This window comes from Hyaena hyaena, unplaced genomic scaffold, assembly GCF_003009895.1.
Source record: "Hyaena hyaena isolate Hyena2069 unplaced genomic scaffold, ASM300989v1 scaffold_2077, whole genome shotgun sequence".
NCBI classification, from domain to species: Eukaryota; Metazoa; Chordata; class Mammalia; order Carnivora; family Hyaenidae; genus Hyaena; species Hyaena hyaena.
The window spans coordinates 337-72,127 of record NW_024082711.1 but is presented as its reverse complement, the minus strand read 5'-3'; the positions used below and the strand labels follow the sequence as shown (position 1 = coordinate 72,127).

Sequence of the window (71,791 nt, the reverse complement as noted above, 5' to 3'; positions counted from 1 at the left end):
CAGTCCTCAGTTTCTTCTCAGCATTCAAGAGTCTCTCATGGTTTGCCTCCCTCCCTCTCCCCCACTATTCCCCCCTTCTTCGCCCCCACGGTCCTCCATTAAGTTCCTCCTAATCCTCCTATACGTGCAAACATATGGTATCTGTCCTTCTCTGCCCAACTTACTTCGCTCAGCATAACATCCTCAAGGTCCATCCATGTTGCTACACATGGCCAGATTTCATTCTTTCTCATTGCCATGTAGTATTCCATCGTATAGATAAACCACATCTTCTTGATCCATTCGTCCGTTGATGGACACTTAGGCTCTTTCCATGTTTTGGCTATTGTTGAGAGTGCTGCTATGACATTGGGGTACATGTGCTCCTATGCATCAGCCCTCCTATATCCCTTGGGTCAATTCCTAGCAGTGCTATTGCTGAGTCATAGGGGAGTTCTATTGTTAGTTTCTTGAGGAACCTCCACACTGTTTTCCAGAGGGGCTGCACCAGTTTACATTCCCACCAACAGGGTAGGAGGGTTCCCGTGTCTCCACATCCTCGCCAGCATCTAGAGTCCTCTGACATTAAAAACATTCTAATAAATAAATAAAAGGCTATTTGTGGAAATGTTCGTATTGTAGAGCTTGATGCAAGGCAGCCTGCTGCCTGGGATCTAATTGAAAGGTGATGCTCCTGTCTTGGAATAAAGCCTTGCCCAGCTTACTTCTCCAGACCTTCCCTCGGGTCTAACCAGGTGACATAATAGGCTCTTTCTGTATCCATATTTCTGCCACCAGAGATGTTGGATGTAACTATGGAAATATCAAAGGCACATTTCCTATTTCAAAAATTTAAATGTCTCAGATAATAACTAAGCGTGTCTATCTAGTAGTCTGCAGCAGAAGAGAGTCTTGGCCATGTTCCTCTTTAGCTATGTGGTTTGGGGAGAACCCAGGCAGCACCCCCAGATCCATGATCCTCTGTCTCTGAAATCAGTTTGTAGACCCCTGTCCTGGGTCTCCACCAGATCAGCACAGGCTTGAGTAAGAAAATGCAGGTGGCCACAACTTTGAAAATCCTTACCAACGTGAGGCATTAGTATTTTTATTTCTATGTGTGAATGGATTGCAGAGCTCCTTTACATATAAGCTCAAAAATAGGGTGTTTTGTTCCTAAACAAAAAGAATATGAAAATAGTCCTTTTAAAGAGAAAGTAAAATGTAACCTCCTCTCAAATATTAATCAAACAGGATTTTTAAAAATTCCTTCAGAAGGGCAAGGGGTGGCTCAGTCGGTTAAGCATCTGACTTTGGCTTGGGTCATGATCTCGCGGTTCGTGGGTTCGAGCCCCGTGTCGGGCTCTGTGCTGACAGCTCGGAGCCTGGAGCCTGCTTCGATTCTGTGTCTCCCTCTCTCTCTGACCCTCCCCTGCTCATGCTGTCTCTCTCTCTCAGAAATAAATTAAAAACATTTAAAAAAATAAAAATTCTTTCAAAGAGTGCATATTCAGCCAGAATTGTGGCCAGTTGTGCAGCCGCTAACAGCTCCCTTAAAAAGTTCTAAGTACCCACAGGCAATGTCAAGTGATGCTTTATTTTCTCAGCGTCCATCTCTCATCTTGGAATCTGGCAGGTGAGATTAATAGCATAAGGCACGTCCACACCTGTTCCTGAGAAGGAAAGAATGTAAAGGATTCCAGAATGGGTCATGTTTTTCCTGGGAGATTAGACACTTCAGAATAGTATGGTGTTTGTTTGTATAGATTATTTCTCTTTCTAGTGAATATTTCTAATTCATACATGCTGCAAGTCAAAACAAGTTTTTTCTTTTTTCACTTACGTAAGGTCAAAACCATTTTAATGTGCTTCTGAGTTCTTTAAGTATCAGACATACACCCAAAATAACATTTGCTGTGGAAGATTTCCAGTTTTGTTCTACTGTCAATGACTATCACAGAATGAAATTTTCATATTAGATATTGCATATATTTTAAATCGATGTTGGGGCACCTAGGGGCTCAATTAGTTAAGTGTCTGACAGTTCATTTCCACTCAGGTCATGATCTCACAGTTTGTGAAGGTGAGCCCCACATCAGGCTCTGCGCTAATGTGGAGCCTACCTGGGAGTCTCTCTCTCTCCACTCTTTGCCCCTCCCTAACTCGCACATGCTCTCTTTCTCTCTTCCCTCAAAAATAAATAAATAAACGTTAAAAAAATAAAATTGATGTGCTCAATCCCCCCCCCCACAGAATGTTTTATCGTTTTTTTCTTTTAAGTCCCATTGTTTACATGATTTACAGGCAGCACTTAAATTTTTCAAAATAAAAGGAATACTGGTTACTCTCCCACACATTACAAACACATTGGAAAAGAATTCTGTGGCTGAACTTTTCAGTATTTCACCACTATGCACATGCCAAGTGCTTTTTCTGGCTATTGCATACTTCATCGGGATTCTTACCTAGCTTATAAAATAGAATTGATGACATTTAATATATGAAGAGAATCCTGAAGTCAAATAAGAAACAGACTAGCATCTCCTCAACTTTAATTAGATCCTTCTCTGCCACAGTATGAAGAGAGCCATGTTCCAGAAAACGTTCTCTTGAAGCTACAATCAGAACCTGTTACTATTGGGGTGCCTGAGTGGCTCAGTCAGCTAAGTATCCGACTTTGGCTCAAGGCATGATCTCACAGCTTGTGGCTTTGAGCCCTGCATTGAGCTCTGACATCTGTGCTGACAGCTCAGAGCCTGGAGCCTGCTTCGGATTCTGTGTCTCCCTCTCTCTCTGCCCCTCCCCCCCTCATTCTCCCTCTTTCTCTCTCTCTCTCTCTCTCTCTCAAAAATAAACATTACAGATTTTTTAAAGAACATGTTTCTGTTGGTATTAGCAATTTTATACCTCTAGTCCATGGAGCAAACCAGCCTGAACACTTGGTATTGTTTAAGTCCTCACACCCTCTCTGTGCTGGTCGAGGAGCGGAGAATTGGAGAAAGAAGGGACTTGCCGAAGTGACACAGCTTGGATGTGTTGTCTCCTCCCAGTTCCCAAGCCGCCCCCACGACAACTGTGGTTTCCAGACAGAGAGCAGGATGTGGAGTCCCTGCCTCTGTTTCCATCAGACTATCCCTCTCTCATTTGCGAGCTGTCCCTATCTTTCTCTCATTATTTCTTTGCATTTCTGTGTGCCTTTGGGTAAGCCAGTTGGAACCAAGTTTCCTCTGAGCGACACACCCAGGCCCACGATAGCAAAGTTGTGCCTCTGGCAGCTGAGCCGTGGCCACATCCAGACCCACCAGCATAGGCCCTGGCTCCTCGGGTGGGCACCTGGCGGGTGCATGGGCTTGTGGGCAGCGGAGGCTTTGCTGCTGTGTGAAAACTCAGTATGCAGGCAGAGGACACAAAAATAAGGCCCATTTTGATTAGAGTAGGCTGCAACATAAAGCCCTCTGCAGACTTTAAACAATCCTTTTCAAGTCTAGAAATATGAGAGAGGTTATGACTCAAAACCATCAAGCCGGGAGGTTTTGGGAGCCCAATCACGGGTCTGTGCTTATTCACAGTGTTTCTTGATGTCATGCTTCAGGTAGCGTTTTTATTTACAGAGTGTATGAGTGCCTAAGTTGTGTGTCCTGGGATTGTGTATACTGTGTTAGGATGACCAGTCACTCAGAGGCATAGGTTACATACCCTGGGATGAGGGTGTCTTTGCACACGCTTCCGTACCAGGCAGTGTCCCCTGGCATACAGCCTTAAATGCAACTCCCAACATTAAAGAAATAAAAAAATAGATTATTCTCAAGGTCAGATCCCGGTGCATCTCTGTATATCATAGCATCTAAAAGCCACAGACTTTGTCAAACATAGTGTATTTCTGGGTAGATTATAGCCATTTAACCCAGAAAATGTACTCAAATGCCTCCCTATGAGCAAAGCAGAGATGCTACCTCCATAGGGCTGAGTTGTTTCCAGACTTGGTGGTGCATCAGAGGACTGACAGAGTTGTGGTGTTGCATTTCTTAATAAATGCGGCAGGTTGACAATTTTTGAAATTAAAGATCTAAGGAAACACTGCCTGTTTTTTTAGCAACCATTTTGCTCCAGCATCTTGCAGGGACAGCCCTGTCTGTTTTGTGATCCCAGTTAGCTGCTGGTATGGATGCTTGGGCTGGATGGGTTATACCTGTGCAAGCATTTGAAAAGCATGACAATCTTAGTCCATTAGCTTGGCTCCTGTCTGAGGCAAATAACAACTGTAGGGCTGAGATAGTGTGTGACTATGACTGGCATCAGAGCAGTGATAAGTGGCTTAACACAACCTACTTTCTAAGAACTGTAGGCTAGGAGTTATGGTCTGTTGGAAGAAATACTCTGGTACTGCCTTGCTGGTGTGGTAACGAGACCAAGCAGGACACTTTGCTAGTACAGTCACTATAAAGGAGATGTTATCTCTGTACTCTTCATGGTTGCAGAAGATGGGGCAGCCTGGGTTTTACACCTGCCCTCTAACCTCCCTCCCTCCCCGACCTGTGCTACACAGGTGCAGACCTTGACTGCCAAAGTTAATGATTCCATAGAGGTCACCACAGTGGTCTGGCTTTGGGTGGGTGGGTGGGTGGGTGTGTGTGTGTGTGTGTGTGTGTGTGTGTGTGTGTGTTTCCCCCTTCGTTTGCTCTTTGGCCACGTGCCTGCTTATAGAAAAGTCTAGGAGAGATGGCAGTCCTGGAGACGATCATTTGCAGCAGCTTTTTTGAAAAGAAATCATCTATTGCTTCTCGGCCTTTTTGGCTAAGATCAAGTGTTGAAAAGAAGTCATCATAACTGCTACAAATTCTGTGACAAGGGAAAAAAAATGAAAAGATGTTCCAGCACATGAAAAAACTAAAAAGTGACTGAAATGATTCTTTCTTCCTCAAGTTCAGTATTTTGACTGATACTTTCCTTCATGTCATCATGTCATTGGGGTTGGGTATAATAGAATTCTCAGCATAATGGAGCTTTGGAACTTGGAACAGGGCAGTTGTGGGTGTATTTTTCATTCAACAAATTTCGAATATTGTGTATGCAGTGAGGGCCAGGGATGGTTATAGGTTTCAAAACAAACAAAGTCTCTGCCTCTCTAGAGGAAGGGAGATAGACAGTACCAGTAAAAATAATCAGTAAGTACAGTCTGTAGTATGATGGAAGATGCTAAGTACTCTAGAGAAAATTAAGTGGTGTGAACTGATGAGGGTTCCAGGAGGAGACAGGTGGTCAGGTATAAACCTCATTGAGCACGGGGCATCTGAGCAGAGATCTCAGGAGCTGAGGGAGAAAACAGAGTGAATATTGTGGAGAAGAGCATTGCAGACAGAGGGAAAAGTAAAGGAAGTCCCGAGGGAGGAATATGGCTCTTGTGGCCAAGAACAGCAGAGAGGCTAATGTGGCTGGGGCAGGGAGAGGTAAGGGAAAGAGAGACAGACATGAGTCTACAGCTGCAACAACAGGACCACTTCTGTAGGATTCTGTAGCCCTATGTGGACTCTAGGACTTTGGGTTGACTCTGAGGAGAATGTAGGGCTACTGGAAGATTTTTAGCAGAGGCAAATTGTGATGCTTCTTTATAAAAGAATCACTTTGGCTGCCCTGTTATGTTGAGAATAGACTGTAGGGGGCAGTGGTGGACATAGGGAGATCATTACAAGGCTACTCCAGTGACCCACTTAGGAAGTGTTCCAGACCAGGGTGGGTTGCAAGGGAGATAAGCAAATGTGATAGGAATCTGGATATATTTTGAGAGTCGGTAATATTCTCTGGCAGGTTGGTTGTGGACCAGTAAGGGAAAGAGAGAGCTCAAGAGTGATGCCAAGATTTCTGCCCTGAGCAACTGGAAAGGATGGATTTGCCATCAACTGAGATCGGGAATATGGGGGACTAGAGAAGATCTGAGGGAAAGATCAGAAAGTCACTCTTATATATGCTGAGTCTGAAATGCCCGAGACCTATCCAAGTGGAGAGTTTGAATAGGCAGCTCAGTGTATTCAGGCTAGAGGTCTGGACTATAGATAGAACTGGCTTTGCCAGTTGAATTTTTGTTTGTGGCCCAGGATGAGCTCAAAGAGGTAGTGACAATAGACACAGAGGAAGATGAAGGACTGAGCCCTGGGGCTCCCCAACATGAAGGGGCTGGGAGAGGAGGAAGAGGCAGAAAGGAGATTGAGGAGGAGTGGCTGGCGAGAGAGGCAGGAAGTGAGATCTGTACCTTGGAAGGTAAGGTAAGTCAAGAAAAATTTTTCAGAGGGAAGGTATGGCCTGATGCTGCTGCTGGGTCAGGTAGGTTGAGGATCAAGACTTGGCTGCTGTAGTGGTGACCCTGATGAAAGCCTCCCAGTGAAATGTCAGGGCAAAAGCCTGACTGGAGGTGAAGGTTGTAGAGAGAATCGTGGCGAAAAGATTTCAGTGTGATCATGGAATGTGTGTTTGAGCTGATTCACTGCCAAGGAGAACAGAGAAATAGGAGAGTAGCTGGAGGGGAAGCAAGGTCAAGTTATGGGGTTTGTGTGTTTGTTTTGTTTTTTAATTTTTTACTGTTTATTCAGTGTTGAGAGACAGAGAGCATGAGTGAGGGAGGGGCAGAGAGAAGGGAAGATACAGAATCCAAAGCAGGCTCCAGGCTCTGAGCTGTCAGCACAGAGCCTGAAACGGGGCTCAAACCCATGAACCGTGAGATCATGACCTGAGCTGAAGTCAGTTGCTTAACGGACTGAGCCACTCAGGTGCCTGTGTTTGTTTGTTTTAATGGGGAAAAGTACTGTATATTCATGTTCCAATGATAGTGATTCAGCAGAGAGAGGGGAAGGCTGGTACAACGGAGGAAAATAAGGAGAATCATTCAGATGGGTCTTTGTGTAGTGGACCTCATAGAGGGCCTTTGCATAGAGGGGATGAGGTGTAAAGACAAAAGAACTGGTGTTAGAAGATTAGATGTAGTTGTCCATGAAAGGGGAAGAAGACAGAATAACTTGGTGCAGATGCTTTATTTAGGTGGTGAGAGTCTATGGAAATTCTTCTCTGATTTTCATAGGGAAGAAGGAAACCAGGTCCCCGTCTGAGAGTCTTGGAAAATAGAGATTGGGGGAGGGGAAAAGTTGTGAAATGACTGTCTGTAGGAAGGAGTCAGAAAGTAAATGGACTGGGGACATAGAATATGACTGCCCGGCATCGTCAAAATTCAGCATGGTTAGGAAGTCTGAAGTGGATAAGTCAATGGGCTTATGTGTCCTTCTGCCTCTGTGTTTAGCTGCATAGGGGCAGGCATAAAGTATGTAGAGGGTTGGCTATAACCAGGGTCATGACTTTGCCAGGTAAATAAGACAAGGGGAGGAGAAAGGGCATATAGAAGGGGTGATTTTAATGGGTGGCTGTGGAATTTAAGCTACTTAAGGGAGCAAGAGAGAGCATGGAATTGGTTAAGGCCTGTGAAAAGATGACAGATTGAAAAAGATGGATTGGAGGCCCCAATGGGTTGAAGAATTATTGGAGACTGGGGAGACTGGGTACTAGAAGGAATGTGCTGGAAAGATTGAAGGTGAAGTTGAAAAAGGACACTGGATGCTTGATGTTAAGATTATGAAGGGGATACAGTTATTGGTGGTAAGCAAGGTCTCAGTTACAATGGAAGCATGAATGGAAGATGAGGCAGGTGGAGGACTAAATCCTTGGATGATCTGAAAGGACCTCCATTCGAGACCCACAAATCCCATTCATGGGCAGTGTCATCCCCATACAAATTGAAATGACCAAGTATTAATGGTTTTTAAGAGTGTGACCATAAGTTAGGAGCTCAAATCGTTAACAAAGGAGAGGAAGTGACCTGGACTCAAGCGTCAATGACAACAGTGAGGGGCAATGGTGCTAGCTCATGATGGTAGGGTCATCTGTGTCATATAATTGACAGGCATTGGCGTTGGTGCTACAGTGGACCTCATTTCCGACCTTGACTCCACCACTACTGCCTGACAAGTAATAACCCCTCTTATTCCTGGTTTCCTCATCTGTTCAGTGGAGGCAATAACACTACTTACCCCAAAGACTGGCCAATTCATGACGGTTAAATAAGACAATGTATATAAAACATTAAAAAGCACAGTGCCTGGTATATAGTAATTACTTAAAATACCACTGTGATGTCCCTCCCCTGCTTTGACTCTTCATGTAAGACCCTGTGCCTCCAGTTTCAAGCGTAGTGGCAGTTTATCTTTCTATTTTTATATAGCAGCAGCTGTTTGCTAAATATGGTTCATTTGCCTGTGTTTCGTAGATTTGCTCCATAATGGTGTGGAGGGCAAATTCAAGAAGGATCTGCCAGGAAGAAAAGGAGTGCAGCTAAAATACTATTCTTTTTTTTTTTTTTTTAATGTTTTAGTTATTTCTGAGAGAGACAGACAGACAATGTGAGCAGGGGAGGGTCAGAGAAAGAGGGAGACACAGAATCTGAAGCAGGCTCCAGGCTCTGAGCTGGCTGTCAGCACAGAGCTCGACACGGGGCTCGAACCCACGAACCATGAGATCATGACCTGAGCCAAAGTCAGACGCTTAACCGACTGAGCCACCCAGGCGCCCCTAGAATGCTATTCTAATAGCTGAGAGAGGCAAAGAAGCCATCTTCCTTAGCAGGAGAGGCAATGAATTCGAGAGGAGAGATTAGAAATACATTGAGAACAAAAACAAGCAGAAATTGAAACCTGAATTGATGAAGGGTAGAGAGTCCTAGAGATGGCGTCCCGGGTTTCTGGCTCTGGTGACGGTGCAGATGAGAAGAAAAACTTGGAAGGAAGCTTCTCACACTTCATGGCACACAGCTGCTTCATTAACTGAGTAAGTTTCCATCAGATATGACAATAATCAGGACACAGACCCATTTCTGCAATCCTCAGCATATTGGGAATTAACCGGCCCTCACTGTATACAGCACAGAATTATAACACAAGGTAGTGTTTTAAAAACATCACAATTAAAGTGCTAACCAGTGTCTCTTCAGTACATTTCCTTATGTCCTGCCACAGACCCAGTCCAATTGGTTTGTAATGATCAGATATGTTAGTATTCTTTGAGACATATGGCCCAAGTGGTTTCATGGTTCCAGAATTGAACTTGCTTCTTGAGCCAGTGAATTCAACACAGACATTCATTTTATTGTGACTTGTAAAACTGTATGTATCTATTATAAATGTACTCATTGTATGTATGCTCACTTTCTAAATTATTTTAAAGGGACTGCTGGATGGCTCAGTCAGTTAAGCATCTGACTCTTGATTTTGGCTCAGGTCATGATCTCACAGTTCAATAGTTCTGCACCGGACTCTGCACCAACAGTGTGGAGCCTACTTGGGATTTCCTGTCTTCCTCTCTCTGCCCTTCCCCCTCTTGTGTTCTTCTCTCTCTCTCTCTCTCAAAAACAAATAAATAAACATTAAAAAAATAAATTATTTTAAAGTTTTTAAAAGGCTAGAGGTTCAAAGGCCAGAAGATCAAATTTTGAGCCTTGCCAAGGCTGCATGTGATTAAGCCTCCTGCTGTGGCCTCCATTCAGATCATCTCTCGTGCTTCCCACGAACATTTGATTTGTGGTCAATTATAGACACACACCTCTTGGACTTGGCTGTAGGAAAATGTTACAACCACATCGTGACCCGCTTCTACCAGATACGGAGAGCCTCATGTTCTCTGTGCTCACCTCTCCCTCGCCCCATCTTAGCTCTATTCTGTTCCTTAACTTGGCTTTTCTTATATTACATATGCTTTTGCTTTCTGAATTGCCAACATCCTTCTCAGCCTGCTTTTTGGATCAGGGTTGGGCAGAAAAAATAGTTCCTTTTAATAGATTTGGGCCCTCGGGAAGGTCCCTTCTCACTCCTGGCAAAGTGCCTGGCACAAAACATTCACTGAGTAAACATTTGCTAAATCAGTGAAGGTTTACTGGATCCCATCTGTGTGATGGAGATATGATCGCAAGGGTTTGCCTAGCATGAAGTGCCCTAGAATAACAACAACAATAACAACAACAATTGCTAGTATTCATAGAGTGCTTGCTCTGCGTCTAATTGTTTTTTGGAGTATCTACATCCTAATGATGCTGTGAGACCAGCACAATTATTATGCCCATTTTGCAGATGTGAGTTCCAGAATGGAGAGTATCTTATCCAAATTCAGGGAACTAGAAGTAGAGAAGTGAGGATTGAGCCTCCAGCACCCAGAATCCTACCTCCCCTCTGCAGTACACCATCCACACAATAAACTGGCTGAAGCATGTTTCCCTAGATGGAACCTTGTAATACTATAATTTATGATAGAAGACAGAACATATGTATTTGGCTTTTCTCTAGTGGCACAGAGCTCCTGAAACCATTGGAATTTTCTAAGTGACCAGAGTAGCCCGGAAGGTATCTTTGTTATGTTAATGAGGCAACTTTTGGAAGGCTGGGGGGAGGGGGAGCCAACCAGGTGATGAGAGCTTTGGAACTTGCAGTTCTACCCACCAAACTTTCCCAGAAGGGAAGAGGGTCTGAGACTTTCAGTCACCAGCAGCCAATGATTTCAGTCACCAGCAGCCAATGATTTCATCATTTGTGTAATGACACCTCCAAAAAACCCAAAAGGATGAGGCTCAGATAGCTTCCAGTTTGGTGAACATGGGGAGATTTGGGGGGATTTGGGGAGATTTGGGGAGAGTGGTGTGTGGAATCTCCACACCCGTTTCCCTGTACCTTGACCTATGTGTGTCTTCCATCTGGCCATTTCTGAATCATGTCCTTTTATAATAAACCAGAGATCTAGTAAGGAAAATCAAAGTGGAGGAAGGGGTCGTGGGACTCTCTGATTTTGAGCCATTTGGTCCGAAGCACAGGTGACAATCTGGACTCGGAACTGGCCTCTGAAGTGGGGGAGGAGACAGTCTTGTAGGACAGAGTTGTTAACCTGTGGGATATGATGTTGTCTGCAGGTGGACAGTGTCAAAATTAAGTTGAATTGTGAGACGTCCAGCTGGTGTCTGAGAATTGCTCGGTGGTGTGGGAGAAGCACATAATAAAACTGGACACTCACCAGTCTGTGGAACCACCCCTCTCACTGTGCTCTTTGGTCCAGGTCACCAAACCCCATGTCGAATGCCCTGCTCAGACCTTGGAACCAAGAGTAGAGTAGCAGTCTGAGATGCGTGGCCGCCAGCCTAGCAAGTTCTAATCCCAGCAGAGTTATGGGGTGGCAGAGTCAACCAGTGTTTTTCATTTTTATTTTTTTAAAGAAACAAAGAAATGATGGGGTGCCTGGGTGGCTCAGTTGGTTAAGTGTCCAACTTCAGCTCAGGTCATGATCTTGTGGTTCATGAATTCAAGCCCTGCATCAGGCTCTGTGCTGACAGTTCAGAGCCTAGAGCTTGCTTTGGATTTTGTGTCTCCCTCTCTTTCTGCCCCTCCCCTGCTCGTGCTTGATCTCTCTCTCTCTCTCTCTCTCTCTCTCTCTAAAGTAAATAAACATTTAAAAACTTTTCTTAAAAAAGAAACAAAGAAATGAGAAAGCTGCATTTACCATGAAAAGACATGATGGAAACTTAAATACGGAAGGAAGTCCATCTGAAAACGCCATATACTGTATGATTCTAGCTCTATGACCTTCTGGAAAAGGCAAAACTATGAAGACAATGAAAGGGATGGGGGTTGGCAGGGGTTACTGAGGAGGGAGGGATGAGTAGGTGGAGCCCAGAGAGGATTTTTAGGGCAGTGAAACTACTCTGTGTGATGCCTGTGGTGAGTATCCATGTCATCACACATTCATCCAGACCCATGGAATGTACGACACCAAGACTGACCCCAGTGTGAACTGTGTACTTTGAAAGAGATTGATGTGTCTGTGCAGGCTCATCAAGTGTAACAAATGTTCCACTCTGGTGGGGGATATTGATGAGGAGGAGGATTTCCGTGTGTGGGGGCAGGAAGGGGTCTATGGGAAATCTCTGTCCCTTTCTCTCAGTATTGTTGTGAACCTAAAACTCCTCGAAAAAATAAAGTGCGTTTAGAAAAAAGCTGTACTCCTGTACCCTTGACCCCCATCCTCCATTGCTGTAGGGTTGATAGACGACTCACAGATGCTCAGATTGCAAGGGAAAAGAAGGATAAGCTGATTTTGATTGAAATTCCACTGTAGGCACCTTGAGGAATTTTCAAGAAATCTCTGACCCAGCAAATGCTGTGGGATCCTTTTGTTTAGATCTGGCACTGGCTAGAAGGTGGTGCTGGCAGAGGGGCCTAATGTGGAGGACAGCCAGATCTGCAGCAAGTCCCAAAATGCACCATTTTTCATCTAGAGATTTCGATCATGGTGCCAGAAGCCAAAACATCCATGGAGCCCTCTATTGCTTCAAAGCAGCCCACAAGTTTCTTCCTTGATGGAGAGAAGAGAGGCCACGCTCTCTCTTTCTTCCTCTCTTCCTTCCCCCTCACCTTCCCTTCCCCTCCCTTAAAGTCCCAGCCCCACCCCCATGCCCTTTCTCCTGCCACTACACTCCCCTCTGTGTCCCCCTGGAGGGTACAAGAAGAGCATGTGCTGGGAGTGACCTCCACTCAGGAGACCCAGGTCTCTAACCTTTGTTGGAAAGAACCATTGTGTTAGACTGGGTGGTTTTTTTTCATTTAACTTCCACAACTCAAAGACTGTAAGACAGATGAATAATGAGAAAGCCAAGTCCATACACTTATGTATAAGTGTGGCTGTATGAGGCTTCTTGGATATATCCATACGCTTTCATTTCAGACTTTATTTTCCTTTCCAGTCCTTTTTTCCCACCCACCCCCAAATTGCTTCTCTGGATGCATGGTCCCATCATCTACCTGGTTGCTCATGCCAGAAGCTGGCACGACATTTGTATTTAGTTAAGACTCCTTTGCTCACAAGTGACAAGAACCTCAAGTAGAATTGAGCTCTGGAACGGAGCCCCTTTAGCCACTGTTGATTCCCTCATGTTCATTTATTCTCTCTCCTGGCCACTCTCACTATCTCTGTTTTCCCAATCTCTCAATATGTCAGTTCATTTTTGCCGCCATGGAGGAGCTTGCCCCTGCAGTGGGGCCCATGGCTGCACTGTACCTCTTCTGGCATACCAACCCAAGAGAGCAGCTAGCATCCTTGAACAACTTCAAGAGATGCAGTTTCCCAGAAGATGTGCCCTGACTTAGTCTAAGTCACAGGACACTCACAAAGCCTAAAGCTACGTTTTGTAAATTGTGAGTCTGAACATTTTAAATGTTCATTGGCCATTTCTAAGTCATCTGTGTGACTCTTTGTATCTCTTGCTTGCTAATTACATGAGGTTACAGTGTCGTCTTATTGGTGGAAAGGCTGCTAGACACACACACAATTCAACCCTTCTCCCCAGCTCACATCCTTCCGTCCCAACGTCCAATTGAGCACCTGTCAGACCCTTTTCTTCTCTCCCCTCCCTGTTGCTCTGTTAGACAGTTTCCCTCATCTTTCTGACCTGTTACAGTAGCCTTTCGATGGTTTCTGGCAAGTCTCAGCACTGGAATGCTCACCCCAGAATGTAACCCTAGACATGAGATCGCTGTGCTTAGAGCACTGTCTCTAACGCCAGTAAAATGAAGTTTCAAGGCCTTCTCTCCATGATTTATTTAGCCACTCCTCTAATATCTATGATGATAACATTTCTATCATCAGTGCTTTATATTGTGAATGTTTATATAGTCCTGAGTATTGAGTACAGTTTATTAAAAATTATCAATAATTGTCACTTATTACCACACCCTAAATTCTATAGCTTTCTCCTCACTTTTAGGGAATACAAGCTATGAGATCAGCACAAATAATTAAGAAACACTCAAAGAATGGGTGTCGTAGTACCTAAAGTAAACAAAAATACTACCCCTCGAGATTTATTGACCTCATGTGCCAGTTATATAACACAAGATTGAGATACCGCACCCAAACAAACTCTAGATGGAGTAAATCATATAAAACAGTGAATCAAATCACAAAAATCTCTGGGAAGACTTATTTGTGAGATCTCTGAAAGAGGGAAGACCTTTCTTCCACGAAAGAAGTAGAGAATATATGGACAGACTGGATGACCTAATCAAACTGGAAGCTCGTGTGGCAGACAAGGAATAAGGATAAAATTAAAAGTCCAACAGTGAACTGTGAAACATACTTCAAAAGTGGATAGACCCCCAGGGTTAATCTCCTGGCCATACTAAGAGTTCATGCTAATTTCTACCCAAGATGCTTAACCTTGTGAAATGACTAAACAAAAAATACAGTCGCATAGATGCCTAAGACATGGCTAATAAACATGTAAAATGTTCCAACTCACTAGTAATTAAAGACATGCCAGCTACAACAGCATGTGTGAGTATGTGTGTGACCTATAAAATGAAAATAAATTAATGAATTTTGACAAGGAGGCAGGCATACTATAGGAGACTGTTGATATGAGTGAAAATGAGTATTTCCTTTCCTCCTAGTGTCTTGTCCAAGTGCTATCGTTCTTTCTAGGAGGGGAACCCTAAGGCATCATCCAAAATAAAAACAAAGATATTTATATCAAGCTATTTTTATTTTTATAACCAAAATATGCCCAAGGAGTGCATTGTTAAAATATTTTTAATCACACTCAGTATTATGAAAACCTCAAAAATATTTAATGAAATATCTTTATTAATGTTAAGAAACATTTGTTATATAATATTACTTGAAAAGGTCAATACAAAATTGTGTGTGTGTGTTTCTGTGTGTGCGTGTGTGTGTGTGTGTGTGTGTGTAATTTGATCTCAATCTAACTTAGATAACAGATTGAGAGGTTAAAGGCAAAGTATTTATTGTGGCTGCCCCTGGGAGGTAGTTTTGGGAGATATTTTTAAAGTAGTGTATGTTTTGTGTGCATTGTATATTGTCTCTAATGAGCATGTATTATTTGGAGTCATAAAATTTGAAAGGCCTCTAACTGTATGATACTCTCTGACTCTGTGTTCATTTCAGCTTAGTTACTAACCAGCTGAATCATTTGTCCTTTCTGTAACCCAGGGACTTCATCCTTAAATCAACATCGGTAATAGCTTGCCTTGTGAGAAGCAAATGAAATTTATATGTTTGCACAAACGCTTCTTCCCCAGCTTTTGAGATATAATGGCCACATGATATTTTACACATTTAAGGTGCACAATGTGACTTGATACATGAAAATGTATTGAAAAATGATTAGAATAAGATTTGTTAAGACCTCCTTTACCTCACATAATTACCATTTCTTTTTGCATGTGGTGAGAACACTTAAAATCCACTTTCTTAGAAGCTTTCAAGTATATAATACAATATTATTAACTGTAATCACCACACTGTTCATTAAATCTCCAGAACTTACTCATTATCAGTGGAAATTTGTACCCTTTGACCAACACTTGCCCACTTCCCTCACACCCCAGCACCTGAAAACCACGATTCCACTCTCTTGTTTCTTTGAGTTTGGCTTTTGTAGATTACACATGTGAGAGCATACAGTATTATCTTTCTCTGTCTTTCTTATTTCACTTAGCACAGTGCCTTCAAGGATGATCCATATTGTCACAAATGGGAAGATTTCCTTCTTCTCTATATCTTCTATCTTATCTTTTTGATGATAGCCATTCTAAAAGATGTGAGGCGATACCTCCTTAGTGTTTTGATTTCCATTTTCCTGATGATTAGTGATGTTGATCATCTTTTAATGTACTTCTTGGCCATTTGTATGTCTACTTTGGAAAAGAAGGTTTATTCAGGTCCTCTGCCCATCTGTTAATTAAATTATTTAAGGTGTTTTGCTATTGAGTTGTATATGTTCCTTATATATTTTGGATATTGATCCCTTCTCATATATACGATTTGCAGATATTTTCCCCCATTTTGTGGGTTCCCTTTTCATTTTGTTATTTCCATCGCTGGGCAGAAGCTTTTTAGTTTGATGTCCCACTTGTTTATTTTTGCTTTTGTTGCTTCTGCTTTTGGTATTACATCCAAAAATTGATTGCTAAAACCAGTGTCTCATAGTTCTTCCCCTGCGTTTTCTTCCAGAGCTTTGTAGTTTCAGGTCTTTTATATAAGTCTTTAATCCATATTCAGTTAAGTTTCATGAGTGGTGTAAGATAAAGTTCCAATTTCATTCTTTTACATTGAATGTTCAGTTTTCCCAACACCATTTATTGAAGAGACTGTTTTCCCATTGAGTACTCCTGGTTCTCTTGTCAAACTTTAGTTGGCCATACATTCATAGGTTTATTTCTGGGCCCTCAGTGCTGTTCTGTTGGTCTATGTATCTGGTTTTTGCTGGTACCATACTGTTTGGATTACTGTAGCTTTGCAGTATGGTTCAAAGTCAGGAAGAATGATGCCTCCAGCTTTGTTTTTCCTTCCCAGGATTACTTTGGTTATATGGGTCTTTTGTGGTTTCATATGAGTTTTAAGATTTTTTTCCTATTTCTATGAAAATATCAGTTGGAATTTTGGTAGGAATTGTACTTAAAAATTTTTAATGTTTATTAGTTTTTGAGAGAAAGAGCATAAGTGGGGGAGGGGGAGAGAGAATGACAGAATCTGAAGCAGACCCCAGGCTCTGAGCTGTCAGCACAGAGCCCAACTTGAGACTCGAACCCATGAACTGCAAGATCATGACCTGAGCCAAAGTTCGACACTTAACCCACTGAGCCACCCAGGCACCCCTTGGTTGGAATTGTATTGAATCTATTCAATTTCTTTAGGTAGTATAGATATTTTAATGACATAAATTCTTCTGATTTATGAGCTTGGGATATCTTTCCATTTATTTGTGTCATCTTCAATTCATTTTATCAATTTCTTATAGTTTTAGTGTGCAGATCTTTTGCCTTCGAGGTTAAATATGTTCCTAAGTATTTTATTTCATTTTTTAGATATTTTAAAATGGAAATATTTTCTTAATTTCCATTTGGATATCTCATTGTTAAGTGTACAGAAATACAACAGACTTTCGTATGCTGATTTTGTATTTCAGCCATATTGCATTCTTTTATTAGTTGTAATAGTTTTTTGCTGAAGTCTTTAGGGTTTTATCTACATAAAATCATATTATCTGTAAACAGAGAAAATTTTACTTCTTCCTTACCTATCTGAATGCCTTTTATTTCTTTTTCTTGCCTAATTGCTCTTGCTAGGCCTCCCAGGACTAGGTTTAAGACTAACGTTGAAGTGTTGGGAGTGGGCGCCTTTATCTTCATCCTCATCTTAAAAGAAAAGTTTCCAAACTTTCATAATTGAGTATGTGATTTCTGTAGGCTTGTCAAAAATGGCTTTTATAATGTTCACGTGTATTCCTTCTGTTCCCAGTTTACCGAAAGTTTTTATCATGAAAAGATGCTGAAATTGTCAAATGATTTTTCCTCATCTATTGAGATCATATAAATTTTTAATAGTTTACTGTCATGTTGGTTTCCATATAACACCCAGTGCTCATCCCCACAAGTGCCTCCTCCATGCCCCTTCCCCCCTTCCCCTCCCCCCCCACACCCATCAGTCCTCAGTTTCTTCTCACCATACAAGAGTCTCTCATGGTTTGCCTCCCTCTCTCTCTCCCACTATTTCCCCCCTTCTTCGCCCCCACGGTCCTCCATTAAGTTCCTCCCAAACCTCCTATATGTGCAAACATATGGTATCTGTCCTTCTCTGCCTGACTTATTTCTCTCAGCATAACACCCTCAAGTTCCATCCATGTTGCTACACATGGCCAGATTTCATTCTTTCTCATTGCCGTGTAGTATTCCATGGTATAGATAAACCACATCTTCTTGATCCATTCGTCCGTTGATGGACACTTAGGCTCTTTCCATGTTTTGGCTACTGTTGAGAGTGCTGCTATGAACATTGGGGTACATGTGCCCTTATGCCTCAGCTCTCCTGTATCCCTTGGGTAAAATCCTAGCAGTGCTAGTGCTCGGTCCTAGGGGAGTTCTATTGTTAAGTTTTTTGAGGAACCTCCACACTGTCTTCCAGAGGGGCTGCACCAGTTTACATTCCCACCAACAGTGTAGGATGGTGCCCGTTTCTCCACATCCTCGCCAGCATCTAGAGTTCTCCGATTTGCTCATTTTAGCCACTCTGACCGGCGTGAGATTATATCTCAGTGTTGTTTTGATTTGTATTTCCCTGATGAGGAGGGATGCTGAGCATCGTTTCATGTGTCTGTTGGCCATCTGGATGTCCTCTTTGGAGAAGTGTCTGTTCCTATCTTCTGCCCATTTCGTCACTGGATTGTTTGTTTTTAGAGTGTAGTGAGTTCCTTATGGATTTTGGATATTAGCCCTTTATCTGATATGTCATTTGCAACCATCTTTTCCCATTCTGTCGGTTGCCTATTAGTTTTATGGATTGTTTCCTTTGCCGTGCAGAAGCTTTTAATCTTGATGAGGTCCCAGTAGTTCATTTTTGCTCTTGATTCCCTTGCCTTTGGGGATGTGTCAAGTAAGAAGTTGCTGCAGTTGAGGTCCAGGAGGTTGTTTCCTGCTTTCTTCTCTAGGGTTTTGATGGTTTCCTGTCTCATGTTCAGGTCCTTTATCCATTTTGAGTTTATTTTTGTGTATGGTGTGAGAAAATGATCTAGTTTCATTCTTCTACATATTGCTGTCCAGTTCTCCCAGCACCATCTGTTAAAGAGGCTGTCTTTTTTCCGTTGGATACTCTTTCCTGCTTTGTCAAAGATTAGTTGGCTATACATTTTTGGGTCCAATTCTGAGTTCTCAATTCTATTCCATTGGTCTACGTGTCTGTTTTTGTGCCAATCCCATACTGTCTTGATGATGACAGCTTTGTAGTAGAGGCTAAAGTCTGGGATGGTGATGCCTCCCATTTTGGTTTTCTTCTTCAATATTACTTTGGCTGTTCGGGGTCTTTTGTGGTTCCATACACATTTTAGGATAGTTTGTTCTAGTTTTGAGAAGAAGCTGGTGCAATTTTGATTGGGATTGCATTGAATATGTAGATTGCTTTGGGTAGTATTGACATTTTAACTATATTTATTTTTCCAGTCCATGAGCATGGAATGTTTTTCCATTTCTTTGTGTCTTCTTCAATTTCCTTCATAAGTTTCCTCTAGTTTTCATCATACAGATCTCTTATATCTTTGGTTAGGTTAATTCTTAGGTATTTTGTGGTTTCTTGTGCAATTGTGAATGGGATCAGTTTCTTGATTTCTCTTTCTGTTGCTTCATTCTTGGTGTATAAAAATGCAACCAATTTCTGTACGTCGATTTTGTACCCTGCAACTTGGCTGAATTCTTGGATCAGTTCTAGTAGGCTTCTGGTGGAGTCTTTTGGGTTTTCTGTGTAGAGAATCATGTCATCTGCAAAAAGTGAGAGTTTGACTTCTTTGCCAATTCTGATGCTTTTTATTTCCTTTTGGTGTCTGATGGCTGATGCTAGGACTTCCAGCACTATGTTAAACAACAGGGGTGAGAGTGGACATCCTTGTCGTGTTCCTGATTTCAGGGGAAAAGCTCTCAGTTTTTCCCCGTTGAGGACGATGTTAGCTGAGGGCTTCTCATAGATGGCTTTTATGATGTTTAAGTAAGTTCCTTCTATCCCGACTTTCTCGAGGGTCTTTATTAAGAAGGGATCTGTATTTTGTCAAATGCTTTTTCTGCATCTATTGACAGGATCATATGGTTTTTATCTTTTCTTTTATTGATGTGATGTATCACATTGATTGGTTTGTGAATATTGAACCAGCCCTGTAACCCAGGAATGAATCCCACTTGATCTTGATGGATAATTCTTTTTATGTGCTGTTGAATTCAATTTGCAAGTATCTTGTTGGGGAATTTTGCATCTGTATTCATCAAGGATATTGGCCTTTAGTTCTCCTTTTTTTGCTGGGTCTCTGTCTGGCTTGGGAATCAAAGTGATGCTTGGCTTCATAAAATGAGTCTGGAAGTTTTCCTTCGATTTCTATTTTTTGGAATAGTTTGAGAAGAATGGGTATTAATTTTGTTTTAAATGTCTGGTAGAATTTCCCAGGGAAGCCATCTGGCCCAGGGCTCTTATTTGTTGGGAGATTTTTGATAACTGATTCGATTTCCTCACTAGTTATGGGTCTGTTCAGGGCGAAGATCATATAATTTTTATCTACCGTTTTGTTAATGTAGTGTGTCACATTGCTTGGGGTGTTTTGAGCCATCCTTGCATACCATGGATAAATTCTAGTTGATCATGGTGTATGATCTTTTTAATGTGCTGTTGAATTCAGTTTGCTAGTATTTTGTTGAGGATTTTGGTATCTGTGTTCATCAGGTTGGCCTGTAGTTATCTTGTGTCCTTTTCTGGCTTTGGTATCAGGGTGAGACTGACCACATAAAATGAGCTTAGTAATGTTCTCTGGTCTTCACTTAATTTTGGAAGAGTTTGAGAAGCCTCAACATTAATCCTTCTTTAAATATTTGATAGAATTCACCAGGGAAACTATCTGCTATGAGCTTCTCTTTGTTGGGATGTTTTTAACCACTAATTAATTTCTATACTTGGTATTAGTCTGTTCAGATTTTCTATTTACTCTTGAATCAGTCTTGGTAGGTTGTGTGTTTCAAGGAATGTATCTGTTTACTTTAGATTATCCGATCAGTTGGTGTGTAATTATTCATAGTAGTCTCTTATAATACTCTTCATTTCTGTGGTAACAGTCATAATGCCTGCTATTTTTATTTCTGATTTTATTTGGTATTTTTCCTTTGTTATAGTTAGTGTAACTAAAGATTTATCAATATCATTTATCTTTTCAAAAAGCAAGGGCACCTGGGTGGCTTAGTTGGCTAAGCATCCGACTTCAGCTCAGGTCATGATCTCCCGGTTTGTGAATTCAAGCCCCGCGTCAGGCTGTGTGCTGACAGCTCAGAGCCTGGAGTCTATTTCAGATGCTGTGTGTCACCCTCTCTCTCTGCTCCTTCCCTACTCACATTCTGCCTCTCTCTCTCAAAAATAAATAAACATTAAAAAAAGAAAGCAGCTCAGGTTTTCATTGAATTTTTCTATTGTTTTCCTGATTTCTATTTCAGTTATTTCTGCTATCAACTTTATTTCCTTCCTTCTGCGAATTTTGTAGTTTTTTCTGGTTCTTTGAAGTATAAAGTCAGCTTATTTAAGATATTTCTTTTTTTTTATTCTTTATTCTTTATTTTTAAAATTTAAATTCCATTTAATTAGCATATAGTGTAATATTAGTTTCAGTAGTAGAATTTTGTAATTCATCACTTATATACAACACCCAGTGCTAATCACAAGTGCCCTCATTAATACACATCACCCATTCCCTGCCCACCTCCCTCCATCAACCCTCAAAACTCTATTTGTTCTCTATAGTTAAGAGTCTGTTTTATGGTTTGCCTGTCCCTTTGTTTCCCTATGTTCATCAGTTTTGTTTCTTAAATTCCACTTATGAGTGAAAACATATGGTATCTGTCTTTCTCTGACTAATTTATTTCCCTTAGCATTATCCTGTCTAGGTCCATTCACATTGTTGCGAATGGCAATATTGCATTCTGTTATGGCTGAGTAATATTCCATTGTACATATGTTTTTATGTATATATCACAACTTCTTTATCTGTTCATCAGTTCATGGACGTTTGAGCTCTTTCCATAATTTGGGTATTGTTGACAATTCTACAGTAAATATTGGGGTGCATATGACTCTTCAAATCAGAATTTTTTTATCCTTTGGGTAAATACCTAGTAATCCAGTTAGAAGTGTATAGGGTAGTTCTAATTTTAACTTTTTCTTTAAAAATTTATATATGTATTTTGAGAGAGAGAAAGCGAGAGAGAGAGAGAGCACATGCACACATGGGTGAGGGGCAGAGAAAGGAGAGAGAGAATCCCAAGCTCAGAATGGAGCCCAGTGTGGGTCTCAATGTCATGACCATGAGATCATGATCTGAACCAAAATCAAGAGTTGGTCACTTAACCAACTGAGCCACTGAGGTGCCCCTATTTTTAACTTTCTGAGGAAATTCCATACTTTTTTCCAGAATGGCTGCACCAGTTTGCATTCTCACCAACAATGCCAGAGGGTCCCCCTTTCTCTGCATCCTTGCCAACATCTATTGTTTCCTGCATTGTTCTTCCTTTTTTCTTAATATAAGCATTTATCTCTTTATTTCTAAAACTTCCCTTTAGAACTGTTTTTACTATGTTCCATAACTTTTGGTATATTGTATTTCCACTTTTCATGTGTTTCAAGATTTACTTTAATTATGTTTTGGCTTTACTTTGACCCATTAGTTGTTCAGGAATATTTTGTTTAATGTCCAGTAGCTTGTGAATATTCCAGTTTTCCTTATGTTTTTCTAATTTCACACCACTGTAATTGGAAAAGATACTTGGTATGATGGTATGATTTCAGTCTTCTTAAATCTGCTAAGACTTGCTTTGTAACCTAATATATGAGCTGTCCTGGAGAATATTTTATGTGCTCTTGAGAAAAAAGTGTATTCTGCTGCTTTAGGACAGAATGTCTGTGTATGTCTGTTAGGTCCATTTGGTCTAAAGTATAGTTTAAGTCTAATTTTTCCTTATTGATTTTATTTCTGGAAGGATCTATTGAATCTATCACTCTCTCCTGACCTGTAAGGTCTCTGATGAGAAACCTCTTGATAGCCATATGGGAGTTTGCTTCTGTGAGAGGATTTTTATTTTATTTTATTTTATTATTTTTTGCTCTTGCTGCTTTAAAATTCTCTTTGTCTTTGATTTTAGATAGTTTTAGTATAACATGTCTTGGGGAACATCATCTTGGGTTGAAATTTTGGGAAGACTTAAAAGCTTCATGAACTTGGGTATCCAAATGTCTCTCCAGATTTTGGACGTTCTTCATCACTGTTCCTTCAATTAAGCTTTCTGCCCCTTTCTCCCTCTCTTCTTTCTGTGGCTCTTTGATAATACATACATATTATGTACTCTTAATGTCATTTAATAGTTCACAAAGACTTTCTTCACTGCTTTTATTTTTTTTTCCTTTATTGTCCTCTGACTGGATCATTTTGAATGGCCTATCTTCTACTTCACAGATTCTTCTTCTACTTGATCTAGCCTGCTGTTGATACTTTCTATTCCATTTTTTTAAATTTCATTCATTGTATTCATTGTCTCCAGAATTTCTTTTTTATGATGATTTCTAGCGGTTAAACTTCTCATTGTGTTTGCATATGGTCTTCCTAATTTTGTCAAATTGTCCTGCTATGTTTCCTTGTAGCTCACTGAACTTCCTTAAATTCTTCATCAAGCAAATCATAGATCTTCGTTTCTTTGGAGTCAGTTGCTGGAAAATTATTGGATTCTTATGATGGTATCCATGTTTCCTTGATTTTTCATATTTCTCAAAGTCTTGCTTTGCTGTCTTCACATTTGAAGTGAAGTTACCTCGTGCAGTCTTTACTGACTGGCTTCAGAGAAAAGGAAGCTCCATGGGCCCTGCTCAGGATTCTGAGGCTTTCTCAGAACTTTTCCATGGATACTCTTGCTCCACGTTTCTGTTCCTGCTTGGGAGGGGAATCCTAAGATTGTATGCCATCTCTCAATTCTGCAAAGTCATGCCAGTTGCTGATAGCCTCCCATTTGTTTCTTTTCTCTCAGGCAGTGCTGAAAATCCTTGAGTTTATGGTCTCTATCAGTTTTGTAGGGTTGGCCCAGCTTTTCACACGTGCTCACTAGCCATCTACAAAGGCTTACTGTCTTCACCATTCGGGATGTGCATAGGGAACTGGTCATAAGCTGGAGGGCTCAGGTACATGGAGCATTAGGGGTGCCCCTTGACCAGTTGGCAAGATCTGCAGGAAAGACATCCCCAAAAGCTCACAGTGGGCTTCCTGATAGAGTCAGCGAAGCAATTAATAGGATCTGTGTCCCTTGGAGGGCATCAAAGAGCCCTGGCTACTTGTCATCCAGCATCTTCTTGCCTTCCAGCCATACAGCATACCACAGTTTTCTCACAGGGTGAGAAAGAAGTGGGTCTCTCTGGTGGTGTCATGCACATCTAGGGAAGCCAGATGCTTGCTCATATGTTCTCATTTCCCCAAATGGGAGAAATCATGGGCCAAAAGGTCTTCCTTGGCCCTGAGATGTGCCACCTTGGGAGAGAGATGACACTGGTAAAGCTAAACTATTCCTCTTACCCTCTTCAATGGGTCCCATCTCAGACTTTGTTTTTAAGCTCCAGTCGTATGCTGTAACGTCTTCTCTGGACTCTTAGACTTCCACAAAGGCATTCTCACTGTGGGTGATTATCAAAATATGTGTTCATTGGAGGAAGATAATAAAAAAAACTCCTATTTTGCCATTTTTATCTCACAGATATTTTCAAAAAGTAAAAGAGAGACAAAGGTTATGAGTTAAAACATGGTACTATTTGTGCCAAATGTTTCCTAACTTGTAAGAATATTATATAATAACATGGTAAGAGAAAGACAGATACCATATGATCTCTCTTATATGTAGAGTCTAAAAGTAGTTAATTAAAAAAAACCAAGCTCATAAGTGTGGAGAATAGATTGGTGGTTGCCAGAGGCAGGGGCAGGAGGGTGGGAGGTAGAAAAACGAGTGAAGGGGGTCAAAAGGTAAAAGTAAAAAAAGACAGATATAAACAGTTTAAAAAATAGCCTGGTAAAGGAATAGTGCTGTTTGCTACTTCTTCCCGTCATCTGCGGTTTAATTTTCCTGATTTCTGACTGTTTACTTCTCTACCTGTACCCAAGAAATCACCTGTTTTCCAGGGTTTTGTCAAAGTGTGCACAAAGAGCAGCCTATGGGGGAAATTTACAAGTAGGAGAGGACTTCGAGTTATGAGTAAGTGATTCATTCATGGTGGTACCACATCAAGGGAGAAAGACAAGATCAGAAGCAGGAGATGGATTCAGAGGTGGGCAGGACAGATGAATAAACATAGGTGGGCTTACAACTGGAGTAGCTAAGAGATGGAACAAGGCAGAAATAGGTAGACCAATGTAGTTCTGCAGCAATTTGTAAGAATTTGGAAGGCAGTGCCTCCTCTGGGGAGATCTGTTTTCACATAGGAAAACACATTTCATAGTGCTGGGTGCTGAGTTGGACCTAGCATAACAAAATCAATAATTTATATCTCTTTGGTTGAAGACATTTAGTACAGTACCAACATTATTGAAATGGGACAATAGGAGTTACTGACAGTAAGATAACCAGAGATTTCTAATAAGATCTGGGATTTTTTTTTTTAAAGGAAGGAAATTTCAGATAATTGGATCCTGGGCTCCCTGAGGAAAGGGGATTTTCCAAATGATCCTTTTGATGTAACAGACAGAATATGTGGAATGTTCTCTAAAATGTTAGAGTATCAGTGACTTTAAATAATTTAATCACCAAAATCTTATTATCCTCCTGCCTGTGGGCTTTCTAGCAGAGAGTGCAATTATATTAAATGTGGGAAATAAATGGACTCTAAATTCAAGTGTGGGTACAGACTTACTTGGCATCTCATTGCCTTTCTGAGAGTCTCATTACTCCCAAAGTCCTTGTTTTCCTTTCTTCATGCTTGGCAGAGACTGCACAGTCTTAAAAACGATTGCAGACAGGCAGGGCAAGAGGAGACCTTCTGAGTTCAACAACCCAGTGTACACAAATGGGTAAAATGCATCTCAGTCCTTAAGAAGGAGAAAGGAAAGTGCTGGTAAAGATGAGCCAGGTTTGTGATGGAGAAACAACAAATTTAGTATTGGCTACACAGCCTGTGAAACCTGTGTAGTATTTTAGTTTGGGGAATTTTAGGGTTTCTTTTACTCCTTATGAAAATTTTTAAACAGTTACATACATAGAAAGAATACATAATGAGCCTCAATCTTGAATGGGGTTCCCTGGAAACAAACTCTGAAGCACTCTTTTGGGTGCAGGTGGTTTTCTGGGGAAAGGTGTCGTGATCCACATCTGCAGGGTGTAAGGGAAGCCGGCCAGGGCAGAGGGAGATGCTGAGCTACGAGGTGGTCTCAACAAAAGCCTCAGCCAACTGTGGGGCCTCTGGATGGGTATGGCCCTTAAAAGATCTCTCCTTCCTTGAAACAAGTGCCTGGTCTTTGCGTGTGGTCTCTGCCCAGAGAGGGAGGCACAGCCTTAGACAAGCAGTACTCTTCTGCTAAGGGAAATGCCTTTGCGGGGACCCAGCTGAGGGCCTTCCTCAGCCACCAGTCCCTCATCTAGGGTGGCCTGAAAGGGAGCATGAGGCCTCGCATGACAGTGTCCAATCCATTCACCCATCACTCAACTTCCATGATTGTCAGCCTAGAGCCTGTCTTGCTCTTGGTCTACCTCCACCCACTTCTGTCCCTTCCAGCCCCATGGTTTCTTTATTTTTTTGTGGGTTTTTTTGACAATTTATTGAGGTATAATTTATATACCATAAAATTCACCCATCTTAAGTGTACAACTCAATGATTTTCAGTAAATTCACCGAGTTATGTAACCATATCCTCAATCCAGTTTTAGAATCTCTTTATCACTGCAATAGCACCCTCCCTTTTTAAAACTATTCCTGGTATAGTTTGAAGCACACCATTTTAGTGAGGTTTTAATGCAATTAAGTTCTTAACTGGAGGGATCTGTTGATAGGAAAAAGAAAAGAGTCACCATTATATGAGTGAGTTGCCGTTTAACAGTTGAGGTCACAGTGGGTAAGACCTTGGGAGATGTTATGAAGGCTCTTTCTAGAGAGGATGACTGTCACTCCCTTTAAGTGAGTTATTTCCACAGGTCATCTGAGAATACTACATCTGACAGATGGCTCTATGCATGATAGTTCTACTGTGTTCCTGAAGAGAGCTTGTGTCAGAGACAGGGAGCTGTTCAAGTTAAGTGTGTACAAGACAGCAGGCAGTAAGAGAGGGCTTTCTAAAAAAGGAAAAATTGTTCCAATGAGAGGCCACCTTTGTACAGCATCAGAAAGAAGAGAAGGAATGGATATGGAGAAGATGGAAATGATCAACCAAGACAAAGGAGGGAAATTCTATTTATTGACTGGCCAAGACAAAAAAACAAGGCATTTTCTAGAGCTTATATAAAAACCTTTGCACCTTTGTCATCCTGTTAATAAAATAAGAGGTCTAAAAAAACAAAAGAGAAGATTTTTAAAAGACAAAATATAATTTGCTACCATAAAGTCACCTTTTGAAAGTATGAAATTCAGTGGTTTTTAGTATATTCACTAGATTGGGGAAACATCACCACTGTATGATTCCAGAAACTTTTCATCATTCCCTCTCCCCCGTCCTTCCATCCCCACCCCCCACCCCAGCCTTTGGCAGCCACTCATCTCTATAGATTTGCCTATTCTACACATTTCATATAAATGGAATCACGCAATATGTACCTTATGTCTCATTTCTTTCCCTTGGCATAATGTTTTCAGTATGTTTGCAGTATTGTAGTATGTACCAGTACTGAATTCCTTTTTATGGCTGAATAATAGCCCTTGTATGAATTATATGGATAAGCCCATAGTGTTAATCCATCCATCAATTGGTGGCCATTTAGGTTGTTTGCACTTTTGGGCTAGTATGAGTAATTTTGGTATGTACTTCATGTACCAGTTTTTATAGACAGTTTTATGTTTACTGCATCTAGCAATGCAGTTGCTGGGTCCTAGTGTAACTCTATGTTTAAATTTTGAGGAACTGCCACAGTGTTTTCCCCAGAGGGGCTGTGCCATTTTACACCCCCACCGCAACTCCAGCAATGTGTGGATTCCAGTATGACCACATTCCCTCCAACACTTGTCATTCTGGTTGTTTTGTTTTGCTTTGTTTTTAAATTATAGCCATCCTCTGTTTTGCTCTCTCTCTCTCTCTGAAAAATAAACATTCAAAAGAAAACACCTCAGTTAAGCATCCAACTTTGGCTCAGGTTGTGATCTCAGGATTTGCGGGCTCGAGCCCCATGTGGGGTTCTGTGCTGACAGCTCAAAACCTGGACCCCGATTCAGAGTTTGTGTCTCCCTCTTTCTCTCTCTCTCTCTGTCCCTCCCCATCTCACACTCAGTGTGTGTGTGTGTGTGTGTGTGTGTGTGTGTGTGTGTGTGTCTCAAAAATAAATAAACACTAAAAAATTTAAATTAGAGCCATCCTAGCATGCATGAAGTGGAAAGGCACTTTTTTTTTTTTTTTTTTTTTTTTTTTTACAAATAGTTTATTGTCAAATTAGTTTCTACATAACACTCAGTGCTCATCCCCAAAGTGCCCTCCTTTCAAAAGACTCTGGCAGCAGAAAAAAATGATGAGTGCTAGAAAAAAAGCTCTGTGCTTGGGGCCTCAGTTCTATGCCCAGAAAGCTTCATTGTTTGGACCCAACAAGTGGCTTTGGTGGCCATTGGTGCCAAGAGCCCTGTCACTTGCAGGACCATGAGGATGTCCCAGCCTCACTCATTAGCCTCTCTGTTTTATAACATCCAGAATGATCGAAGTATGATTATTTTCAAATAAATGTCTGTGTCAACACCCACCCCAAACTAAAACACTAGAAACAGAATGTGAAGAGAATAGGAAAGGTAAAATAATTCTGGTCGCACTGAAGAAAGTGCGTCGCTGCCTAAGGTGATTTTTGTGAGTGTTTGAAGTATTGCTATATATGGGTTTTTTTATTTGTGGTTTTGTTTTTCCAAATATAAGCAAGGACAGTCTAAAAACTTCCTTCTAGAAAACTACGAATCAAGGACAGCAGCTTTGCCAGAAGTGTGTCCTGGGCCCCTTTTGGCACTTGGATGGCATGTTAGACTGAGGTTGCCCTTGAAGGGTTCATGTCATCAAAGGCACATTTAATATTCGGCTCGATGCCTACAATGAACCTGTAAAAGTAAAAACACAAGTTACAGAGTCTTAGATCCATCTGCTTGGGGCTCAAGTACCTTAGAAGAGCTTGCCAGAAATTGTGGGGGAATTATTTATAAATGTGAATTTTGCATGTTGTACACTCTCGTTCCATTCCAGAGAGCATTTCGGGGGTCTCTGAGCAGGCAGACAGCCCCCGAAAACACTTCCTCTTTTTGTGTCCCTTGCTGCCTCTTCTGTTCCACTCTTACTCATTTCCTCTTCTTTTGCCGCTTTGTTTTTCTTTTTTTTTTTCTGCTCTCTGGTTTCTTTTCTAGAATCGTGACTAGAGTTTCAGAGAAAAGCATCTCTTCCCAGGAGGCAGCATGAGGCAATGCCAGGAGGCCCCTGCCGTGGAGAACTGTGTGACCATAGATGAGTCACAGCACAGCCCAGGGCACCCCTTTCCTCATCGGCAGAATGAGGGGCTTAATCAGATGGCCTTGAAGGTGCCTGTGTTTTGGAGGCCAGACATTGATTTTTCTGAATACCACAGATGATGCCATTAATTGGGGTTGAGCCAAGGAGTTCTAGAAGCTTCAGAAACCTGGACGCTGAAAGTCCCTGTATGAGTCATGCATTAGTCAGGGTTCTCCTGGGAAACAGAGCCGACAGGATATGTGTACACATGATATTTTACATGTTTTATATAAATATGTACATATATAAAATATACATAAAGAGATTTATTGTAAGGAATTGGCTCATACTTTTGGGGAGCCCAACAAGTCCTAAGATCTGCTGGATGAGTCAGCAAGATGGAGACACAGGACTGTGGATGGCGTAGTCCTCATCGAAAGACCAGTAGGCTCAAGACCCAGAAAGAGCTGGTGTTTTGGCTCAAGTTCGAAAGGCAAGAGAAAACAAATGTCTCAGCTTTGAGGCACTTGGGCAGGAAGAGTTCCCTCTTTCTCAGATTTTTTTGTTCTATCCAGGCCTTCAGTTGATTGGATGGGGCCCACCCGCAGTAAAGGAAGGCAGTCCCCTTTACTCAGTGTACCTATTTCATGTATTAATCTTGCCAAAACAGATAACACCCTCACAGACACACCCAAAATAACGTTTGACCAAATATCTGAGTATCGTGTATTCTGGTCAAGTTGAAACACAAAATTAACTGTTGAAACACAAAATTAACTGTCAGGGCCACAGGCAGAAATGCAGCAAAGAGGTGAGAACCTATCCTGGTGTCTAGTTTGGCTCAGACTCCTCTTCTCTTCACCCTCACCCCCCAAGAGCTCATGATATCTAAGCTTTTCCAGTTGTTACTTGTTGAAATCTATGTATTTAAAAATGGTTCAAAAGCAAACATTCTTAGTGTGTATTTCAGGAAAAATCTTGAATAAGAAATATTTCCACCAAAGTCCTCTTGTGGAACTGAAGTCGTGAAGACCATACTGTGCTTAGAACATGAGGAGAAGGGGTGCCTGGGTGGCTCCGTTGGTTGAGCGTTCGACTCTTGATTTCCCAGGGTCATAGGATCAAGCCCCGAGTTGGGCTCTATGCTGAGTGTGGAGCCTGCTTAAGACTCTCTCTCTCTGTCTCTCTCTCTCTCTCTCTCTCTCTGCCCCTCTGCCCTGCTCACATGCTCTCTCTCTCTCTAAAAATGAATTAAAAATTAAAAAAGAAAAAGAACATTGAGAGGAAGGAAGGGGGGAAAGATGCATGAAACCCATGTGAGCCCCGGGCCTCGGGTGCTGGAGGGAAGGAAGCTCGGTGTTGGAAGAAGGACTAGGTGGGCAGGGCTCAGAGTTCTCCTTGAGGACAATTTTAGAACTTGAGGAGAAAAAGAAAAGGACTTCTTTTTGGAATCTGAAAAGCCACTTAAAGTTACTCCAAGCTTGTGGTATGAAGGTCATCGGCAGACCGGAGTGACTCTTCCATCCTTAAGGACCGCGCTGCTTACACAGTCCATCTGAAGGAGCTTTTTACTGTGCTATGTCCCCAGATTCCTGCTGGCAGTGGGCGTGGCCAGATGAGGCCCAGAATGTTCCTCAGCAATGACTGATAATGAGCAAAGTGTGGGCTACAGAGGGTTCAGATTCCTTCCAAGTCTTCTGTTTCTCTATTAAATTCGATGTTCACTAAGGAGGTTTTACACTCTTGTTTTAATAACTTGGCTTTTTAAAAAATATTTATTTATTTATGAGAGAGACAGTTTCAGCCGTAAAAGTGTGAACATGAGGTCTTATCGGCAATTCATACCTTGACCAACAGTCTTTGCCCAAGGGCTGCTTGTAAGTTTCAGGCATGGCTCCTGGGATATAATAATTCTAAATTATCACCCAAATCTCAAGATGGCGATTTTTACAAGGTTGCCGTGCACTCTGTGGGGTTAGTGGTATCCATTCTTAATGGACCTTATCAACTTTAAAGAAACCTTTTGATGTCATTTTTTTATGCTGAACACAACCAATATAGCTTTCTAGGTTGTGAAATGTTGTCTTTGAACATGTTGCAATGATCACATTCAATGTCATGTTGCATCTTATTTCCCCCTGTGCTAAGTGTGGAAGGGCAGTGTGTGCATGCTAGAAAGAAAAAAAGAACAAATCCACCAGCAAACATGATTTTTGCCCAATATGGGACATTGGACTCATAGGAGATACTGTGTTCTAGAAGCTGCTGGCATCATAGCCAAGAGTGAAGGTTTTGTTATATCCTCAAACTTAGAGCACTTTGAGCTGAGTGAAAGAGCAAGTGCAGTGGCTGGTTTACCTGGAATGTCTGGCACCTGGCTCATTTTGTTACCTTCCTCCTAAAACAGCACATTAATTGAAGAAGACATTTCAGTACATCTATATTACGTGTTTATGCAGTTACAAGGAAATGCTTTAAAATACTTATCCATCAAAATATACAAATGACAACAAACTCCCATGGCTTAACTGCTTTTGTCTGTAGGCTGTTTGGGTCTATTTTGATCTGCCCCATCCAGCCCACGTGGCACAGATGGGGTGTGTCATTGCCAGCCGGTCACTCACACCTGGGGGATCATACTGTCCCCATGCACTTCTCTATATCATGCACTAACTTGCCTTTAGCGGATCATCTGAAGTGGGTTTTGTACATAATTTTATTTTTGTTTCTGCATTTTTTACATTTAATTCCACTTAGCATACGGTGTTATGTTAGTTTCAGGTGTACAATATAGTGACTCAACACTTCTATTCACCACCCGCTGCACATCATGACAAGTACACTCCTTAATCCCCATCACCTATTTCACCCAACCCTCCCCCCACCTCCCCTGTCCTAACAATCAGTATATTCTCTATAACTAAGGGTCTTTTTATTTTTTTTACTTATCTCCTTCCTCCTCTTTGTTTTTTTTCTCAGATTCCACATGAGTGAAATCGTATGGTATTTGCCTTACCCTGAGTGACTTATTTCACTTAGCATTATGCCTTCTAGATCCACCCTTGTTGTTGCAAATGGCAAGATTTCATTCTTTTTTATGACTGAGTAATGTTCCATTATATAAATATATATATACATGCAACATCTTTATCCATTCATTTCTTGATGGGCACTTCGCCTGATTCCATATTTGGCTATTGTAAATAATGCTGCAATAAACATAGGGGTGCATGTATCCTTTCTAATTAGTGTTTTCTTATTCTTTGGGTAAACACCCAGTAGTGAAAACTGGATCATTCGATAGTTGTATTTTAATTTTTCAAGGATCCCTCATACTGTCTTCCACAGAAGCTCCTCCGGTTTGTATTCATGCCAACAATGCACAAGGCTTTCTTTTTCTCCACATTCTCGCCAACATTTGTTGTTTCCTGTGTTTTTGATTTTAGCCATTCTGATAGGTGTGAGGTAATGTCTCAATGTGGTTTTGATATACATTTCCCTGAGGATTAGCGATGTTGAGCATCTTTTTTTGTGTCTGTCGTTGGCATAATTTTTTAAGTGAATGGTTATAAAAATATGATGAGGGGTTCTCTTATTTAGACACTTGTAGGTATGACCTTCTATGGAAGGGAAGTCACAAGGTCTTGTCTGCTCAGGGTCTCTGGGCAAAACTAGGACATTCTTCAGAGTGTGGGTGCCTACTCTAAGCAAAAAGTCAAGACCCAGAGCAGAGGAGGCCATAGGAAAATAAAATGGATGATACAAAGGTCTAGCATGCAAACCAGCAGCAAGTTTAGGTGGTTGAGAGAGCCAGAAATAAATGAGTGAATCAAGGAAGGGAATGGACAGATGGAGATGAAGAGAAAACGGGCTCAGCTGTCGGCCTACTAAATGGAGTAGGCTCCATAGCCCTTCTGTGGGTCACTCTGCGGCACACGCTTTGAGGATTTGAGTGATTGCTTAAGGACACCATGCCCAGCAAGACCCAGACGCCACTCACTGTGCATTTCTTGTACAACATCTTCTCCTTATTCAGCAAGTATTTAGTTAGCTTTTCGTCTGTGTGAGGTACCATGCAAGGGCCTGGAGAGAAGCAGCGAAGAGGCTGACGCTGCCTCTGCCTGCATGGAGTTCACAGTCTGGGGTAGGTGGGGGTGGGGTAAGAGGACATACCATTGCACTAACAGGTGAGTGCTGTGTAGAAATACAGGGCCTAAGAGACAATGTACTGTCAGGGGCCTAATCTGGTCTGGGGGTCAGAAAAGGCTTTTCTGAAGTAGTAACATTCAAGCTAGGACCCAAACAATGAATAGAAATTAGATTTTTAGGGGCGCCTGGGTGGCTTAGTCAGTTAAGCGTCCGACTTTCGCTTGGGTCATGATCTCGCGGTTCGTGGGTTCGAGCCCCGCGCCGGGCTCTGTGCTGACTGCCAGCTCAGAGCCTGGAGCCTGTTTCAGAGTCTGTGACTCCCTCTCTCTCTGACCCTCCCCTGCTCACGCTGTCTCTCTCTCTTTCTCCTAGAAATAAATAAAAATTAAAAAAAAAAAGAAATTAGATTTTTAAAATATGAGAGGGTTCAACAGATAAAGAGGTGGCCTGGAGCCAGACATGCTGCAGTGGGGAGCTATGACCATGACCTTTGTCAGTGCTATTGGTGGAAAGGAAACGACAGGCAATTTTTCATTTGTTTTTGCTTTTTGAAGGCACTGTTAGACCTTTCTCACATTCCCTGAGTGCATGTGCTCCCCCATACATCTCCTATAAGCTTTTCAGTAGAGATCCTCATTGGCTGAGAAACACTAGATTTATAAATATATATATGTTATAAATAAATATATATATATAATGAACTTTGTGAAAAGTGAACAAACAAAAAAAGAATTTAAGATGCAGTCTTTAGGGGCACTTGGATGACCCAGTCACTTAAGCATCTGACTCTTGATTTCGGCTCAGGTCATGATCTCACGGTTTGAGGATTCGAGCCCTGCATGGGGCTTTGCGCTGAGCATGTGTGAAAGAACACAGTTGCTCTCCATCAGCTTCGAACACAGTCCCTTATCCAGGATAGACAAAGATGTGCTTACAGTCCAGTGGCAACACTCTACACAGGGCTTGCCAATTTATGGACCAACTGTCACCAAGCTGAGTTCCTAGACCTGTTCCAGAGCCATCACGTGCCTCTTCCAGGATTTACTGCTCAAGGGGACGCAAAGCTATTTTAATACTAGAAAAATTATAACAGAAACATGCTTTGCCAAGTAAAATTTTCCTAATTAGAGGTAATTCTGGAAAGCCAGTGTGTAATAGTCAGTTCATTGCAGAGTTTTTCCAAAAAACTGTAGTTAAAACATTCAAGAATATCTGTGAATGCAAAGTTCGTGCCGTGTGTGTTCTACCAGAAGGTCACTATGGGGGACTCTCACACGTTAGTTAGTGCTTGACTAAACTCAGACATCTCAGAAACTATGCCGTGCTAGGCTGGCAGCATTCTGACCGTCACCTTGCAGATCCTTTTTATATAAGGTTGTAGGAAGATAATTAGTTAATGCAGAAGAAGCCACAATACTAAACTGTGAGATTATGTAAGAAGACTGAAATTCTCACAGGTTTCCATTCTAATCAAGGTCATGGATATTTCCCCAAATCCCCAGTGTGTCTGTGGGGAGCAGAGAAGAGCAAGTGCTCTTCTGTCCAGAGAACCAGGGACAGGTGGCAGATCTGTTCCTAGCGCTACCACATGTGGATGGCATAGGCAGTCGCTGGCTTGCACCTGCCCGAGATCCTCAGGGGGAAGGGAGAAGGCATCGAAATTTACAAGATGGTGAAGCATGCCAAGACTCTGCCTAGGGATTTCCTTGCACTGTCTCACTTCATTCTTAAAGCAAGAATAATTACCCCTTTTATAGAGGAGAAAACTGAGACTCAGAGAGCTCAGTACTGGGTACCCTTCTCTTCTCTGTGTCCTCAGACATCTCCAGTCCAATGGTCTACAGGCTGCCTCATATGCTGGTGACCTCAGGCTCTCTGCCTCCTACCCTGGCCTTCGTCTTGCTTGCCCACTACAATGAGTATTTCTTTGTCTTCGTGATGCCTGATCTCTCAGACCCTCCCCTTTGATTTCTGTGGTACCACACTCTCCTCCTTTGCTTCTTACCTCTCTTACCTCTGGACATTGCAGGTAAAGAGCATCCCATCATTGTAGGAAGTTCTGGTGGTCAGAGCTGCCCTAGTTCTTTCCCTTCCAAACCTGTTCTTTCACCAGGGTCCCCCATTTCAAATGTTGGCAGTACCATCTAGCTGTTCCTCAAGTAAAAAATCTAGGAGGCATTCTTGATTCCTTTCCTCCCTACATGCCCCATGTCAACCTCATCAGTGAATCTTGTCTACTGTGTCTCCACAACATATCCCACGTGTGCCTACGTCTCTCCATTTCCAGTGTTCCCCAGGCTGAGCCACCATCGTCTCTCATCTGGATGGTTGTAGCAGCTTCACAGTGATCTTCCAGCTTCCACTCTTGCCTCTACAACCCATTGTCCACATAGCAGCTGGAGTGATCATTTAAAAATATAGGCTCACCTGTCCCTCAATTGAAAACCTGCTAATGATTTCTTACCAAACCTAGAATAAACACACCCTGTTTGAACATTCGTTTGAATGGTGCCTTAGTCCATTTGGGCTGCCATTACAAAGTACCATAGATAGGTGGCTTATAAATAACAGAAACTTATGTCTCACCATTTCTGAGCCTGGAAGACCCAGATGAGAGAGCCAGCACAGTCAGGTGATAGTGAGAGCCTTGTTGCAGGTTCTAGACTGCTAACTTCTTGTTGAATCCTCACATGGCAGAAATAGGGCAAATTAGCTCTCTGGAGTCTCCCATAGGGCATGAATCCCACTTGTGTGGACTCCACCCTCATGGGCTAATTACCTCCTACAGGCCCCACCCCCAAACACCATCACATTGAGGATTAAGTTTCAACATATGAATTGAGGAGAGGAGGGACACAAACATTCACATAACACATGGCCCCACGTGGTCTGGGCCTTTCTCTTTCTCAACCATTCTACCCGTTGCCCACCAGATTCCCGTCTCTGCTGCACTGTTGACTTCCATTTTGGTCCCCAAATACCATAAGGCCTTTCCTGTCCTTGGATCTTAGGACTGGCTCGGAAGCTCTTTGCCCTTTGCCCAGAAGCTCTTTCCCTACACAGTCACTTGGCTGGCTCTTTCCTGCCATCCATCTGTTGAACCCACTCAGTGGTGTCTACCCTGCTCATCTCAGCCCTCCTTCAGTTCTCTGCACACTACTGTGGACTATGTGAATGGTTAACATTTATTTGTTTGTTTATTTATTTCTCTCTCTTCTTCCCCCATTGGAATATAATAGTCCTAGAGACTGGGAAGTCAAGTGGAATAAGACATGCTTTGCCCTCTCGGAATACAAAGAACTAAAAATGATTTGTAATTATCGGGGTTTTTTTTTTTTTTGAAAGGTGAGCAGGTGCTTTGAGTTAAAACATATGAATTGTTTTCTCTTGAAGGCTTGAACATGCTAATAATTTCTTAAGAAATCTTTCGGTCCTTTTCTCATGAGTTATGCAAAAGTAGAATTTCTTTATCTGGGTCTCCCCAAATGAGTTTCCCATACAAAATTAAAATGCCTCCATTTGTTTCTTATCCATGGTTTTGAGGGGCATTTCCCAGCTGGGAACTAAAGTTGGAAACAGAGGAAGATGATTCCAAGGAATCCCTGAGGCACCCCCCTGGAAAGCAATGAAAGTGGTTGCCTCGGTGGGCGGGTGAGTGGGAAATCAGTGCAGAGCCAGGCAGAGCCAGGCCAGCACGGGTTTGGAGGAATGGGTTTGCTCTTGTAAGCACAGCTCTGTTAGCAGGAAGCCTGCTGGACTGAGAATCTGAAAGCAGACCTTCGCTGGAAGACAGTGTGCACGCCTTCAGAAGGATCCTTGTCCCAGGATGGCCCTCATCCCACCCCCACCCCCACATCCACAGACAGTAACTCCCTCAGTAGCCTCCCTATGAGAAGTGAGTTACCTTAGATCCCAGGCAGCTTAGAATTTGTTATCTTCTCATGTAGCCCTTCTAGGTCCATGATTTGATTTGCAGAATCCTTTATGGTTTCACGTCCTCCTCACCAGTTGCATTTTCCAGATAAGTGAGGCTTCTTTACAAACATGGTTCCTTCCTGCCTTCACCCTCTTCTCCCACCTGCCAGGTCCTTGCTCTTGACTCTGGGTCTCTCCTATCTGCCCTGCCTCCGGGAATCCTTTTTCTGCAGTGCAGAGAGCACTGTGCTGGCCTCCAGAGGCAGAAGGGAAGTGAGGACCTGACCTGCAGGCCACCTCTTGTAATTATCGATCTCTCCCCACTGCAATGTCCTGTGGTCATCCAGCCAGGGTCATGGCTTGGCAAGTCCTTGCTCGCTGGTGGTCTGACTTGTCAACCTGGGTTTCTGTATCTCCCCAGATACAGACTCACACTGCAGGCCAAGTGCTGGGCTTAGAGGAAGCGCTCAGTCAACACTTCCTTCACTGATTGTAATTCCTCCAAAGACACTTAGTTCACCAAAGACTCCTTTCATGATAATTCAAACTACTGGGGTCTGCCTGCCCCCTGGGGTTTTCTCCACTGGACTAAATATCACCCCTCCTTTAAGACAGCCCAGATTCTCCTTTTTCTGCCCTCTCCCTCAGACCCTTCTACGTGTCTTTCTGTGATTTTCCAAAGCACACTCATCACCCCCACCCCACCATGTCGGAACCATCTACACTGTGCTTTACTTGTCTGTGTACCTCAGTTTGCACCCCAGTCACACTCGCCTCTGTGCCCCTTGGAAACAGCGATAACATATCATCTGGTTTGATGAAAGATGATTTGGTGCATAAACAAAGCATAGAATGCAAATACAGTAGGATAAACTGCCCCTCCCCCCCACCTATTAATCTTGAAAAAAATTTGAAGAAATGTCCCAGCATGATTATGGGATATCCTTTATATTCCCCAGTCTATCAGTTTGCTAGGGATGCTATAACAAAAATACTACAGACTAGGGGGCTTAAACAGCAAAAATTAAGTTTCTCACAGTTTTGGAGGCTGGGAGTCTGAGATCAGGGTCTTGGCAGATTTGTGTTTTCTGAAGGCCTCTCTCCTTGGCTTATAGCCACCTTCTTACCATGTGTCCACATAGTCTTGTCACTGTGTGCTCATAATCTGCACCCTCTCCCTCTTTCTCTCTCTCTCATAAGGACCATATGACCTCATTTAACTTTTCTTATCTCTTTAAAGACCCCACCTCCAAATACAGTCACCTTCTGAGATATACTGGGGGCTAGGATGTGCACATCTGAAGTTGGGCAGTAGACTACAAGTCAGTACATAACACCCTGACAGTGAGAAGGCAAAATGGCTAGAACCCAAGTGTAATGGCCCCAAAGGAGTTACACTGATCCGGTCCATGAAGATGGAGAGGCATGTGTTTGTGTTTTGGAATTTTCTGAACAGATTGAGCCAGGAAGATATTGGGAAACTGAATTCTATGAAAAAAAAAAAAGATGTTTTCATTATTAAAGTGGGATTTGTCGAAGGGGGAAATATGGAGAGGAGAGGTTGCATGAAATAAACCCTTAATCTTCCCAGAGTGGCTGTGAGAGTCTCCCCAGGAGCAGGATATGTGGGTACCAAAGCCAAGGGATATGGTGACGATTAAGAACACAGGCCCAGGAGCCGGATGGCTGCCCCGTGTGGGGGAGTCAGGAAATCCCAGGGACCACCGAGCCAAGGGCCCGGAAGATAGGCCCTTTCTTTCCCCTGGCTGGGTGAAAAAATACACATCTACCATCTGGACCTTGGGGTCTCACGGTTGAAAAACGCTTTGCTTCTAGCCTCTCTCAATCACAGCCTGTTTATTTCAAGACTACCTTCTTCTTAGGACTAAATATGAATGGGGGGAGAATGGTTCTGGGGATACACATTTATAACTGGCCTTGCTCTGGGGCACACAAAGGCCATATTGCTTTGTAACCATGGCCCTGGCTCCTTTCCATGGTCACTGCCTAATTAGGTGACAGTCTTTGTGAATTTCCAGGCATATTTGCTATAACACTGTTTTTTAATGATCTTAGCATTATGGCTAATATTTCTCAGACCCCTCTCTAAAATTAACAGCATAGTTCTATACTATTTGAATTTTGAGATGGAGAAAAAGTTTTCTTTGACCCTCATAGGGTCCCTGGCTAGCTCTGAAGATTAAACCTGACAAAGAAAGATTAGCAGGAGGAAAGCAGACACCTGTTAATGAAGTTTTGCAGGTACTTGAGATCCTTCACCAGAGAATGAAGACCTGGGGGAATGATGAGAGCCTCAAGCTTTTATAACCTTTTATACAAATAGTACATTTGTGAAGAATTGACAGGAGCAAAGGAGTTTGAGCTGGGGGTACTAAATGGTAAAGAGACCTGGGAGAAGTTGAGTGAAGTTTGTTGGCATATTCCTCTGGTGCAGAGTCTGTCTCCAATAAAAGGAGACCTTATTTCTTGCCTTTAGACCAAAAAGGGGAAACTTTTTCCTACATCTACTGCTTAATTGCTCTCAGCTCAAAATAAATGTTATGGCGAGGAGGCAGGTTTGGGGGTGACATATTCTGGTTTCCTTCAGCCTTCCTCATATTTTATTATACCTAACTTCTAGAAGAATAGGTTTCTGGAGCCCAGTTTTCAGCCTTAGCACAAGTACTGTCATTTAACAAACGTGTAGATTTGGTTATAAGATTTTTTTAAAAAGCATTTTAAATTAAAATTAGCAGTGAATTTTAAAACAACAGGATAACATCTGTGGAAACTGCATGGAGAAGTTTAAGTGCACGTAAAGAACAGCACAGTCTACCAGGTACTAACAAAAGAGCATGATACGCTGACTAGGCTACATCGCTGTATGCCACAGGGGAATCAGAACTTGCAGTGTACTTGACCCAGCAGCTTTAAAATTATGTTTCTTGACAATGACTTTTTAATTTGAGGAGATTTACATTACTTAAAATTTTCCAAATAATCTGAATTTTGTTGAGATTTTGACATCAAAATATTTCACATTTGTATGCTTAAAATTCACATGCAGTGATAGTGGTATAATGTAATAGGGAGGGAAGATCAGAGACTGAGCAAATCCAAGTTCAGTGCAAAGGCGGGTTGCTGTAAATTAATGTCAACATTTATGGGGTGCCTGGGCGGCTCAGTCGGTTAAGCATCAGACTGTAGGTTTCAGTTTAGGTCATGATCCCACCGTTTGTGAAATCGAGAAATCGAGCCCCGTGTCAGGCTCCGTGCTGACAACATGGAGCCTACTTGGGGTTCTTTGTCTCTCTGCCTCTCTCAAAATAAATAAATAAGTAAACCTTTAAAAATAAAAATTAATTAATTAATTAATGTCAAAGTTTAAATTGAGAAGATATTTTTGAATGATATCTTTCCATTCCCTTAATTTCTAATAGCCAGTTTCTTTCTACATCTACACTCCCCAATGAACCTCTCTCTCAGAGCCACCATTAATTAATTTTATTTGTTGATTGGTCATGATTGTCCTACTCCTTTTTCCCAATCACCTGACTGTTCCCCTTCTAACTCCATTCTGATGCTTGACATGCTTTCGTTGGGGAATTCCGTTTCTAACGTGGAGCTTTAAGCCTTGCACTTGGGAAACTTGCCAGAGAAGGATATTGATTCAAGAAAGTGACCTGTCAGTCAGCTCAGCAGCCCCTCACCCGACGCCCTCGTGATCCGTGGGCTTGGAAATGAGACACACCCCTCACCACTCTTCCAAACTTATTTCCCCATCAGTGATTCTGGGATTCTGGTTGTCCAAAAATGGTTTTCAAAATGACTGGGTGTCTTAGCTCAGTCTGCCATAACAAAATACCAGAAACAGGGCAGTGTAAATGATAGACATGTATTTCTCACGGTTCTGGAGTCTGACATATCTAAGCTCAAGGTGCCAACTGATTTGGTTCCTTTTAAGGACTCTCTTTCTGACTTGCAGATGGCTTTCTCCTTGCTGTGTCCTCACATGGCAGAGAGAGAGAGAGAGAGGGAAAAGAGGGGAGAGAACTGGACTGGGCTTTCTGGTTTCTGTTCTCATAAAGATGCTGATCCCATCTTGGGTGCCCACTCTCACGACCTCATCTAAACTAAATACCTGCCAAAGGCTCCCATCTCCAAGTACCATCACACTTCGGGGGGTACAGATTTGACATATGAATACGGGGGGTGGGGTGGGCATAAACATCCAGTCCATAACTCTATCCATTTGAAGTGTATGCCAAAGGAGACTTTTGAAAAGTATAAAGTGATTTGCACAATTTAAAGCATTTTTATGAGTATCGTTATGTTTTGGCAAGTTTTTAGACTTCTCCCCTGTGCCTTGGTTTCTAAGGAAACCAAATACTTTCTGAGCAATGTTCAGAACGACGAAGCCCTGGTACTGTTTGAACTTTCAGAAGTAAAATAGCAAACGTGCAGAGCATTGAGACTGCGACAGTACCTGCTACAGCCAGACCTTACCCTTCAACTCTGAAGCTTCGATTCTTACTGCATGGCTGCCCTATTAGGGTGCAAGTTTTTGATACAATAGCATCCATTAATATCTTGTTTATCACATTGGAGAAAAGCGGACTCTGAAAGAATGAGAAGCAGGAAAGATCAGTTTTGAAGAAGGGAGAGAATCTGGCAAAGGTGGGTCATAGGGTACTAAGGGTGGAAGGCAGGGGTAGAGAAAGGGGTCTGCATTCTTGCCTGAGGTCTTCCATAGCCTGTAGAGCAGAGGATGTGAGCAGCACAGAGACCAGTGGTAAGAAAGCACTGGAATGTTTGTAAGGGGTGCCATTATTGGAAGGTAGGCCAGTGGTGGAGAATGAGGAAGGGCACGATCAAAACAGACATTTGCTTCTTCACAGCTTGTGCTGCCTTGATTGGCATCTGCTGTGCACAGTAGGGGGCACATAGGGGCACCCAGTACATCTTAAATGAATTCTTGAACAGATCATCAACTGAAGTGAATGTCTCCAAGTGCATGTGCCCAAGCTCCCCCTTGCCCTGGCAGCCAGGCTTCTTCCATAGTACATTCTCAAGGTCTCCAGACCTCTTCCGAGGAAACTCATTCCAAGAATGGTCTAGAAACACGAAGACTGGGGAAAGCTTGATGTCTAGCTGCTGAGAAGGGATGTCCTGGGATTTTAGTTTCCTTAAGGATGGATCATTTGGACAACCTGGTCATCAAAAGGTAGTTTCTTCCCTGATGTTTCCATTTCTTTTCACTCTTTGAATTGCTTCTTATTTCTCCCAAGCGTCTTTTCTTTTCTTATCTCGATTGCTCAGTTTGCTTTGGAAACAAGACGTTATCCAAGCATAACAACGCTTAGGATGACTAGGTCATGTGAGAGACTCGAACATGTAGGCCTTTTATAGCCACAATTGGTTTTCTTTATTGGCTTCTTAAGAGGAAGGCTTTGGTGGATCAGATATTGCACATTAGTTGTCATGACTTGCAGAAGAAAATGAATCCTACCTTCCTGTGTTTGTGTATGTGTGGGTGTGTTAACTGCTAGGGCACGGCTTTTACTGTATCTACTAAAGCTGTAAAAGTTGTTTGTGAAACTGTTTTATGAGTTTAGTATTTCAAATAAGTCTTCATTTTGTTTTTGGAAATTCTGTTTCTTTTTATAAAAGAGAATAGTATTAAGATATCCCTTGAAGCTAATATTCAAGATGGCTTAATTCTCTGAAAGAAGCCCTGTTTTTCTTAGAGAAGCATATGTTCTAAGAATCTGAAGGCTAAAGCAATAAATTGTTCCTACTCAGAATCGTACAGTTCTGTTACTTTGTTAAACTCAGAGCAGCATTAACTCTCAGAGCTGAAAGGAGCTATAAGAATTGCCCACAGGGCATTTTGACCTTTGCCAACCTAGGCAGTACATAACAAGCATTAAGAAAACATTAAGTGCAATGTGAAATTGAAAGCAAATTAATATTAAATGGTGTTACCAAAAAACCAGTGCAGATGATATAATGGGGTGTCTTTCTTCTTTCTTTTCTTGTAAATCACAATTGCCTTTCAGGTCCAATGTGGGATATGGTTGACTAGATTAACCCCCTTATTTTATGGATTAAAAGACTGAGGTCCAAAGATTCAAGGAATACCCATGCCTTCAGCATATTAAGAGCAAAACTTGGTCAAGAACCCAAACACCCTGTTGGCTGTTCACTGCTTTGCCTACAGCACTGCCCCCTGTACTCCCTACCCCTCCAGACCTTTAAGGATATTCTCTTATGCAAAGGAGGCATCCTACCCATCATCCCTCTACATCTGATGATACCAATATTCTGGAAAATTATTCTGACTTTACATTGTCATAGCAGGATGGATGCAAAGGCCAGAAGACTTTTCAAGCCTGGCGAGTCCATGGGTTCTGGTTTCTTTTTATTCCCTTTATTTCATTCTGGATACTCATACCATCATGACATAGAAATACTTCCCTGGTATAGCTTCTGGGGCATAGATGGGGCCAAACATAAATCTAGATGGGGCCCAAAATGAATTTATTTTGGAAATCAATTTGGTTCTTCTGTCGTATTGACATCTCTTAATGATGGCTTTCCCTGAACAATTTAACCGGTCCTCTCAAACTTCTTATTTGTTATTTTTTAAAAAACAGTGTATCCGGTGGAGAGCTGTTTGATCGGATAGTGGAGAAAGGATTTTACACAGAGAAAGATGCCAGCACTCTCATCCGCCAGGTCTTGGATGCCGTCTACTATCTCCATAGAATGGGCATTGTCCACAGGGACCTCAAGGTAAGGCAGTTGCCTAGCAACATTCTCCAGCCGCTCTCCTACCCACAATGCACCTGTCCAAGGGACTGGCTCCAGAAGATGGCTGAGGTTGCCTTGATGGAGCTATGGGTAGAATGAATGGTAGGCATTTGTGTTCTGTTTGTTGTCAGGGCCATTGGGAGCCAGAGATAGCTTTAGAGATGATGAAGATCAATGGGGCTGGCCATCATTTGGGAGATTTTATAACCCCTCTGCAGCCAGAGCCATGGGGAGGCAGGCTGTGTATTGCTTCAAGCATATCTGAAAGGTAATTTTGTTCAGAACACATTGGCCATGATAACCCTTCTCCCAATGCAGTTTTTCACTGTTTTACCAGTTCCACCCCCATTTCAGCACAACACACTGTTTGAAAAAAAGTGAGCAAGTAGAGGGCATGACATGAGAAGGGAAATGGAAGGTTATTGGGAAAGTCAGGTTAAACGACCTACAATCACCGCTGTCCCCCAGCGTCCTATAGGTCACAGGCTCACCTGTTCTTTTTCTTTTTAATCAAAGATTATTTTAATGTTTATTTATTTTAGAGAGAGATAGAACGAGGGAGGAGTGGGTTGGAGGGGGACAGAGAATCTGAAGTGGGCTCTGTACTGATAGCAGAGAGCCCAATGAGGGCCTCAAACTCACTAACTGGGAGATCATGACTTGAGCTGAAGTTGGATGCTTAACTGACTGAGCCACCCAGGTGTCCCAGTCTTTCTTGTTCTTGATGAGGTGTTGGCATACTGACCCTTCACCCAATAGCACTGAAGGACCTGGGCTTTACTTGGGCATCTTGGCATTACATCCCTCCCCAGGCCAGTATAAATACCAAAGGGCAGGTATCCAACATCTGCTATCAAGAGTAGAAATCGAACACATTGATGTGAGGAACAGCAAAAAGCCACATTGCTCACCAAGGCTGTAATGTGGATTCACTCAACCGTGGACACAGGTCCAGGCTCCACGGCTCACTGCACCGGTCAAGATAGGAGCTCCACCCCAGCCCACATACCTGCCTCTCATATCATAAACAGGGATTATATTGTACTGAAGCCATGCTATGCGTGACTGTGTGAAATCTAGATCAATTTAAAGAACAAACCATACACATTTGTTAAAATAGAATTTCAGCATCTGCCTGTTATCTGGTACTGGGGGTGAAGGTATAACATGATGGAGCTTTTCTCTTCATAAAGTCTCACGGTAAAGTCTTCTCCTTGTCTCTGTATCAGTTTCCAGCAACCGGAATAGCAGTTCCCAAGTGTTAGCCTGCATCAGAATTGTCTGGAGAGCCATTGCTTGCTCGACCCCAGAGGTTCTGATTCTGTAGGTCTGCAGTGGGGCCATGAACATGCATTTCTAAGGGATTTACAGGTGACCCTGATGTTGCCCTGGGATTACGCTTGGAGAACTGCCAGACAAGAGTGTTTGTGAACATTGATGGGGTCCTTATAGCCTTTGCCCTTTGCAGCCTCCTTGACGGCTGACATGGGCCATGAGCACAATTAGCTAATCTTCAGGACCCGGAGGTCCTTTCCAGAGCTAAGTAAGGGCTCACTAAGCTTACTTGGCCCCTCTCTGCCTGCTCTGCTCTCTTGTTCCCTCACAAAATGCCGATTTTCTGCTTCCAGAGTATGGGAGGCAGCTCTCTAAACAAGTTAGTGTGGTGACCACAGAGGTGTGGTGCAATAGGCTGGCTGTGTGTACTCTATAGAAATAATTCCCACGTAGTTAACATTCCTAGAGGGGCCATGCTATGCGTGACTGCATTTATTCCTCCTTCCAAAGGCAGATGGGCTGTGCAGGAGTTACTGCTGTCTACGCCCACATGGCGCTTTCAGAAAAGTGCTTGTAGCTCCCAGACTGTGCAGATGTAAAACCGCCAGGCGTGTGCCTGTGGAGAGAACAGTGCCGTGTTAGGACCATTTGTCATTGCTTTTCAGAGGCACAAGGGAGTTTGATCTGCATGGCAGGAGTTGGGATGGGGATAGTAAATTTTCGCAAACCTCTTAGAAAATGAAAACGAACTGTATGATCTAGGTCAGAGCAATAGAGAACAGAATCAGGTTAATTTAAGATTAGGTCACAGTCTGGGTTACTGCCACACCCCCACCTGCCAGTATACCTCCTCCTCCCTCCAGAAAGGTATTCTTGTGTCTTCTTGCCCCAGGAAGCTACTAAAGATAATGAGGGACTGAGACAGGAAGTGCCCACTACTGACCCCTCAGATTAGGCAGGGCTTCTCAGCCCCTGCAGTATGTCCTTTGCTGTGGGGGCTGTTCTATGCATTGTTAGATGTTTAACCACATCCCTGACCACTACCCACTAGATGCCCATAGACTCCTGCTGTTATGACAACCAAAGACATTGCCAAATTGCCCCCAGTTGAGAATCACTGGATTAGGAATGTGATTGTGTATAATATTAACTTTGTAGGAAGTGTTGATTCAGATCTTTTAAGAGATTGTTGGGGCGCCTGGGTGACTCCGTTGGTTAAGCGTTCCAACTTCGGCTCAGGTCATGATCTCACAGTTCTTGAGACTGAGCCCCACGTCAGGCTTTGTGATGACAGCTCAGAGCCTGGAGCCTGGTTCAGATTCTGTGTCCATCTCTCTCTCTCTGCTCCCCCACCACCATGCTCTGTTTCTCTCTCTCTCTTCTCTCTCTCTCTCTCTCAAAAGTGAATAAGCATTAAAAAATAAAACTAAAAAATAAAAGCTTGTTATGTGAACTTTTTTTAAAGTTTAATTATTTTGAGAGAGAGAGAGAGAGCACAGCAGGGGAGGGTGAGAGAGAGAGGGAGGGAGAGAATCCCAAGCAGGCTCTGCACTATCAGCATGGACTCTGATGTGGTTGTCGAACTCATGAATCTTGAGATCATGACCTGAGCCAAAACCAAGAGTCAGACCGAGCCGCCCAGGTGCCTCTCTCATTATGCGAACTATTAAAGGGTTGGTATTGACCTTCCAATTCCAGTATTGGCCACCAGTTGTCTTGCAAAGATGTCACAAAATAAAGAATAATATTTTTTTAAGGTGAATCCTGGGCCTCTTGGGATCTCGGGCAGAACTGTGAAATCCCCTCTGTGCCTCCCACCTGACCGAGCCCTCCAGCTCTCACCTGGGGGCCTCCATCTGGCTTGCCCATGAGCCTGTCTTCTCTCCCACTTTCCTGTTGCCTGACTCCCCTCAAGAAAAGCCCTGTTGTCTTTACTGAGTCTCGAGATGGTTATAGACAAGTATTGATCTAAGTTGTGAATGGCCAGTCAATTCAACCCTCCTTGGTAATTGACCCAAAAGAGGGAGATTTGGCTTTGTGGCAATCTCTTGCCTAGATGCAACCTTGCTTAAGAGCATGAGATCATTGGGATAGGAAGATTAAAAGTGAGAAACTTAAGGGGCATCTGGGTGCCTCAGTCAGTTAAGCATCTGATTCTTGATTTTGGTTCAGGTCATGATCTCATGGTTCATGAGATGGAGCCCCACACTGACATTGTGGAGGCTGCTTAGAGTTCTCTCTCCCTTCTCTCTACCACTCCCCCAACTTGCATGCACATGCACACATGTGTGTGTGCTCTCCCTCTGTCAAAACAAATAAACTAAAAAAAAGAAAAGAAAACAAAAAAAATCAGAAAGTTAAGAAGAGTCCTCTCTGCCCCTATGATCAGATCCTTACTGTTCATCAAAGGATGATCTCAACATTCAGAGAAATCATGAACCACATGCACCTTTTGATTAGATTATTTTGCCCCGCTTTTTAAGCATTATTCTTATTTTGATTATTGGTCAGCCCATTTTATTCTTTCCAGACTTTTGAAAGCACTCTGAAGCATGCATTTGATTTTCTTCTAATCTCATGCTTCATCCACAGAATTAACGTCACTGTGAATGCAAACTGCCATTCCTTTTTGTGTTATGATTTTAGGTGAAGGGTAGTATTTTTTTCTTTTGGGTTCTGTTAAAGTTATTTTGACACTTGTTAAAGTAAAGAAGACTGTATTTAAGACTACTGCAAGAAGAGTATCACAGTAGAGGAGAGAATTGGGTTCAACTCCAAAATCATCAAGGACATGTGGGAATTTATAGCCATTGAGCAGAATGAGGGTTGTGGATAGAAAAGTACTAAAAGGTGACATCCAGGATGGGGGGATTCTTCCTAAAGCCTTGCCAAGAACTTGGACACTGGCAGACTCTCTCCATTGAGCAAACTTTAATTGGGCCCCTCCAAGTCTTCTTTCTGATCAGATTCCATCCTTGGGCTCTGTCCTTAGTCCACTGGCTCTGCCCACGTAGTCCAGGCTGAGCAAGAATCCCAATGAGCCCAGGCGCCTGGGAGGCTCAGTCGGTTGAGCGTCTGGCTTCAGTTCAGGTCATGATCTCTCAGTTAGTGAGTTCAAGCCTCATATTGGGCTAAATGCTGTCAGCCTGTCAGCGCAGAGCCCAGTTCGGATCTTCTGTCTCCACTCTCTCCCCCCCCCCCTTGCTTGCGCTCTCTCAAAAATAAATAAATATTAAGAAAAAGGAAAGAAAAGAATCCCACTGAGCCACTTCAGTGAACATCCCCTACCCTTGATATCTGAACAGATTCTTTATCATCCACTTTCCCTGTCTGCCCATCCTGGCCTGCCTTCAGCAGGGGTGCTCTGAAATTGGTGTACCCAGAGTACCCCCACCCTTGATGTCCCCCTCCTTGTAATTTTCTTTTTTTAATTTTTTTAATGTTTATTTTTGAGAGACAGACAGACATAGCATGAGCAAGGGAGAGGCAGAGAGGGAGATACAGGGTTGAAAGCAGGCCCCAGACCCTGAGCTGTCAGCACAGAGCCCAATGCAGGGCTTAAACCTACAAACCATGAGCTCATGACCTGAGCCGAAGTCAGTGCTTAACCTACTGAGCTACCCAGGTGCCCCACCTCTTAGTAATTTTCTAGTCACTGACCCTCACCCTGCTCCTCAGCTATAAATCTCCATTTGTCCCTGTTGTGTTAGGTCTTGAGTCCACTCTTCTTCTTCTACGGCCGAACCCCCTTGCAGTGGTCCCCCTGAATAAAGTCTTCCTTACTGTCTTTACCAAGTGGCTGAACAAATTTTCTTTAACAACATCCAAGGTGGGAGGTGAAGAGCTTGGCCAGATATCAAGAGTGAGGGATTCTCTCTACACTGACATAGCAGGATTCTTGCCAAGACTGGACAATGCAGCCCCAGCGAGATAGGAAGGACACAGAAGGCCAAGATCAAGGCCTAGAAGAGGGTTCAGAGGAGCCTGGCTATAGTTTGGTCAAGGGAGGGGGGTCTTGAGCACCTCTCAGAATGTCCTCACAGAAATGGTTGCACGTCAGAATCACCCCGTGAATTCTGTAATCCAGAGCCCAGGCCCATCTCAAATCTACTGAAGACTTGCAGGCACTGGGCGCTGTAACAGGAGATGCTGCTAGGAAGCCAGGCTGAGAGCCACTTCTCTAAACAGCCCTTGCTACCGGATGAGAGGATAGCTGGTGAAATTCAATGCTCAAGGAACCAAAGATGCACCACAGACCACTGACAAGAGACGCTCTTGCTTCATCCATTCTTGGGGAGATGGGAGGAGAGACAGACAGGAAACTGAGGGGAAGTGACTTGCCCCATTCAGAGTCCTCCTGTTGTGTTTTTAAAAATTTTTTTAGTGTTTATTTATTTTGGGAGAGAGAAAGAGAGTGTGTGAGTGGGGAAGGGGCAGAGAAAGATGGAGAGAGAGAATCCCAAGCAGGTTCCCTACTGTCAGCACAGAGCCTAACGTGGGGCTCGATCCCACGGACTGCGAGGTCATGACCTGAGCCGGAATCAAGAGCTGGATGTTAAGTGACTGAGCCACCCAGGTGCCCCCTGTTGTGTTTCTTTTTTATTTTTTTTAATATTTATTTTTGAGAGAGAGCTAGACAGAGCTAGAGAGACAGAGTTCATGTAGGGGAGGGGCAGAGGGAGAGGGAGAAGCAGAATCCGAAGCAGGCTCCCGGCTCTGAGCTGTCAGCACAGAGCCTGATGCAGAGCTTGAACCCACAAACTGAGAGATCATGACCTAAGCTGAAGCTGGACACTTAACTGGCTGAGCCACCCAGGTGCCCCTGTTGTGTTTCTTTTAAGGCTTAACATAAATCAGAGAAGTGGTCACTTCTTCACTAGGCAAATCTTCGGAATTTTCTGAGGTTGGGGAAAGGAGATGTGTTAGTCTTCAACATTGTGTCCCTCAAGGACAACATCATTAACTGAGGCAGCCCTTCTGTGGTCAGGCTCTGCCCCAGGACAGCATGGCCCTGAGGCTGGGACCTCTCCCTTGATCTTCAGAAACTCCACCTTTTTTTTGTTGTTGTTGTTCAGAATGATACCTCAACTTTTCATAAAACAGCAATGCAAGTAAAGCTTCATCACCTCCCTACTCCACCCCTGACTGCCTCCCCTCACTCCTCCCATGTAGCTGCCATGGAGGTACCCCTGTTGTTCAGGACTGTGGTAGAGACAGGAGCTGTGGTCAGGCCTCACCCGTGTGTCCTGACTTACTACCAGCTGAGCTCCATCATGTCCCGTTCAGGGAAGCAAACGTGGAACCACCATGACCCATGTGTTCCAGAAAAGGCAAACGAAACTCAGGGTACTTAAGGACACGTGGCTGCAAAGTTCTAGATCTCTGGACGCGACTCATCCATGATGACATTCCCCTATTTCCCAGGGAGCCAATGAGCAGGGATCAGCTGGCTCAGTAAAGGGGAAAGCACAGTGCATCCACCGGAACTTCAGGACACAGGAGGTTACCAAGGACAGGGAGAGAGACTTGGGTTCAAGAAAGGTTGCTAACAGAGTCAGAAAAAGGAAACAGGGTGGAGGGCTGGGGAGGCGAAGCCTGGGTGGCTCAGTTGGTTAAGCTTCCAACTTAAGTTCAGGTCATGATCTCATGGTTCGTGGGTTGGAGTCTCACATCAGGCTCTGCGCTGACAGCTCAGAGCCTGGAACCTGCTTCAGATCCTATGTCTCCCTCGCTCTCTGCCCCTCCCCTGCCCACACTGTCTCTTTCTCCCTCTTAAAAATAAATAAACATTAAAGAAAGAGAGAGAGAGAAAGAGAGAAAGACAGACAGACAGAAAGAAAGAAAGAGAGAGAGAGAGAGAGAGAAAAGAATGAACAAACAAGGGAACGGAAGAGCACCTGCAGAATTTAACTTCATTTCTGGGAATCCCCTTTCCCCTCCCCCAAGAAATAGATAGGTCTGAGAGGCTTTCTAGGTGGCCCCAGTATATGGTTCACTTTTTGAAAGTAGACAAAGGGATTCGCATTTCTTGAAAACCTTTAAATGCCAAAACTGAGTGGTGTCCCTTCCATTGCTCCCATTAAACAGTGCTTTTCTTTCTTCCTTCCTTCCTTCCTTCCTTCCTTCCTTCCTTCCTTCCTTCCTTCCTTCCTTCCTTACTTTCTTTCTTTTTCTTTCTTTCTTTCTTTCTTTCTTTCTTTCTTTCTTTCTTTCTTTCTTTCTTTTCTTTCTTTCTTCTTTTTCTTTCTTTCTTTCCTTCTTTCTCTTTCTTTCTTTCTTTCTCTCTCTCCTCTTTCTTTCTCTCTCTCTCTCTCTTTCTTTCTTTTAATTTATTTCTGAGAGAGAGACAGAGCATGAACAGGAGAGGGTCAGAGAGAGGGGGAGATACAGAATCCAAAACAAGCTCCAGGCTCTGAGCTACTGTCAGCACAGAGCCTGACACAGGGTTCAAACCCACGAACCTGAGCCAAAGTCAGACGCTTAACTGACTGAGCCACGCAGGCGCCCCTAAACAGTGCTTTTCTTAATGCATTCACTATGCTCAAGGTCAAGGATATCCTTAAATTGTGATTAGGTTTTGTGACTCGGTGAGTCGCCCACAATTAACCTGGCTTTAAACACACTTTGTCAGTGTTTCTTTCTTATTTTATCTCTAGCCTGAAAACCTATTATACTACAGTCAAGACGAGGAATCCAAAATAATGATCAGTGACTTCGGATTGTCAAAAATGGAGGGCAAAGGAGATGTGATGTCCACAGCCTGTGGAACCCCGGGTTACGTTGGTAAGCACACTGTGTGTGTCCACATCCGCTTCTTCCATCATGAGCGCTTTGGTCCTGGCTCATGATCACAGCTGCCTTTATTCCCCTTAAGGGGAAAATAAAAATGCTAAGAGACATTGGAACAAGTTAGAAGTAATTTCCCTTGAAACCTTTTGATAGTTGGGCAGAAATCCTGTCTAATTGGGGTGTGGGCCTGGGTGGAGGCCAGGAGTTGATTGGATGAGTTCCCGGTTCTGATGCCAGAAATATTGCATACATATCTGTGTTTTCAAATGATTTACAGTGAGACACTGAGATAACAATGAGGTGCAAACACAAACAGAACATGTCAAATGTTGAGATAGAAGCGGCCAGAAAGAGAATATTGATAGGAAGAATCTGGCTCATGCCTTGTCAAAGTCGCTCTCTTGAAGTGGCCTGTCCTCATCTGTCCTGGAGAAGCCAAGAATTAAAGTCTGTCCTAAAACCAGAACCCCAAACATACAGAGCGCAGAAAAGGCCACGGAGAGCTGAACACTTGTATACTGAGAATCATCTTGTGTTTTCTGGGGACCTGGAGAAAGGCCATCGGCACCTTTGTTTGTGTTGTTGAGACTTTGATTTACATGAATGCATTCATTCAGCAAATGTATACTAAAGTGCATACTGTGGACCAACTGCTGTTCTGGGCACTGGGCTGAAGGCTGTGCATGAGTCAGACAGCAGGCCTGCCCTCATGAAGCTTACATTTGAGTTGGGAGTCACAGACAACAGACAAAGAAACAAAGAACAGGGTTGTTTCAGGCCATGGTAAGTGCTGTGGAGAAAATAAAATGGGGGCATGCACCGGAGTGGCAAGGGGATGGGGGAGGGGGCGAAGATGGTTAAGGGCACAGGAATGAGACCTGGGTATTTGCTTGAACATGGGGAAGCCTTGGGAATGTTAGGAGACAGAGTGTTCCGGGCAGAAGCATCCACTTGTGCCAAAGCCCTAAAGTAGGAAAAGCTTAGGAGAAGGGTATAAACTGGGAATGTCTGAGAAGAGGAAAAAAAAAACAAACGGGGTTGGAAAAGACTTCTGGAAACCAAAGACCAAGGCTGAATTCCTGTTGTACAAACCATGATAGCTTTTCCTAATGAGAACAGGAAGCTGGCCCTGCAAGAGGGGAGGGAATGTTCTGTGACTGGCATCATTCCTATTTGGTATTAGACACAACCGCATGATGCCCCAGGCAGGCTGAGGAAAGCGGTCCTCTCCTGGGCCCCAGAGCATTGTGGGAAACTCCAAACGACCTGTGGGGCCCTTCCCGGCCCTTCAGGTGCTGGCATAACATGGGTGTTACGTCATAGCCGATTCATTTGCAAAAGTGGCAAAAGTGCTCAGAGGAGAGCAGGCTAAGGGGAACGGAGAGTAACAGGAAGCAACGGACTGGGGAGGAGGCAGAGACTGTGTAACTGTCACAGACAGGGATCATGTCCCCCGGGGAGGGCGAGTGCACTGTGCAGAGCAGGGGAGGTTCTTCTGATCGCAGAGAAGCCGGCACAGCGCAGGCCTTGATGAGATTGGTGGCACTCTGAGCATTTCCGGTTCTGGGGCAGAGCAGGGATGCGACAGGAGCCGTCTGGACCCCGTCTGGGGGACGCGGAATCACGGCCGTGCTGTGAGATGCACGCGGGAGCACGTGTGTGTACCCCAGGGGCATCGGGTGTGACAGAAGTAGGGGTGCGTACGGTGTGTATGTGGACCGTGTCCAGGTCAGTCCAGGCTGCCAGGCGGGCCACAAATAAAAATGAAGACGATGTGCTTCTCGTTTCTCTTCAAAGATGGGAAGGAAGAGCCTGTTCCAACCATGGTGAATCCCAGACACCAGAAAATGAAGAGACCTGTGAGGTTGTAGTGTCCAGGCTCCTTGCTGGGATGGCTTTGCCACCTGCTGCGACGTCCGCCGCCCTGGGCCCTATGGCTGCCTCACTTCCCCCCTGCAGGAGGCTGGTTCTCGGGCTGCAGTTCAAATGTTCCGGCAAAACTGTCCACATTGACATACGCATCACACTGTTCTCATATTTGGCTCTGATGTTGGAAAGCTCTTGCACTTTCTAAGTGGATTTTTGCTTCTTCGTGTCTTGGCAGAACCCAGGAATGGCACTTTCTCTGGGCTGCTAAGTGGCTGTCATTCAAGTGGTCTGGTTCTGCTTAGATGTCAGATGCTGACGCATCTGGGAGCTGGGAACCATGTTTAGATGTGGCCTTTGCTCTTTCTGCCCTAAATGGTGGCCAGTGGGTCCATCAAGTAATTCTGTTGTCAGATATGGAGTTTTCTTTCAGTGGGGAGGGGGTAGAGGAGCTCCGGGCAAATGTAAAGTGGTTCTGCTCATTCATGTTTGTTGAGCCCTGAGCTGCCTAGGAATGCCGCTTAGAGCAAGAAAGGAGCTACACTGGGGAAGCTCATGACCTGTAGATGTACCTTGGGCAGTGAGCAACACAGCTTGGGCTGTTTCCTCCCCTGCCCCTCAGTCTGCATGGCCAACTCCTATTCAGCCATCAAAGCCCAGCTTACATGTTGCCCCCTTTTGGTTGCTTTCCTAATACCCACTCTCTCTTTTGTCTTCCTAGTTCTTTTCCTGACCCCCTTTTTCATCACTGCATCAGGGTCCATATGTATTAGTGTCCCTTTCCCCCTTCACCATAGGTTTTTCTAGGGCAGGGACTATCTTAATCATCTTTGCACAGTTGTTTGTTAAATTGGTAAAACCCAGGGTTCACAGAAATTAGCATTTCTCTCTGTCTCCTCTTCTTCCATTCACTCAGCATGCATTTATTAAGTTCCTGTTATATTCTGTGCTCAGTGGTTTTGGTGTTAGGAGTATGAATAGGTAGGGGCAGAGTTTCTGACTTCAAAACGCTCACAGTGTTGTGAGAGACAGAGGGCAAAGAGGCAAATTGAATCATATCTGGTAAGTGCTACATTATTCATCATCAAGGATTATTTATTTAGTGCCTAGCTGCTGTTCTAGGGACTGGGGATGCATCAGTCGAAAGAAAAAGAAAAACAGGGGGCACCTGGGTGGCTCAGTGGGGTTGAGCATCCAACTTTGGCCCAGGTCATGATCTCATAGTCTCTGAGTTTGAGCCCCATATCGGGCTCACTGCTGACAGCACAGAGCTTGCTTTGGATCCTCTGTCTCCTTCTCTTTGCCACTCCCCTGCTCATGCTTTCTCTCTCAAAAATAAATAAGAAAAGAAAAACAGATAAAAGTCCCTGCCCTCCATCAAGGTACTTATATTTGAGTGAGAGGGATACAGACTATATGCAAACAGCTAAGTCTGTTAATTAATATCTTATGTTGTTAAGTGCTATGAAGAAAAATAAAGCAGGAAAGAAAAGCGTGTGTGTGTGTGTGTGTGTGTGTGTGTGTGTGTGTGTGTGTGTGTGTGTGTGTAGGGAGTGGCAATTTTAAATGTAGTAATCAAGGCAGCCCTCACTAAGAGGGTGACAGTGGGGTCAAGGTTTGATGGAAGTGAGGGAGCTGGCCATGTTGTTATTTGGAGGAAGAGCATCCAAGGATGGTGCAAAGGCCCTGAGGCAGCAGTATGTAGGGGAGCAACAGTAGTGGGGTGAACAAAGAGGAGAGACGTAGAAGGTGAAGGCAGAGAATTAACAGGCAGAGCACGTGCAGACCAGGACTTAGAAGTCATTGTCAAGACTATGGCTTTTTCTTAGGGTGGCAGGGAGTCATTGGAGGGTTATGAGGCAGGGCAGGGCATGATCTGACCATACCAGGATTCTTCTAGGAAGACAGGGATTAGGAGAGATGCCAGGGTGCGGGCGGGGCCAAGGGTAAAAGGAAGGAGACTAGTTAGAAGGCTCTGGAATTATTCAAGTGAGAAACAGTGAGGACTGGGCTAGGTTGGCAGAGTGGAAGCTGTCAGATTCCAGAAAAAATTTGAAGGTAACTGCATGAAGATTTTCTGAAAAAATTAAAAGTAGGCTTTGAGAGAGAGAAGTCAATGATAATTCTAAGGTATTTTTTGGCCTGAAACTCTGGAAGGATGCTGTTACCTTTACCTGAGATGTAAAAGTCTGTGGAAAGAGCAGGCTGCAGAAATATGACCAGGGGTTCGGACTTTGGTTTGTTAAAGTTTGCAAGGTCCAGGAGGTGATGATTGGAACATGAGTCTGGAGTTCTGTGAAGAGGTCTGGTCTGCAACAAGATACAGTCGATTCTCATCACACATAGTCGTTGTGCTCTGTAAGGTCGCCGCCCGCACTGAACTAGTAAGTGCTGACCCACTGTTCCCAGGGAAGTCCAGGCTTAGGGTCCTTGTGAGCCTCTGGTCACAGCATTGCCATCTACTGATGGATACATGACCTCGTTTCATGCGTACTTCTATTTGATGACATACTGTTTAATATATAGTCTTGATTCATGAACGTTGAACTCATGGCCAGCTGCACCTTAACTTATGCCTAAGTGAAGCTGGTCTAGCCACATATTTTCTCTGTAGGCACATTTCCGCTTTCTTGTGCCAGGAAGATGAGACAACACTTTATCACGGTGCTTGGGGGCTGTTTTAAACCGTGAATCTACAAAATGCACAAAAATATAAAAAATATGACACCAACTAGACCATGAAAATGATACTTGTTTATAGTGTGAGAGTCAAAACAGGAGAGCAAAGTGTCGCCTTGCCTGACCTCAACTGGGGACCTGAGCCTCGGAAACTCAGTTTGAGCCTCTGCTCATGTCCACATGTGACCACAAAATAAATTTTAGCGAGTAGGTGAATTAAAAAGTACAGAATCTGTGAGTAATGAGGACAGACTGTATTTGGGGGCTGATGTATTTTTTTGATCTTTATTTATTTGTTTTTAGAGAGAGAGAAAGCATGAGCAGGGGAGGGGCAGAGAGGGAGAGGGAGAGAGAGAATCCACGTAGGCTCCACATTGTCAGTGCAGAGCCTGACACAGGGCCCAATCTCACAAACCACGAGATCATGATCTGAGCTGAGCTATCAAGAGTCGGACCCTAAACTGATTGAGCCACCCAGGAGTCCCAAGGGCCTGATGTATTTTGAAGCTGTGAACGTGGATGAAATGGCTAAGGGGGAGGCAGAGAAAGATGGAGGAGAATAAAGGTCCCAGGGCTGAGTCCTAGAGACCAGGGGACTATAAAGGGGCAGCATGTGGAAGAGGAAGGGAACCAAGGTGGTGTGGTATCCCGGGAGGTGCTTCGAGTCGGAGAAAGTACCTTGTGTCAGTTGCTATTAAATCCAATAAGATGAAGACTGGGTGTTGACCATTGACTCGGGGGCCTTGAATTATGGATTAATTGAACGATTAATTAATTAAGACAGTGGGACCCTGACAGCCAGAATAATACTGGGAAGAAAGTGAAGTAGGTCTTGGTAAGAAAATCCTAGCGTGCTGTCAACCCAGGGGCTGGACACCACCACCCCCATCTCCTCCCCGCCCCCCAGTGGCTTCTCTCTGCAAGATTGGGACACTGTTGGGATCTTGGACAAAGAAACCATGGCCTCCTCCCTACTGGCCAGTCTCAATTGGAACAGGGCAGAGCCCGGGCCCAGTCAGCACTCCTGATTCTGGGGGCCGTGCTGTCTAGGAGCCCAGGCCAGGTGCAGGGTGTTGCTGTCTGCTTTTCGCCATAGTTCAGACTCCTTCTAGGTAGAAGTACTGGTTTCAATTTATGGGCACTGTTGTTTTTGTTGTTCTTACGGTTATTGCCTAAATGACCGTTCAGCTAAATAGTGAATTTTGGCAATGTCAAAACGACTTTAGTTTTTTTAGGTCTATTTATTTATTTTGTGGGAGAGAGAGAGTATGCAAGTGGGGAGGGTCAGAAAAAGGGAGAGAAAGGGAATCCCCAGCAGGCCTCGTGCTGTCAGCACAGAGCCCCACAAACAGTGAGATCATAACCTAAGTCAGATGCTTAACCAACTGACCCACCCACGCGTCCCAAGTTTATTTCCATTTAAATAAGCTCTCTAGCTATGAAGAAATAATGAAAAAAGGGCTGTTTACCCCACATATCCCAGCGCACATGGTGTCTGAAAAGGCAAAGGAATCTGAGCACCTGGAACTTTATCCTTTACCCTTAACAGTTGCCCTGATGTCACATGTCCTTTATAAAGAGCCAGGGCCCTTGCAGAACATCGCATCGCTGATGGCAGGAGACTGTGGGCCTCACTCCGTCCCTGTGTATTGGGGTCCCACTGCAGGCAGCTCCTAGAGCCGCCCCAACACTAAGGTCCCCTCCAATGGTGTATGGCCGGCGAGTGATACAGACCCATATTCGGTAGCACGTTTGCAGTGTGAAGTAACTGACCTATTTCAGAAGCAGCATTCCAGATACAGATGAGAAAGGGATCAGCAAGGGCTGGAATGACCAGGGAAAACCTCGTGGAGGAGGCGTGATTTGAAGGAAGAGTAGAATTCTGGGCCAAGACGAGGAGAGTAACATGTGGAAAAGCAGGAGAACAGAGTCCCCAGCTGCTTCTTGTCGAGTGTGGAAGAAATGAACAGACTCGTTTGTCTTGGAGAGGGGGGCTTGCCTAAACAAGGCTCAGAGATAATTTAGAAGAAATGGTGGAGTTGTGTGGTGGCAATCAGCTCCTCAGGGTAACATGGCAGCCATCCATATGGCATTGACCTGGATTTGGAATCCATTTAATTGAGCCAGGTATAACATTCCCCTTGGTGTCACCAACAAGGGAAAAGTTGGACCCAAGAAAGTTAGTAAAATTATTTATGTTTACTTGCTTTGCTACGTTAATGAAAATATCCAAGTGGGCTCCCTTGAATCACTGAAAAGAAACAGTAAGTTATAGAAATTTTCAGTGATGCGATTGATAAATTCAAGATGACAAATCTACTCCTATTGGTAGAGGAAAGCCTACTGTTTATTCCTCCGTGTCGCTGTTGGCACACTCATGGGATTTCTCCAGTTCTGTGGTTCGAGTTCCGATTTCAGAAAGAAAACTCAAGTTTCAAAGAACTTCAGCCCACTGTCTATAGATGAAGTACCTCGAGTACCTCGCCAGAGGAAGGCAAGCGTGCGCTCTTGCTCCCAGGGTGACTCAGGAATCCCAAACATCACTTTAGAAAGGGCAAGAAGGCAGAGTCGCAGAGACTTTAACTGCTTTGTGATGTGCTTGAGCTCAATGAGCCTTTCTCGTTTCATTGAGCCGTATGGAGTGACAATCCACCCCTGTGCAGTACTTCATCTGGAGGGCACAGCGGCACCCATGCTGCTTCATTGTTGGGTGGTACTTGAACACAGGAAGGCACTCTTCCATGCGGGCCAGAGCTGTGTTGATAAGCAGAACCACACCATGGTCCTTTATGTGGTTGACCGTCACGTTTCTAAAGCTGCAGGAAAGGAATCTTTCTGGTTTCCTGCCCTAGCTTCACCGTAGTGCTGTCTGCACAGACGTTGCACACATGTTTGGTCTAGATCTGCCTTAACCTGCCTAAGAGAGTGGAGACAAGTCTCATTGTGCTCCCCTCTAAATGGAAATGGAGAAAGGTTGGTCCACGTTCTCAGCACATTTCTTGACACAGGAAAATGCACTTAACTTGTGAGATGGTGGCATTTTTAGAGCAAGATAAGGAACCTGCAGCTCTGGTGAGATCTTGGAGGCAGTGTCTGCAGCTGGGTGAGGACCTCTGTTCTTCAAGCCGCCCGGCCTCTAGCTGCTGCCAGTCACGGCTCTAGGACTTGACTGCAAGCATCCTGCATATCTCTGCTGTTGGTTAGAAACGAGGGAAGCCTGATCCCTTCACTTAAATGCTCGGGTTCTCGGTTTCTTGGATATCAAATAAGCCTGCTGAACCAACTGACCTCCGTGAGTTTTTCTGGTTCTGCCGTCACGTATTTCTATACATGTGTGACTTAGTGGCCTTCAAGTGCATAAATGTCCATGCATCGAGGATATTGACATTTCTTCCTGCCTTTGCTCAGAACAGATAAGACAAGACTAGAATAAGTTGCTGTCCCCCGTTTTTGTCCCCTCAGCAACCTGTCATGGTGAATCCTTCCATCCTTCCCCACGGGCCCTCCATCCCTAACCCTTCGTCCTTACCCTTCCTCGTGGCCATTTCTCCCACACAGCTTGAGTTTTATTTGCTCCCTTAAATATCACATTTTAGCACATGGCTACATCGTCACATCATTCCCATCCTCTCAGACCATTCACGTTGAGACAGGGTTTATGGAACTGGCCAATGGCCATGCAAGGCCCAGGACCCAGATAAGACTTTTCTCTTTCCTTCTCTCTCAGCAGCTAGTCAGTGACAACCAGCAAGCGAGTTTTTTGTCACACCGGGTGCTGTAACCAGACACCATTTGTTAGAACAGGGCCCCCTAGGTGGGGAGGAGACATGGAGGGTCTGCTCCTTCTATTGGCCTTGAGGCCGCAAACATGGACGAGGACAGAAGCTCCTTGTCAGCATGTGCGCAAAGTAACCCAGCCAGGCCTTAGAAGAACCCCTACTCCACATGTCCCGTCCCCCTAAATCACTCTTAACACTGAGCACAAAGCACTTTATATCTTTCTGCATTTTTTTTGAGAGAGAAAGAGCAAGTGGGGAGAGGGGGAAGGAGAGCAAGAGTGAGAGAGAGAATCTTAAGCAGGCTCCCTGCTCAACATGGAGCCTGATATGGGGCTCGATCCCATGACCCTGGAATTATGACCTGAGCTAATATCAAGAGTCAAAGGCTCAACCGACTGAGCCATCCAGGCACCCCCACCCTTCTGCAATTTCTGGACAGCTCCTTTCTAAATATTGGATAGTGTGATGGAGTGTCATGGCTTCTAAACTGGCTCCACTTTGCTCTGGTGGTGAGGAGGGAGAGCAACCCCGCAATATTCTGGAACTTTTTTTTTTCCTTTAATGACTAAAACCCAAAATACCAGAATGGCTGTAAAGGTCCTGTTAATCGTGAAGTGAAGCCTGTCGGCTTTCAGGGGGCGCAGAGTTGCCATCCGTGTGGTGACAAGCCCATGAGGGAAGAGGCTGGGTCTTGGGATGACCTCTGAGGACGACATCGTAGGGTAATTTCTTGCCACGTTGCTCTGAATTGCCTTAACTCCGAACACTTCCTTTCCTCCCTCCCACTGAATTCCAGGTCGCTCCCACATTTTAAAACACCAGCTGCCCTCCCATTTTCCATTCCCTTCCCACTCCTTAGCCTCACCCCTCCACCCACTGGCCACATTCTGGCTCTAGTAGCATCTGTATAGTACTCCAGCTCAGATTGGAACAGTAATTATAAACCAGGATGGTGCTTTCATGGGGACTTTTCATGCCTGTGGTAAAATTCAAGAGGCTACTAGGAAAATAAGAGCGAGCCGCTGTTTTGGGATGCATTTTTAGTAAATTACAGCTCTAAGGGAAGGACGAGAAAGTGCAAGGAAACTTGTCCTGGCCAAGGACGGAGCTGGCCCGGGAGCCCCCTACTGCTCTTAACTTCCGTGACTTTGGGTTGCAGGCAAACCACAGGCAAAGAATGAGGCTGTGTTTCAGCTGGATTTGTGATTGCCTGCGATCCAGGCTACAGTCCTCTAAACCTCAGTGAAGCAACACGGTTTATGGGGATGCTTGTAGTAAAGGCCCTCGTTATCTGTTTCTTCTTGTGTAACTCCCACCTGCTGCAAGGTCTCCTTACAGAGTTGTGACTAAGCACCGTCGATCATACTCCCTGTTGTAATCAGTTCTTCCCACAGCCAAACTGCAGCCTGAAATGAATGCCCGAATCTTCTTTTCCTTGATCTGTAGAAGTTTATTTGTCATAGAAATGTTGTGTTTCTCTCCCAGTGTTTAAAAGAAAGCCTTCTCGCTGCTTCTCCAACATGCAATTTCTCCAACTCGTTGGAACTGGATTACAGTTCAATTTAAGGCCTTTTGTAGTAACCCATCAGCATGGATTAGTGCTGTATGGATTCCTTCTCCCCACCTGTGGAAATCCCCTAAAACAAGAAGTCATGTGCAGCTCTCCACTTGAGCTCACATTCTTTTCCACGAAGGGATAACCTCAGGACAAAATAGCAGATGCCCTTCAAAACAAGAGACTGAGGCATAGAAAGATAACAAATTTGGAGCACCTGGGTGGGTCAGTTGGTTGAGCTTTTGACTCTTTTTTTTTTTTTAATGTTTTATTTATTTCTGAGAGAGAGAGAGAGAGAGTGAACAGGGGAGGGTCAGAGAGAGAGGGAGACACAGAATCTGAAACAGGCTCCAGGCTCTGAGCTGGCTGTCAGCACAGAGCCCGACATGGGGCTCGAGCCCACAAACCGTGAGATCATGACCTGAGCTGAAGTCGGACGCTCAACCGACTGAGCCACCCAGGTGCCCCGGTTGAGCTTTTGACTCTTGATTTGGGCTCAGGTCATGATCTCACTGTTTGTGAGTTCAAGCCTTGAGTTGGGCTCTGGGCTGCCAGTGTGGAGCCTGCTTGGGATTCTCTCTCTCCCTCTCTCTGCCCCTCCTCTCTCTCTCTCTGTCTCTCACAATAAGTAAATAAACTTTATTTTATTTTATTTTTAATGTTTTATTTATTTCTAGGAGAGAGAGAGAGAGAGAGACAGCGTGAGCAGGGGAGGGTCAGAGAGAGAGGGAATCACAGACTCCGAAACAGGCTCCAGGCTCTGAGCTGGCAGTCAGCACAGAGCCNCACAGACTCCGAAACAGGCTCCAGGCTCTGAGCTGGCAGTCAGCACAGAGCCCGACGCGGGGCTCGAACCCACGAACCGCGAGATCATGACCCAAGCGAAAGTCGGACGCTTAACCGACTAAGCCACCCAGGCGCCCCTGAATAAACTTTAAAAGAAAAAAGAAAGGTAACAGATTCTCCGTGCTCCATTGGCACAGGGCTCAGCCTATAATTCTGTCCTCTCATTCACTGCTTGATCGGACATGGCAGAGATGACAGTACCACTCAGTGTGTGTACAGTCTAATCATGTTTAAAACACTCTGCTACAAGTTCACCGTTCTCACTGCTGCTCTGTTAAGCTTCTCCCTGAAAAGACCCTATCACACTGCCTAACCTGGCCAGCAGAGCCAAACCTGAATCCATGAGCCACTTGGGGGAAAGCCATGATGGTAAAAGAGGTACCTCTGACCATGACTGACTCCCATCTCTCAGAGCCTTTCCGTCATGACACACATGAAGTTCAAGTCAAGGGTCTTTCTCTTTGACCGCCTCAGGGAGGTGAGGTCAGCCAGCAAGAGGCACAAAGGAGCCTTGGAAGAGGTCAGGGAATGGCAAGAAGCCCACCTGCCAGCCTCTTCTTGCTGGTATCACAGGTAGGTTCGACGTTTCCAACCCATTTCCAAATGATGGGATCCTAGTATCCATCAGCTCTGTCTCTGCAGGCAGGGGAGGGCAGGAGTTTCATACACTGCAAAGAATTAGAGAAAAAAATTACAATATGCTTATTTTTATAAGTAGTCTTCTATAGGAACAAATTTTTCTAACTCCCCTTTTAAAAAGAATGATTCTTAGAGCCAATGAAAAGAAGAATTTGTTGGAGCTGGGCAGTGCCCTCTTGCTGCTAGTTAAAGGATTGGAGAGAGCTCAGGGTGATGGGGAAGGTAATCTTGATACCCTGGGATGGGTAGGTGGGTGAGGGGAGGCTGAGGGCCAGGGAGAGAAAACGTGGAAGGAATACAGTAACTCTCTTCTCTCAATAAATGCTGAGCCACGAAGGTACCACAGCCAGCCAGTGCTCCTCAGCCATCGTGGGAACCTTTAATATTATGGTGGACTGTTCCGTGCCCGCGGCACCATCAGTAATGATGAACAGGCAGTTCCTGGGTTGTAGTGTCTAGAACGGTGCCTGCACCCAGAGGGGATGTTGAGTGTGCTGATGAATACGTGAAAAAAAAGGATCAACAACTCAAGGCACAAAGGGACCACCTACGTAAGAGGTTGATATGGGGGGGCTAAGTCTCCTTCCAACTCCAAGATTCGAGTGATCAGACATGCCCTTCCATCATTTGTGGATCCAGTTCAATTCTGATTTCCAAAGGCTGTAATCAAAAGGATGGAAATCTCCACTTTTGAATCATTTCCATTATGCAAAGCAAGAATGAAGGGAAAGTACCAAATGACATCAAGGATCTGTCCATCCTGAATTCTAAAGCATAATAAAACCTCCATTCTCTTTTTATCCTATGATTCTCTCAACCCTTCATTCTTACATAGTAACGACTACTAGCTCTACCTATACCTTATTATATGTTTATTGTTTTCATTAAGCCTCATTACAGTCCTGAAGGTTGGCTCTGTTAATATTCCCATTTTACAGATGAAAAAAATGGAGGCTTAACGAGATTAAATGACTGACCCAAATCTACAGGTGTTGTAAGTGGGGGATCCTAGATTTCTTTCACTGCAAAGCCAGTGTGCATGGCTATTTAAAACTTCTTAAATCCGGAACACCTGGGTGGCTAAGTCAGTTAAGTGTCCCACTTCAGCTCAAGTCATGATCTCACAGTTCATGAGTTCAAGCCCCATGTTGGGCTCTGTGCTGACAGCTCAGAGTTTTACTTAGAGTAGGTTCAGAGTGTTATTCAGGGTAAATCAATACCTGTGCCATCTTGCCACACACTCGTCTGGCATAGTCTGATTGTCTCCCTAAGAAGGCAGCCATGGCAGTCGTTACTTCTGAAGCTGTGTCCATACTCAGCGCCCAGGAGAAGAGATGAATCATGGGCACAGAGCCCAGGTCTGCTTCCTTCACACCATGAACACAGGGCCTGAAATGGAACCCAAGCTATTAAACAACTGAAGGATGCAAGACACACCCCTAGATCCCATGGTTCTGAGCCCTGGGTTTCCATTTTCTGACATTGAGGGGCACTTCCCGCCCCAGGCCACCCCACCTGTGTGTTCCCCTGATTCCCCCACTGGAGGTGGTCAACTCGGAGGTACTGAGTACAATGGTACTAAGACTTCCTCAGAGGAGAACAAACAGCCTTGAACATGAACCTGGTAACGGGGTGAGATGTTCTCAATCTCTTCCTCTCCCTCTGCAGAAGCTGCTCTTGCGCACACTCTTGAGATAGAAGGGAAAGGGAGAGTTCTTTTTTTTTTTTTTTTTACAAATAGTTTATTGTCAAGTTAGTTTCCACGTAACACTCAGTGCTCATCCCCACAAGTGTCCTCCTCCATGCCCATCCCCCCCTCCCCCCCACACCCATCAGTCCTCAGTCTTTGTCAGCATTCAAGAGTCTCTCATGAGTTCTTTTTGTTTTATTTGAGCCTGGGGATTGAGTGTCACCCCTACTTCAACAGACAGCCCCTCTTCCTGCTTCCGGTTAGACTTGGTTAAGCCTTTTTCTTCTCCCTCTTTCAGGAAGGAAAATGGGCAATTGAATTGTTTTAAAAACAAGATGAAAGGTTTCTGAATTTTTTTTTTCCTTTTTGAAATCTCTGGAGTCCTTCCCTTTACCAGGAACCCTTGCTCTCAACCAATATAAAACAGCTTGGCTTGTAGGACTCTTCCCACCAAGTGGAATTTTCCACAGTGGGGTGGTAGTGAGTCTCACAGCAGTGAATTCAATTATTTTAAATTTTGAACCAACTGCTTCACTGAACAGGATGCGATGAGCGTGGGGCTCAGAAGGGGGGCCCTGTCTGTCCACACAGATCTCCAGCAGCCTGGGGGTGCCCTGCTGAGGCCGCGTGGTTCACGTGATTGACTTCATTTGCTGGAGTAACCAAACCATCCTATGGGATGCTCTTTCTATCAGGGAAAGCTAAGAAAACAGAATTGTTAACCCCCAAGATCTGACTGGGAAGGAGGTTCTGAGAGATCACTTAACAGAAGGTCTTTTCTGCCCACTAGCCCTGAAAGTAGTCATTCTGAGATCCCTTTGAGAAAAGGTTTTAAAAGGAGAGTGGTGTGAATGACAGTCAGCCACATACAGAGGATTAGGGCTAATTCTGCCTGTTTCCTCCCCCAGCTTCATGTGAGGAATAACCTTTTGTTAACCAAACAGAATGGTCTAAGCCCTGAAAATACAGACCAGAGAGATGTCCCTGCCATCCAGTGGCATGAAGCGTGGGGTTGTTCAACAGTGTGATTCACACAGGAGGGCGGAGATGCAGAAGGGAGGGTAGAAGGTCCTGGAGGCTGGCGTGTTATGGGCATTTGGTCATTAAACCTGGGAACCCAAGACGTGGCACCCAACTAGGTCTGCTCCCACTCAGTTACTGCCTATCTTGTGTGTGTCCTTTTCAGCACCGCCACGTGGGTCTGTTGCCACTGACAGCCCCCAGGACTCTGCCTAGAGAGGCACTAGAGGAACATCTGTGTCCTCTGGCCTGGAGTCTTGTCCTTCTATCTCCACTGTGCCAGGAGACTGAGCCCTTTCCCACTCTGCTTGGGGGCAGATGGCATCACCAAGGAGCCGCAGTGCCCTTCAATGACGGCTCTCTTTGTCAAGTGTCAGTGGCACCAACTAACTTATTTCAGTGCAGAGCCTCCCTCTGTAAGGAAATGTAGGGGGTGGCGAGAGTCATTGTCACCCTCCCACTACACATGAATCGTGCTGGGTACAGTCAGGAGCGAAAATTTTTTCTCCTTCATTAGGAAGTTCTTTAGCATCTGTCTGGTGTTGGGAGAGAGATGGGTTTGTGGTGGGTGGGACTCAGAGAACCCTTCCCACTCTCTCTCCAAGGCCGCGTGGGGACTGTGCGCATTTGTTGTCAGAGTTTGTACATTGGATGCTATGACTTTTTAGAATTACAGCCGAGGGGCGCCTGAGTGGCTCAGTCGGTTAAATGTCCAGCTTTGGCTCAGGTCATGATCTCGTAGTTCGTGAGTTTGAGTCCCACATCAGGCTCTGTGCTGACAGCTCAGAGCCTGGAACCTGGTTCGAATTCTGTGTCTTCCTCTCTCTGCCCCTCCCCAACTTGTGCTCACTTGCTCTTTCTCTCTCTCAAAAATAAACAAACATTAAAAAAAAAAGTTACAACCAAATTCTTGCCTATGGTATAAGATTAATAACATAATACAAGGGATGTGGCTGGTTCTCAAAGTGAAACCTGGCCTGTCACAAGACCAGAGCAAGAGTGGACTCTTGCAGAGCTACAGGCTGAAAGCATCAGGGAAAGGGTAGGAGGTGAGGAGAACTCAACAGGTTGGCCAAACAAGGGGAGCCCACTGCAGCACCCAGAGGAGAGCAGGAGAGAAAACATCCCAGCGGATCCCAGGGGTTCGTCATGATCTGGATGACCATATCAAATTGTCAGGAGAGTTTTGAATATTGCCTGAGAATTGGTGTTTTCCAAGAATCACTTTGAGATTAACAGTAGCTATTTATAGGGATGTAGGCAGGCTTGTTCAAACAATGTCCTGAGAACATTTGGTTTCACGAATCAAATCAAAAGAGCATTTGGAATCAACACACATTAGTACATGTTGCCATTGCATAATTCTTTATTTTAGGTTGGTGAGAATATCATTTCCAAATCAACCTACTTTCTCTTGTTTATTGTTACATTACACATCCAAGGACTTCACTCTCTGTGTGTTTTAAGTGTAGTTCAGAACCTCACCTCAAGGCAAGTGATTTACCTGCCAACAATTGGTTAAAAAGTGTTCATTGCATTATTGTTGATAGAACCTGGGTAAGACACAACACCAGGAAGAACAAGAAATGTTTGGCACAAATACACAGACCTCCACCCCCAGTATTGCTACCTTGATATTCACTTGTTAATCATTTAGAACTTTCCCCCAACACCCATGCAACCGATCCTGGCATCTGTTGGTGACTCCCTTTGGTCAGTTGTGAGAATAGAAGCATCTGAGAAAGATCCAGACACTGTTTCTTTTCTTTTTTTTTTTAACCATATATTTGATCTTATAACTTTTCCCACTTAAACAAAATCTCCGATTTTGAAAATTGTATATATGTCATCTGTGGCTTCAAGAATCTAAACATCTCAAGTAACATCCCAGTTCCAGGCTGCCTCAAAATCAGCCACTTGCTTTTCGAGTGCATGCAGTGTCTCGCACAGTCCTCCAAAACATAGGTCTGTGTGCCAGGCTGAGGGCAGAGCTGCTGAATGTGCAGGTGCCCTTGGACGTACGGATTTCTGGAGGGACATCATGTTCTTTATTCTTTTGTTTTCTGAATAATGGATAGTGGCCAGAATTTCCCTCTTTCTAACAGGGAAGGAGGGGGAGGAAGAGACGAAGGGGAAGGAGGGGGAGAAAGAAGGCAGAAGAAGGAGAGGGAGGGAGGAGGGGTTCTCCTAAGGAGTCCTTCCTCCCACACCCACCCTCCCACTGAGGGTGGGGAATGCAAAATAACACAATATCAGCTCTTCCTAGGAGTGAAGCGTACTTTGCAGGTGCTGTGATGCTTACCCTCCGCACATCATGGCTCAGGGCATCGGCTCAATCTTTGCTTATAAACTGTGGAAGCAGCTATTGGAAGTCCCCTCTCACCTTCTCAGGGCTCCTTCTGCATGTCTTTCGCCATGTCACACCTGGTGTGCCCCAACAGCTTGTGCCCCTGATCCTGCCCTGAGCTCTAGCTGCCCCTACACTGCTGTTTGACATCTGGTGCCACTGAGTGGCTAGGCCAGGCTGGCTTGCCATCTCCCTTAAGAGCCGCGCGGCCCCGCGACCTGGAGGCCAGGGCTCTTGCCCACCAGCCTGGCTCTGGGCACGGGATATTCTGCTGTCTGTTCTGCTGGGAGGTGACACTGGGTCGGGCATCACTGGTGAGCCTTCTCTGCCTCCTTTGAACTTGCCATCAGCCCACGTGGATGGCCCTGGAGGCTTAGAAATAAGCTCCTTGCAAATGCAGTCACCTCCCACCATCTGTCCCCTGGTCCCACTATCTCCCACCATCTGACACTCATACAGAACATGAGCTCAGAGAGAGTATGCCTCCTAAATCAGCAAGACATTTACTGTGGTAAACGGCTCCCTGTGGCCAGTTGCCATATTAGACGCATCTGAGAAAAATGCTCCTAGCAGTCACGGGGGCCAGGAAGTATGGATGCGGCCAGCTCAGTTATCCAGGGGCCGCTTCTTCCATTTGTGAGTTTCCTGGCATTATAGTTCTCTTTCTCCTTTCCCTTACTGTATCGAGGCTAAATGTAGCAAATAAAGGACATACAACCCTATGTATTTTGCTCTTGGTAAAAATGAAAACAATAAAGTCAAATCAGAAGTTTGGAGGAACTGGGGACGAAACCTACAAGCAGATTTGGGGGTTATCTGTGGATCGTATTTCTTATGGTCGTAACCAGAAGCATTGAACAATAGTTTTTATGCACCCCAAGTCCTGCTTAGGAAAGCTTAACGAATAGAAGAGAGGGGTTCCCCTCTGTTAGTCTTTTTGCAAAGGGACTTTCCTTACAGACTGGAGGAGCACTCACCTGGGCAGTGAGCATTTTCCAGGGGGAGGAACTTGGACAAGGGTGAGATTGACCTGGTTCAGGTTCCAGCTGACCTGTATCTGCCGTGTGGCGTCAGTAAAAGAACTTCGCTGAGGTTCATTTTCCTCCTCTCAGGTGCAGAGAAAGGTCATTGTGAGGGTTGCTGAAAGGGATAGAGTAGAAAACATTTATGAGTGCTGCCTGAGACCCAGATCACGGCACGCACTTAATTCAGGTTAGTCCCTTAGAGAGGAAGTTGGTGGAGAGGCCACTTTCTAGCGGATCCCTTTGGGCAGGTTACTGGGCCTCTCCGCCCCCCTGTAACTTGGGAGTCATCATGATAATGATAACATTATGAGCGCTCTCCCCAACCAAGACCAGGTGGGGTAAGTGCGTTAATGCATCCCAAACCCACAGAACACGCAGTCAGCATATAGCCAGTGCCTGGGACACTTACAGCTCTTTGAGTTTGTCTACTCTCTTAAGTTTTCTAGAAAGACATGCTGATCATATATACTTGGGTGACAAGGGGATTTTTCTTGTGGAGATTCACCATCTTTTCTAGCATGTATTTACTCTGTGTACAAATATATATGGCAGCTGGTTGCCAGCGGCTGGGTGGGTGCCCAGCACAGGGCTGGAGGCACAAGACCAGGAACAGAGAGTGTGAGAACAGGGACAGAATAAGATGAGACCCCTGGCGCGGAGGACTCTCAGGTTAGAAGCGAGGAATTGGGATTAAGGAGCATTTTTGCTGTTTGACAGATGAGAGGACAAAATATCAGTGTTGATGGATGACCTACCCAAAACCTTAGAGAATGAGCTGAGAGCAGGTCTAAGGCAGGCTCCCCAGGCACCAGATTTCAGGTCTTCGCTGCACTGGATTGTGAGCTCCATGAAGGCATTATGGAGAGTCTTCATGTTCACGCCCCACACCCCCCAGGAAGGCCCTGTTCTGGGGCCGGAGATGCTTCCCTGAGTTAATTTCCGGCGGAGTCATACCCCAGGCTCCAAGTGAAGTATACCTTTCTCTGACTCAGTCTCGTCTGAGCTGCAGTACTTAGCACAGCACTGACATGACATAGCCACCTGTTCCTATTTGTTGATTGATTGATGGATTGAATTTGATTGGTAATCTCCAGTTACACACACACACACAGAAATGCTCTCATGTTTTTTCTGGCTAAGAAACCCAACACCTAAAATAGGTCCTCTATCTCTACTCAGTTTTTAGACAGAAAGTTCAGCCCAAGGAGTAAACAAAAAAAAAAAAAAAAAGAAATATCTAAGAAATGTTTTATGTCTTAAGCTTTTGAGTTGTCAGGTTTGTATCTCTCCTTTGTCATTTCACAGCTCCTGAGGTCCTGGCCCAGAAACCGTACAGCAAAGCAGTTGACTGCTGGTCCATTGGGGTGATTGCCTATATCTTGTAAGTATTGCTTGCTACCTCGGCTTCTTTTCGCACTTTCTTTTTTTTATTGTGGCAAAATATGCATAACACGGAATTTACCGTTTTAACCCCTCTTAAATGCACAGGTCAGTGGCGTCAAATACATTCACGCTGTTGCGCAGACGATCATCACCACCCATCTCCAGAACGTTTCCATCTTCCCAAACTGAAACTCTGTCCCAATTAAACACTGCCTCCCTATGGTCCCTCCTCACCCCCCCACCGTGGTCCCAGACTCACTCCATTCTACTTCCTGTCTTTGTTAAGTCGGCCATTTTAGGTTTCTCATGTAAATAGAATCACACAGCATTTGTCCTTTCATGACTGGCTGTCTGTTTATAATGTCCTCAAGGTTCATCCATGTGGGAGCAGGTGCCAGAATTTCATTCTTTTTAAGGCTGACCAACAGACCGTTATCTGCATATGATACATTTTGTTTATCCATTCATCCCTCAGTGGACTCCAGGCGGTTTCTACCTTGTGGCTGTCGTGCATAATGTTGCTATGAACATGGGTATTCAGATGTTTGCCTTTGGGTGTATACCCAGACGTGGGATGCCTGGATCATATGGTAGTTCTACGCTTAACATTTTGAGGAAGCTCCACACTGTTTTCCAAAGCAGCGTCCTCACTTTACATTCCCAACAGCAACGCACAAGCGTTCCAGTCTCTCCACATCCTTCCAACACTTATTTTCCAGTTTTCGTAACAGCCACCCTAACCGGTATGAAGCACTTTCATTGTGGGT

General features: G+C 44.1%; 1 protein-coding gene across 1 annotated transcript; it reads left to right on the top strand.

Annotated features, from left to right (window-relative positions):
* Nucleotides 1-42,510: 42,510 nt before the first annotated feature.
* LOC120227206 (calcium/calmodulin-dependent protein kinase type 1D-like) lies at nucleotides 42,511-71,026 on the top strand. Its single transcript, XM_039225361.1, has 4 exons — nucleotides 42,511-42,542; nucleotides 43,975-44,113; nucleotides 52,063-52,189; nucleotides 70,947-71,026. Exons 1-4 carry the CDS (start codon nucleotides 42,511-42,513, stop codon nucleotides 71,024-71,026), a joined length of 378 nt encoding a protein of 125 aa, XP_039081292.1.
* Nucleotides 71,027-71,791: the final 765 nt, after the last annotated feature.

What these genes read in the sequence shown, in the direction of transcription:
- LOC120227206 (XM_039225361.1), top strand. Translation starts at nt 42,511, where the DNA reads ATGGATCATTTGGACAACCTGGTCATCAAAAG. An exon ending in GACAACCTGGTCATCAAAAG is followed by an intron (nt 42,543 to 43,974) that starts GTAGTTTCTTCC and finishes TTTAAAAAACAG; the next exon opens with TGTATCCGGTGGAGAGCTGT. An exon ending in TTGTCCACAGGGACCTCAAG is followed by an intron (nt 44,114 to 52,062) that starts GTAAGGCAGTTG and finishes TTTTATCTCTAG; the next exon opens with CCTGAAAACCTATTATACTA.